The 72,089-nt window shown below is 38.6% G+C and overlaps 2 protein-coding genes across 5 annotated transcripts; one reads left to right on the top strand and one right to left on the bottom strand.

Annotated features, from left to right (window-relative positions):
- Positions 1-12,929: 12,929 nt before the first annotated feature.
- On the bottom strand, positions 12,930-60,236 carry LOC115213290 (membrane-associated tyrosine- and threonine-specific cdc2-inhibitory kinase). 4 transcript variants are annotated; one of them, XM_029782222.2, is made up of 17 exons: positions 60,216-60,236; positions 55,040-55,150; positions 46,037-46,166; positions 44,460-44,557; positions 41,788-41,870; positions 40,162-40,287; positions 38,000-38,075; positions 34,977-35,099; positions 34,665-34,759; positions 32,357-32,463; positions 30,502-30,605; positions 27,824-27,865; positions 24,527-24,701; positions 21,602-21,740; positions 18,392-18,505; positions 16,973-17,096; positions 12,930-13,217 (listed from the first exon to the last, which is right to left on the bottom strand). In XM_029782222.2, the coding sequence occupies exons 2-17, from the start codon at positions 55,106-55,108 to the stop codon at positions 13,185-13,187; spliced, it is 1,638 nt and encodes a 545-aa protein (XP_029638082.1). In that variant the 5' UTR covers positions 55,109-55,150; positions 60,216-60,236; the 3' UTR covers positions 12,930-13,184. The 4 variants fall into 4 exon arrangements, with proteins under 4 accessions (XP_029638082.1, XP_036360161.1, XP_036360162.1 ...); XM_036504268.1 differs by lacking the exon at positions 60,216-60,236 and adding an exon at positions 56,212-56,230 and having other exon boundaries at positions 55,040-55,116; XM_036504269.1 differs by lacking the exon at positions 60,216-60,236 and having other exon boundaries at positions 12,930-13,136; positions 13,170-13,217; positions 55,040-55,524.
- LOC115213144 (2-oxoglutarate and iron-dependent oxygenase domain-containing protein 2-like) lies at positions 57,092-58,258 on the top strand. Its single transcript, XM_029782078.2, has one exon. It carries the CDS (start codon positions 57,212-57,214, stop codon positions 58,244-58,246), a length of 1,035 nt encoding a protein of 344 aa, XP_029637938.1. The 5' UTR covers positions 57,092-57,211; the 3' UTR covers positions 58,247-58,258.
- Positions 60,237-72,089: the final 11,853 nt, after the last annotated feature.

The following is a 72,089-nucleotide window of genomic DNA, read 5'->3' as shown; positions in this document are numbered from 1 at the left end:
TTCTTTGGGGGTTTGAATAATTCATCCTCTGGAAACATGGGTGTTTCGTTCAGCATCCTTAAACAACCCTTATTCAGGGACCTTTTGAGCGGGATCGGCTACTCGACCTGAAGAAAATTCTAACTCGGTCCCCACCCGCTAGGTCATGCGCTGTTTATCTTGATATGAGATCACCATGTCGCGAACATATGGTTGTGAGACGAGTAGTCATGATGGGTATACTGGTCTTAGTATATTTTACCCCAGTGTCACTTTGATGGCATGCACTGCTCTCTCACTCAATAATAATAATTATTATTACAGTAATAATAACTATTATGTGGAGGCGCAATGGCCCAGTGGTTAGGGCAGCGGACTCGCGGTCATAGGATCGCAGTTTCGATTCCCAGACCGGGCGTTGTGAGTGTTTATTGAGCGAAAACACCTAAAAGCTCCACGAGGCTCCGGCAGGGTATGGTGGTGATCCCTGCTGTACTCTTTCACCACAACTTTCTCTCACTCTTACTTCCTGTTTCTGTTGTACCTGTATTTCAAGGGGCCGGCCTTGTCACTCTCTGTGTCACGCTGAATATCCCCGAGAACTACGTTAAGGGTACACGTGTCTGTGGAGTGCTCAGCCACTTACACGTTAATTTCACGAGCTGGCTGTTCCGTTGATTCGGATCAACCGGAACCCTCGTCGTCGTAACCGACGGAGTGCTTCCACAATAATAACTATTAAAATATCAATAATAATAATAATCAACTTTGTTGGTCATTCTTCCATTTCATAGTTGGCCTCGACAGATTTCAGCCAGACCCCTGCCGTATTCTTGGGATATTCTTTTGTTTGTAAAGTTACGTTTCATCTGATGATTACGGTTTTTTGTTTGTAATGGAGTAATGTTCTCATTCTTCGATTAAAATGATGCGCAAGAAACAGCAGTTGGCATCCTTTTTGTCTCGGGAGACAACGGAGTTGCGCATAAAATAGTCCAGTCCGGCTTTTACATTTCATGTCCTGATACATTTCCTGCTGTGGCTGTGTAGTCCTATCCTGGACAAACACTCACTCTGGCAGGTACCGCAAATGTAGCGAAGACTGTTCCTGGCTGGTTGTAATGCCATGGTTTCTTGTTGACGTCTTTTCTTGTCTTTCCATTTCTCCTCTCTCTCTCTCTCTCTCTGTCACTCCTTTGTATTCCCTCTTTTACGGTACGTCGCCAATCTCCATGGTTGCCGGCAACTGCCTCCCAACCGCTAATAAGAAACAGCAGTAATGAGCAGACACTTATTCATTGTTTGATTATAATACAAGAGGATTTACGACTCGTCGCACACCCTAGAGTATACCAACAACATACCAACTAATTAATGCTGGTTTGGACCAGCCCTTAGGTGCTAAATACAAATAGGGTTGGTTTTCTCTGTGTACATACCTGGTATATCCTATTTGATATTTACCAACCGTAGGCTGGAACCACAGGTTTATCCAACCCTCCGTGGTGCATATCTTTTCAAATACCTATCTGAATCCTTATTTTACTATGTGTGTGTGCGTGTGTAGTGCATTTGTATACATATATATGTGCGTGTGTATACTTGTATACACACACACACATATATATATATATTCTTTATTCTTTTACTTGTTTCAGTCATTGGACTGCGGCCATGCTGGAGCACCGCCTTTAATCGAGCAGCTCGACCCCGGAAATTATTCTTTTGTAAGCCCAGTACTTATTCTATCGGTCTTTTTTGCCGAACCGCTAGTAACGGAGACATAACCAACAGCATCGGTTGTCAAGCAATGCTAGGGGGACAAACACAGACACACAAACACACACACGCATATATATATATATATATATATATATATATATATATAAACGACGGGCTTCTTTCAGTTTCCGTCTACCAAATCCACTCACAAGGCTTTGGTTGGCCCGCGGCATAGTAGGAGACACTTGCCCAAGGTGCCATGCAGTGGGACTGAACCCGGAACCATGTGGTTGGTAAACAAGCTACTTACCACACAGCCTATATATATATATATATATATATATATATATATAATCAGCCAGCTGTCTATAAGTAAAGAGGTTATGTGCAACCTATATTGCCTAGTGCAACAGTCGAAATGAGACCAATAACTTTCTGACCGACCACAACAAAAATTATACTACTCAACTCTGTGTGCGTGTGTGTGTGTGTGTGTGTGTGTGTGTGTGTTGTGTGTGTGTGTGTGGTGTGTGTATGGTGTGTGTGTGTGTGTGTGTGTGTGTGCGCGCGCGCAGTTACTGCCAAGAAATATTAACCGAAATGATACTGATTATATGAGTGTGATCACAAACCAATTTCAGGGCCGACTTCATAATCATCTACAATATTCTGAAAAACAATGGACACAAAACATGTCATTGTAAATAATAATATAAGTTTTGTTATTAAGTGATAAATCAAATGTTTTAGTAATCTTTGCACTGTGGAAAGGCTATTGATCTTGAAAATTTATTAAATTGTCACACAAAATCAATTTCTTTCTACCTTCACAGGCGAAGGTACTTACAAGAATGCACACGAAATATCAATATTGCACACACACACACACACATATATATATATGTATATATATATACATAAGTGTATGTAGGTCTCTATAGTGTACGTGGGAACAAGCGACAAGTTCAAAACAGTCCTCAATGCCACAGGCCGACAGTTATTAATGGTTATTGCATCCGGTACCTCAAATTAAGTCATTCGAATTTCACGTTCTCGATCACATATTCTTCCTTTTCATCTTATAACCCATTTTTACATTTATTTAAATTCGGTTTTATTTTCATTTACTATATTCTATTTTCCTTTGAAGATGCTAGCCGGATATGTTTCAATTTATATTATTTCTATAGGATTGATTCCGAGTTCAGTCCCACTGCGTGTGACCTTGGGCAACTGTATTCTACTATAGCCTCGGGCCGTCCAAAGCCTTGTGGGTGAATTTGGTAGACGGAAATTGAAAGCCTGTCATGTGTGTTGTGTGTGTAATAATATATATATATATATATATATATATATATATATATTTATGTGTGTGTGTATGTGTGTGTGTGTGTGTGTGTGTGTGTCTACCACCGATTAACAACCGGTGTTGGTGTGTTTATGTCACTGTAAGATAGCAGTTCGACAAAAGAACTGATAGAATATTAAGCTTTAAAAAAGAAGTCTTAGGGTCGATTTATTCGATTAAAAACCCATCAAGTCGGTACTCCAGCGTGGCCGCAGCCAAATGACTAGAACAAGTAAAATGTAAAAGGAACAATGATTACGCTTCCAGACCAGAAGAGACTTCCTTATCGTAAACCTATTTCTTTACTACCCACAAGGGGCTAAACACAGAGGGGACAAACAAGGACAGACAAACGGATTAAGTCGATTATATCGACCCCAGTGCGTAACTGGTACTTAATTTATCGACCCCGAAAGGATGAAAGGCAAAGTCGACCTCGGCGGAATTTGAACTCAGAACGTACGCATTTCGCCCGGCGTGCTAACGTTTCTGCCAGCTCGCCGCCTTATCGTAAACCACCAAACTAAGTCCTTTCTCTCAAGGACATGCCCCTCGCCACCCCTGGAATGTTCGCCCAGCTCTATCTTTCCTGCAGATGTCGACTTGTTGCAATTTAAACGCAGCATTAACGGCATCGATCTGATTGCAATCGGATCGCCATCAAAGACCCAACCCTTTTCCTCCGAATCCAGCAAGCAAAATAAATTATACATTGGAATTAGGAGGACATTACACTCTTTTACTTGTTTCAGTCATTTGACTGCGGCCATGCTAGAGCACCGCCTTTAATCGAGCAACTCGACCCCGAGACTTATTCTTTTGTAAGCCCAGTACTTATTCTATCAGTCTCTTTTGCCGAACCGCTAAGTAACGGGGACATAAACACACCAGCATCGGTTGTCAAGCAATGCTAGGGGGACAAACACAGACACACAAACACGCATATATATATACATATATACGACGGGCTTCTTTCAGTTTCCGTCTACCAAATCCACCCACAAGGCTTTGGTCGGCCCAAGGCTATAGTAGAAGACACTTGCCCAAGATGCCACGCAGTGGAACTGAACCCGGAACCATGCGGTTGGTAAATAAGCTACTTACCACACAGCCAATCCTGCGCCTATTCATAAATTGTTGTGTACATACAGGGAAACAACGTAGATATAAAAAAGGACACGTAAAAATTGCTCGTGAATATAAAATTTATTTTTCTACATTAGCTTTCACGTGTAATTTCTGCTTCTGTTGAATATTCCCACCTATATTTATTGTCTCAGGAGGAAAAAAATACTTAATCAACTTAGAGTGACGTCCCTTCGTTTATAAATATATTATTCAACAAATGAAAGTTAGTCGCTTTAGTTGACATAATTAAATATATACACGTAATCATACCAATAGCAATTAAGCGATATATTTATACAGGTGTGTATACATAGGCGCAGGAGTGGCTGTGTGGTAAGTAGCTTATTTACCAACCACATGGTTCCGGGTTCAGTCCCACTGCGTGACATCTTGGGCAAGTGTCTTCTGCTACAGCCCCGGGCCGACCAAAGCCGTGTGAGTGGATTTGGTAGACGGAAACTGAAAGAAGCCCGTCGCATATATGTATATATATATATATATATATATATGCGTGTGTGTGTTTGTGTTTGTCCCCCTAGCATTGCTTGACAACTGATGCTGGTGTGTTTATGTCTCCGTTACTTAGCGGTTCGGCAAAAGAGACCGATAGAATAAATACTGGGCTTACAAAAGAATAAGACCCGGGGTCGAGTTGCTTGATTAAAGGCGGTGCTCCAGCATGGCCGCAGTCAAATGACTGAAACAAGTAAAAGAGTATACGTACATACATGCAATTAATGCTAGTTTCTTTTCCCCTCTTTTTTTTCTTCACTCATATTTGTGCTTCTTGCTTCGGTTTTGTTTTATACGTATCATATACATACGTGTTATAAATGTAATTATTAAATCATCGAAATTTTCAATAAATCATTAGATTTAAACATTTCAAACGAAAACACACTAACACATAAATGTTTGACTACATAAACGTAGAAGAATTTAAAAAAAACAAAAAACTATAATATAAAAACTGACAGGAACACTTGAATCATAATTCAAACAGAATAACAGCAAGATTTATAACCATTCCGATTTAACAATCAAACAAAAAAGATGGATTGAAAGACATATGGCAAGCCATCAAAGAATGAAATTCTTTTTGTAGAAGTAAAAAAAAAAAAAAAAAATATTGAAGCTCTTAACTGAAGTATTATGACGTCTACATCCTTGCATTTTTACGTTGGCTTATTTTTACTTATATTTTAAGGAGATTATACATATATATATATATATATATATATAGCGAATATAGCGCCGATGACGGAATTCAAACTGATTTCTACGTTTGCGATCCAGAAACATATGTTCGCTATTAACGGTAAGTGACTGAATTCGTATATTTGCCACTCCGTTTGTTTATGTGAGCCGTAAGGGCCTTCGTTTTTGGATTCTCCACTTATAGAAATTGGAAAAACGGTCTTTGACTGCCATTTCTAATTCCTTCGGTATGAGGTGAAACAGCCTGCTGTTAACCTTCTTATTTTTTCTTTTCTTTACTATATATATATATATATAGATATATATTATATATATATATATATTTTTTTTTTTTTTTTTTTTTTCATTCACATGAAAAGGCGGCGAGCTGGCAGAAACGTTAGCACGCCGGGCGAAATGCATAACCGTATTTCGTCTGCCGCTACGTTCTGAGTTCAAATTCTGCCGAGGTCGACTTTGCCTTTCATCCTTTCGGGGTCGATAAATTAAGTACCAGTTGCGCACTGGGGTCGATGTAATCGACTTAATCCGTCTGTCCCCTCTGTGTGTAGCCCCTTGTGGGTAATAAAGAAACATATATATTCATTCACATCTATATATGCGTGCGTATATGTATGCAAGCGTGTGCTATGGAAGGTTTTTAGAAAATTAAGTGCCTCACGATTAATAGTAATTTCATCGCAAGCTAGAATTTTCAAACATTACATACACACACATTTCCCCCTTCAGTTATACAAATGTTTACTTTTCCTGCTTGTAAGAGCATTCATGGCCTAAATAAATGAAAAAAAAAAAAAAATCTTTCAATAATCTTTTGAATCGACCCCAGGTACTTGACTAGGATATTGTTTGATATTTTTCCCCACACACACCCATGAATCTGGGAGCGTGTAAAGCAAAATTGGCCTTGGTGGAAATTGAACTCAGAATGTAGCTAAAGACTGCAAAAGATTTTGTTCACTGGTCGACTGTTTCTACCGATCTATTAACCCTTTCGTTACTGTATTTATTTTGAGATGCTCTGTGTTTCTATCAATTACTTTAAATATAACAAAGGATTTAGTAAAATAATTTAGTTATCATTAAGTTAGTGTTAGGAACATAAATTGTGACTAAGGCTTGGTGGAAGATTTTAATTCAAAACTTATGAAAACAAGACACTTGTACTCAGAGCCAGAGCCACGAACTGAAACCGGGATTGAAATGATAACCCCTTTTGAAGAGCTTACCTGTTCTACGGTGTTCATCATTTTTGTAAATTATTTATTAGTAAAAACTTGCATCTATTCAATTTCATCTCAAGAGACTGATGAAAACCACTACACTGCATTGTAAGGAGCCACCATTTTACTTACATTCATAGAATAACACAAGACATTTTTTTCTTTTCATTTTTTTTTTTTTTTTGGTAGTTTATTTCCAACTCACGAGGAAACAATGTACAAAATTTGATATCAACAGAAATGGGAAGGTTTTAATTATTTATACATATATATTCATTCACATGAAAAGGCGGCGAGCTGGCAGAAACGTTAGCACGCTGGGCGAAATGCCGCTACGTTCCGGAGCAAGCATAGGTATGAGTGAAGAAAAAAAGAGGGGAAAAGAAACTAGCATTGATTGCATGTATGTACGTGCAGGAGTGGCTGTGTGGTAAGTAACTTGCTAACCAACCACCTGGTTCCGGGTTCAGTTTTACTTATATTTTAATGAGATTATACATATATATTCATTCACATGAAAAGTTAATTATATTACAGAATCAATATTTAAGTAGACTTTAGGCAATAGAGGTCAAGGCAGCATAGACACTGGTGAGTTGTGATAACCACATATTTCCCAATGAGATAAATATTTACAGATTAAAATTTCTTGACAAGACACACAGTCCAATGTTTTATAACCAACGGAACATTTGCAATACCAATTCGTAGCATTGAATTAGCTCTGTGGTCGAGCGAACTGCCAAAAATTCGCAGCCAAATCTTGTTCAATCCTTACCAAATTGTCCTAAAATAGCTCTGGATACACTTCCTACTGCTGGGGGAGATGTAGATAGTTACATCTGACTTGCCTTCATCATTGGACTCAGATCTCACCTGGGGATCTCATAATAGATGAAATATAAACTCAACCGCATTTGGGACAGTGGCACAAAATAATTATACACTCCGAGTCGGTCAATATTAACAATGACAGCCTAAGATACTCCTTCTCTTAACAAAGCAAGCAAAATGAAAAAACTTCCAGTGAGGAAATGACAAGAATTTCTCTTTTGCCATTTGGAATGCACCATTTAGTATATGAAATATCAAATTCTATCCGATTATTCAAACCACCTTGAATTATATAGCAACAGAGATAAAGATATTACCTTGTATAGATTATAAAAGGGGACTGTAGTGGTGATGTCTTCACCTGAACATTAGCATAGTTTGGAAAGGAAATTACTTTCAACCAGATTGAAATTGGATAGGATTAGCCGTTTTGGTTTGCCAAAAGCTTACCTCTCTTCAACTTTGATGCATGCCGTGCACAATACTCTTTTACTTGTTTCAGTCATTTGACTGCGGCCATGCTGGAGCACCGCCTTTAGTCGAGCAACTCGACCCCCGGGACTTATTCTTTGTAAGCCCAGTACTTATTCTATCGATCTCTTTTGCCGAACCGCTAGGTGACGGGGACGTAAACACACCAGCATCGGTTGTCAAGCAATGCTAGGGGGACAAACACACACACACATATATATATATACGACAGGCTTCTGTCAGTTTCCGTCTACCAAATCCACTCACAAGGCATTGGTCGGCCCGAAGCTATAGCAGAAGACACTTGCCCAAGGTGCCACGCAGTGGGACTGAACCTGGAACCATGTGGTTGGTAAACAAGCTACTTACCACACAGCCACTCCTGCGCCTACACTGGAGTGAGCAAAATGTCAAAATACAAGCACAGAAGTTAGGGTAACAAGTGTCATAAAGCAATTATGCCTTCCATTATTTACCATGTAATGTCATTATCATATCTTAACATTTATTGGGGTTTGTCTCAATCCCCAAAATATTGAGAGGTTTAGTGTTGTCTTTCCATAATCAGATTGTCAAAGGTTTACAGTCAGTTGTCTTTTACAGCTTAATTATGAACTAAAACCCCTACATATGATCATAGAGCTAGACTGAGCTGGACTGCTGAGAGTTAAATGCTCTTAAAACCAACACAAAATATTTATGAAGGGATATGAACTCTTATTCCTTAAGATGACATTATCAACTAAGCAGATTATACAACACACCATATACACTTTTATTTTAATCCAGCAGATGCTAACTATGAATATTTATGGATATGCCATTGGATGGAAGCACTCCGTCGGTTACGACGACGAGGGTTCCGGTTGATCCGATCAACAGAACAGCCTGCTCGTGAAATTAACGTGTAAGTGGCTGAGCACTCCACAGACACATGCACCCTTAACGTAGTACACGGGGATATTCAGCGTGACACAGAGAGTGACAAGGCAGCCCTTTGAAATACAGGTACAACAGAAACAGGAAGTAAGAGTGAGAGAAAGTTGTGGTGAAAGAGTACAGCAGGGATCACCACCATCCCCTGCCGGAGCCTCGTGGAGTTATTAGGCGTTTTCGCTCAATAAACACTCACAACGCCCGGTCTGGGAATAGAAACTGCGATCCTATGACCGCGAGTCTGCTGCCCTAACCACTGGGCCATTGCACCCCCACATATGCCATTGAAATCATCGATCAGTGTGTATACGAATACGAGAAGGATAGAGAAGAAAGTGATATAGATATTGCAAAGCGTAAAGCAGGCGCGGGTATGGCTGTGTGGTTAGGGAGCTTGCTTTCTAGCTACATGGTTTCGGGTTCAGTCCCACTGCGTGGCACTTTGGGTAGGTGTCTTCCACTATAGCCCCGAGCCGACCGGAGCGTTGTGATTGAATTCGGTAGGTGGAAGTTACTGCCGTGTGTGTATGTGTGCGTGTAGGTGCTCAGTGCCTCTCCGAAAGAGAGGGAAAGAGTTGTGAGATTAAAAGGCCCTTGATTCAGTTCTAGATTTATCCCACATTTCTAATTGTATTTAGATATAACACTAACCCGAACCTAATGAATCACTTTATGAAATTGTCAAAGCTATGTGGAATTTGAGAGAACCTGTTACTGCTCAACTCTAGATCAGTCTTGATCAAAAAAAAGTGCCAGTTGTGATCATTGTAAATCTAGGAACATGCTAGTAGTGTGTAGTAGTGGCGCACGCACACACATTATTAGCCATTTGAAAAGACCACGGAATTTACAATTAACTGCACCAGGGTTCCTCTTCCCCAGGGAACCAGACCTAATGGTATACCTGCGGATGTAGATCCAGCCCCTGCTTTGCTGGGTCCTGTCTCTGATCACGTTGCACCTCCAAGGGCATCCATTGACGGTGATGCCCTCAATCTTAACAGACGGGTATCACCTGATGGAGAAGAGTCAGCTCCCAACCAAACAACACCAAACAAACACCCACTCTCCTACCCTGATGTAATCTCCAGGGATACAGGCATCCAGCAACAGGACCTCCGTAATGCCATGATGGACCGTGAAGTCTGGCGTAGCATGGTAAATTCCATTGTCTCAACCACGGTCGAACAATAATAATAACAATTAGGAACATGCTACCCAAATATGTTCTTTCTGTGGTTTGAGATTTGGTTGCTATTTCTAGCAGATGAAATTCTCAGATCTCGTAACTATGCATTTCTGGCAACTGGGTGAAGTGAGTTACATAATACAGGAAAGACATTTGATAATGTCATCCTAGACATACTAATTCTGAAAGTGGAAAAAGATACGGATGGTAACAGGAGATTTCGGATCATAGATCTACTCACCCACACCAATGAGAGGATACTAGAAGACAGCAAGTAAGTTTAAAAGGGAAAAAATGAATACACTAGTTGTCAAGGGAGGATTCGTTTTTCTTTTCCATTTACAGAATTAAGGTCAGTGTACAAAAAAAAAAAAAAAAAAACTAAACAAGAAAATCAGACCCCGTTTTTTTTTTTTTAACTTGTTTCAGTCATTTGACTGCGGCCATGCTGGAGCACCGCCTTTAATCGAGCAACTCGACCCCGGGACTTATTCTATCGGTCTCTTTTGCCAAACCGCTAAGTGACGGGGACATAAACACACCAGCATCAGTTGTCAAGCAATGCTAGAGGGACAAACACAGACATACAAACACATACACATACATATACATATATATATACATATATACGACGGGCTTCTTTCAGTTTCCGTCTACCAAATCCACTCACAAGGCTTTGGTCGGCCCAATGCTATAGTAGAAGACACTTGCCCAAGGTGCCACGCAGTGGGACTGAACCTGGAACCATGTGGTTGGTAAACAAGCTACTTACCACACAGCCACTCCTGCACCTATATTATATACAAAAAAAAATTAGTTTATAAGATAGTTTATTTACAATATGGTTTTAAAAGTATTATTTCTAGCAGTGCAGCATGCGAAAAATAGGGAAATATCTTACAAGTACACACATTTCATATACGTTATATATCTCATACGAATATCATGATACACAAACATGTATGTATATACATTATTTGGTATACATGATACATTGCAAGATATCTCACTGATTACTAAAAAAATGACTGCTTAATATTAAGTTCTGTTTAAGTGCATACATTTCAAACAAGATGAATGAACACCAGTATATTACTGGTGGTTTTCATGACACTACAGAATTAAATGGTCAGATAGCTCCAGCAGGATTTGAACTTAAAATGTGGAGGGATTAAATATAAAACTGTCAAATATGTCACAATCATTTCTTTTTGCAACCAGTAAATATTTTAATATTAACTGTTATGAAGATGGTGAAACAATATGCTGTATGGAATTTGGGTTTAGTCTATCTGCAGTTAAAGAGGTCTAAGATCAATTGGATCTTAATGGGTGTCAATAAAATAAGAAACAAATTGGACCTCAAAGAGATGAGTGTTCTTCCCTTGAACAATTAGATTTTCGACTCAAGAACCCAATGTAAGTGCAATGATTTTGCACTCCTCCAGTGAACTGAGATCAAATTAGATAGCAGTTTATTACATCACTAAATTTCCAAAGGTCTTCGAAAACAATGCACCTTACTTCATGATGCTGGTGAAACGAAAGCTTTAGCTCAGTTAGTCACAATGTGAATGACTGAACAAAATCCTTATTTCTACAAAGAATTTTCTTTTAAATGAATAATCCAAGTTGTGAAGCTACAATGTGGTTCTTAAAGTAAAACTGTTAGCTACAAATTTTTTTTTCTTTTTTATAAAAAACAACAAAGATTCTTTCATAAATTCACACGTGTGAAATATTTCTACAAAATCTCAGCAAGCACAACAAGAACCAGAACAAGAAAAATAAATATACAAATACGAAAACAATTTATCTCAGTGAATTAAAAAGATTCCTGGTGGAAAATGTAGACAGTTAGGGGGAGTAACTACCTAGTCAGTAAGCTGCAATTACTTCCCTTTACAAGGTTTCGATTACATCATAAACTTCTATTTGATGCGAAAACAGTGAAGTTATTGTGTTAATACCCAGGGGTTAGCGTCTCTAGGAAATAAGATTGGGAGTGAAATGGCTACAGCTGGGAATCAGAACTTCTGCAGCCTCAATTGCTCAACAGCTTAGCTCCACTCCAAAGGGCTTACTAGTACTTCAAACGAATATAAATCGAGCTTGTGACCAGCAAATCTGACAGTTTTAATTTGCTAGTTGATGGCTTTAGCAATTCCTTTCTTGCTTCTTGCTTTCACTGTAGTCACACAAATAGAAGACAACACAGAGCAACGTAAACTAAAGACTGGTGAGTCATTAAGATGTCTGATTAGTATGAGTCATAGAGAACCAGTGTGGTCTGCTTTGCTTCTAACCATTCTTCACCAGTTTCCAAAGTCACACTAAAGCCAAAAGATGTTACAAACCTAACCATTAACAGCAACCTATTTTACCTCTGTGTGTGTGTGTACGTGTAAATGCAGATATTAAATTTATATGAGGAAGCAGAAAGCCTTCATAATAATAAGCACAAAGTTCATAATTTAAAAATTTACAAATGCTGAACAGTAAAACATACACATACTAAAGACATGGCCCAGTTACAAATTATGAAGATGAACTATAACCTTCATCCTATGCCTTTTAGTAAGACATTATGAAGAAGTGGGAGCAGATTGTATCAACAAAAACCTACAAGAAATGGAATGATATTGTAGAAAAAGTCAACATGGAAGGAACTGACAGAATATCACAGATTTTTTTTTTTGTAGATTTTAAACATTGATGCTACAAATAACTTTTCTGTACGGAAGCAAAACAGAAAAACCATTGAAAAAAAAAAAAGGTTAACACGAAAGAGCTTGAATGACAGAAACGTTAGAAGGTACAGAAAAAAAAAATATTTAATGTGTGCATGCGGAAATATAAGTGCATGTGTATCAGAAGTATGAAAATATAACCTTTTTTTTCTTATCTCTTGCTTTATTTACACAGATTTGTAAGTTGGTAGATTATTGTACAGTAGGAGGGATGAGAGAAATCTGAAAAGGTGATTTGATATATATGGAAGACTCGAGAGAAATAATGATGAAGAGTGGCAGATTGAGATGGAATAAAGTCTTTCATGAGGAAAAAAAATGTGTGAGTTTGAGTGTGTGTACATTTGTGTGTGTGTGTATTGTGTGTATATGTATATATATATATATTAGAGTTCTTCTTCACAGGCAGCATCAAACATCTGGAAAATATGAAAATCAAAAATATTGTTAAATACATATTGTTATATTTTGGAATGGTCATTTTGCCAGTTTACCCAATAAAAACACACGCACTATATATTTGGTGTTATTTTGCTTCAGTGTTATTTATTTTTTACATTAATCTTAATCTTATTTCGGCCAGAGTTCTTTCATCACACTCCTGTGACCGCATCAATGGTCCTTTGTTTTCTTCTTTCTTATTTGTCTCTCCTTACTAACCGTCACCCATAAGAAAGAAGAAAACAAAGGACCACTGATGCAGTCACAGGAGTGTGACGAAAGAACTCTGGCCGAAATAAGATTAAGATTAATGTAAAAAAATAAATAACACTGAAGCAAAATAACACCAAATATATAGAGCGTGTGTTTTTATTGGCTAAACTGGCAATATGACCATTCCGAAATATAACAATATTTGTTTCAACACACGACTTCACATAAAAAATCTTGCACAACAAATATTTAAACGTACATTGTTAAATACAGATTTTAACAAACAAGCAAGAATAACTCACTAAGTTATACGTTAAATAAATATTGTAGCAATTGGTTATTACCAGAATAAAGATGGATGACCAGGAAGATAGCATTCAGACATCCATCACAGAACTTGTAAGCAATCTGCTTTATGTTTATAACGAAAACAACTAAATGTGAAGTAGCTCAGTTAAGTTACATGACAATAAATACTATAGACTTAGTGTTGTAAGAAGCAGCTGAATGCTTAGCTAATTTACACTACTTAACTCTCTTCCTTTTGTGTATTAAAAGATTTAGAAGGCAATGGAGAAAGACAAACCACTTAAGAACTTTGCCTTAGAAAAGAATTACCCAACTAGAAAAGCACAGACCCCCCGCCAAGCAGCTCATTTCCACCCATATACATGCATGCTGAAAGTCGCCCAATTTCCCAAACCAACGCCGGCAAAGACATCACCCCCCTTAGCAGGGGGTAAAAAAAAAATAACAGTCAATAGGCGCAGGAGTGGCTATGTGGTAAGTAGCTTGCTAACCAACCACATGGTTCCAGGTTCAGTCCCAATGCGTGGCATCTTGGGCAAGTGTCTTCTGCTATAGCCTCGAGCCGACCAAAGCCTTGTGAGTGGATTTGGTAGACGGAAACTGAAAGAAGCCTGTCGTATATATGTATATATGTGTATGTGTGTGTGTGTTTGTCCCCCTAGCATTGCTTGACAACCGATGCTGGTGTGTTTACGTCCCCGTCACTTAGCGGTTTGGCAAAAGAGACTGATAGAATAAGTGCTGGGCTTACAAAGAATAAGTCCCGGGGTCGATTTGTTCGACTAAAGGCGGTGCTCCAGCATGGCCGCAGTCAAATGACTGAAACAAGTAAAAGAGTAAAGAGAGTCACTTTCACAACCACAACTAGTATAACCACTACAATACCACTATTAACACCATCACACATCACACAGCTCCTGTCGCCATTATAACCACCGATACTAATTTATCCTCCTCCCATACTTATCTTGACCATCATCATCATCATCACTGTCTCTGCTTTCACCACAATCACCGTCAAAACTACGATCACCACAATCAGTTTCTTTACACAGTTGAAAATCCATTATCCGATACTCATGGGACCCAGATTGTTGCAGATTTTGTATTTTTCTAATTTCGGAGTTCTTTATATAAAAAAAAAATTGTATTTACAAAACGGAACAGTCTGAGGATAGAAACCAGATCTAAACACAATAGCTTATAGACATACTCTGAATGTAGTTCTATATAAATCTTTAATAATTTTTTTTATACTTAAGACCATCAGAAATGTTAAGGTATCAGCCTCTACCAAACGTCATGCTTTGATTAATAGGTTACAGCACAGATTAGATTAATTAGATAAGTTTCAATCAAAGTTGACTCAGGCCATGTCTAATTTAATAGCAGCACCTGGAAGAGATACACAGTCAGCTCTGGGGAACCATAGCCCATTCAAGCAGAGGATTATTGTTTTCAGAGACATATCTGAGTATGGGTGGTTTATCTGGTATTTGTTGTGGGTAATCATCTAGGGATCGTTTGAATGCCGTGAAGTCACTTTCCTCCTTTATGTGTGTCTGGCATGATGTTGGAGAGAGCAGGGCCAATTGAGGTGAAATAGTTGTCATAGTGATGCGATATGACACAAACATTTCTGTAGTGGACGGATGGCACAGGTGCCAAGCTTAGGACGAGTTTTAAAGTGGTGGAGGGAGCAAAGCCTGAGTTTTTTGAGTTGATCCCAATAGTCAAGGCTTGTCATGTCATCCTCTGCAGTTCATTTTAAGATAGATACACAAGTAAAATTACTAATAGAGAAACAAAAATAAACTTTGGAATCGGCAATGCTACCATAGGTTATGTGGAAACGATGAACGTGTTTTCAAGGGAGATAATCAAAGAACATAATGCAATACTTCATGTAAAGTAGATATAACAAATGAAAAATCCTTCAAGAATCCATAAAAATTCCCGGATCACTACCAAAATTTCATCATCTATTCTTTGTGTCATTACCAACTTTTACTGCAAGTTTCATCAAATACTGTTCATAACTTTTTGAATTATTTTGCACACAGACAAACAGACGGACAAACCAACGCCGATGAAAACATAACCTCTTCCTTGGCGAAGATAATAAATGTCACTTTTGACAGAATAATCTGAATGCTAAAGAGTTACTCCTGTACCAAAGATATCTGTAAATGTTACTAAATCCTGAAACACATGAAATTAGACACTCTTCTGTGCAAGAAAGAGAAGTTTAGCATCATCATCATCATTTAGCGTCCGCTTTCCATGCTAGCATGGGTTGGACGGTTCAACTGGGGTCTGTGAAGCCAGAAGGCTGCATCAGGCCCAGCCTGATCTGGCAGTGTTTCTACAGCTGGATACCCTTCCTAACGCCAACCACTCCGTGAGTGTAGTGGGTGCTTTTTACGTACCACCCGCACAGGTGCTAGACGGAGCTGGCAAACGGCCACGAACGGACGGTGCTTTTATGTGCCACCGGCACGGGGGCCAGGCGAGGCTGGCAACGGACACGAATGGACGGTGCTTTTACGTGCCACCGGCATGGGGGCCAGGCGAGGCTGGCAACGGACACGAACGGACGGTGCTTTTACGTGCCACCAGCACGGGGGCCAGGTGAGGCTGGCAACGGACAAATTTCTAGGCAAAAACTTTCTGTTTGCCACATGTGTGCTTATTTTTTTGTTTTATGAAGTAAATTTCTCCAGACTTTTTCACTTCATTTCAAAGCTGAATGGAGTTAGAATTTGGTTGACTTCAGAGACAAGCAACAGGGGACATAAATCTAGCAATGTAGAGTATAGGATTTATCAAAGTGGAGTGTCATTAATGATTTGTTTATTAGTTTTCTATTTACTTAAGTAGGAAATTGGCACCCAGAAATCGATATCTTGTAAATATATGTGAAAACTTGATAGCTTTTATGGCTATTAGGAAGGATCAGATTCACAAGAGTGATCACCTGATGCCTTCTTCGAGTAGGTATTTAGCTTAAGGAACTGAGACATGTCACATTCTAGCTATGGTTAATCAAGCATGGCTGGTGAAATTCTATCACCGGCAACCTGTAATCTGCCAAATAGCACTAGTCTAAAACTATATATTTCCTTATACCAGCAACAATACAAACCAAATCACTTAACTGGTCAATAACCAAAGCTATCAATATTATCAAATGGTATGATAAGACACTTGCCCCCAGTAAGTTTCTTGGCTCAATTGGCCGTACTTCATCAAGCAGCAGAACTGGTATGGCTGGTCGGTTTTCCTTGCCGTCACCCTCCATTACAGTATTAACAGGTTTTGGTGAAGAGGAAGACCTAAAAATAGGAATGAGAAAAAAAATTAAAATCACAAAAGCAGGATACAAACTGTCAGGCATTCAGGCATTCAACCATGACTCGGGCATCACTTCCTTTTAAAACTTTTAAATTCAGATTTTAATTCTATCATAGGTTTAAACAAGCCTGAAAAATATACAAATAATCTATGTGAAAGTCAACCAGACTCCTTTTCACAAAGGTAACCAACTACCAGTAAAGAGCATCTTTCTTATTTAGCAGCTCATTTAGATTGAACTAAGAAAACTTTTGTCGGAAGACTACAGCACAATGGAGGAGGCGCAATGGCCCAGTGGTTAGGGCAGCGGACTTGCGGTCGTAGGATCGCGGTTTTGATTCCCAGACCGGGCGTTGTGAGTGTTTATTGAGCGAAAACACCTAAAGCACCACGAGGCTCCGGCAGGGGATGGTGGTGATCCCTGTTGTACTCTTTCACCACAACTTTCTCTCACTCTTACTTCCTGCTTCTGTTGTACCTGTATTTCAAAGGGCCGGCCTTGTCACTCTCTGTGTCACGCTGAATATCCCCGAGAACTACGTTAAGGGTACACGTGTCTGTGGAGTGCTCAGCCACTTACACGTTAATTTCACAACCAGGCTGTTCGGTTGATTGGATCAACCGGAACCCTCATCGTCGTAACCGACGGAGTGCTTCCAGCATAATGGTACAGTTTTGAATTAACCCTTTAGCATTCAAACCGGCCATAATATTTAACCTGTTTTATATTGAAACTGACCGGAGCTCGCCTCTCACCTCAGCCCTACCATGTCATTCTAAAACTAAAAAAATCACATCATTGAAATCTGTAAACTACAAGATAATGCATGATTAATTCAAAGCAATATAAATATTTAAAATATCACATTTGACAGAATAATCTGAACACTAAAGGGTTAAATAATATTTAGGTCAGAAATATAACTTTAATAACCCATTTCACCCCACTCCCTGTCAACCATGACTTAAAAGATCCATCTTCGAAGTCTGGTATAAACACACTTCTCTCATTCACTATGTTTGGCTCTGAAAAACAACTCAGATCTAAAGACCTCAGCTACGTCTCTCTGGGCAAAGGAAAGGAATTGTCATTATTCAAGAAACTTATAACCACTTTGCATTCAAACACCTCAATAACAATAATCTTTATATGAGCATCATATTACTGTAATAGGTATACATATGCTCGAGTATCAAGCTATAACACCAAAGATATCTTTTCCATTCAGCAAATGCAACATTGTTATTGACAAAAATATGTAGGAATTAGACTCACACAAGATCCAACTTCCGTGGGAAACCTGGAGATGCTGACTTTGAGGAATTGTGAAACAACATCCTCTTTCGGTGAAGTATTGGAGTTGTGTATGCTTTTTGCTTATGGTTCCGCCTGGAAAAGTAAGAAACCAAATAAGAGATCAAAACACTTGGATTAGCTATATGAAATGGAGATTAACAAAGCAAAATGCAGGAGTGGCTGTGTGGTAAGTAGCTTGCTTCCCAACCACATGGTTCCGGGTTCAGTCCCACTGCGTGGCACTTTGGGCAAGTGTCTTCTACGATAGCCTCGGGCCGACCAATGCCTTGTGAGTGGATTTGGTAGACGGAAACTGAAAGAAGCCTGTCGTATATATGTATATATACATATAAGTGTGTGTGTCCCGCTAGCATTGCTTGACAGCCGATGCTGGTGTGTTTACATCCCCGTCGCTTAGCGGTTCGGTAAAAGAGACCGATAGAATAAGTACTGGGCTTACAAAAGAATAAGTTCTGGGGTCGATTTGCTCGACTAAAGGTGGTGCTCCAGCATGGCCGCAGTCAAATGACTGAAACAAGTAAAAGAGTAAAAGAGAAAAGAGAGAGTCTGAAATATCGCACACAAGAAATAACAAATGTAAAACATAGACGTTAGCAAGGAATAGAAACATCGATTTCAGAGACAAGCATCAGGGAACACAGATCCAGCAATAGTAGAGTATAGGATTTATCAAAGTGGAGTGTGGGAAATAGCAATATAAAACATGAAATAGGAATTAACAGCACATAGCATAAAACAAGAGTTTAAATACACAAAACACAAAACATGAAATACAAAGATTAACATTGAAACAAGAGCAACATGAATCATGAAACAAAAACGTAATTAGCAACATAAAAATACATTGTAATACACTTACAGCTGATAGCCAATGTGAACTAAGTACAGTATAGTTAAAGATACTTGTGGATATCTATAGAGCAAAGTATATGAAGATATCAACAGCTCAACCTGATAGCTATGTCTTATAAGTATCAGATAATGATATCACTATAAGACACTTGATTCTACATATATGAGAGGTCACACACTTCTCTGTACCTGTAAAATCCAATGTGGTAAAATACATTTGAATCAACTGCAACTCTATCGTAAGGTACTAGCAGTATCGCCCGGCGTTGCTCGGGTTTGTAAGGGAAATAACTATATAAGCATTTTTAGAGAGTTATAGCAAAAAAATAGCAAAAAAATGCATTAAAAATGGAAAAAAAATTATGGTAAATTTTTTTTAAATCGTTGACTCATTGTAGACATTTTTAGAGAGTTACGTCCCTTATATAATAGCGAAAAAATGCATTAAAATGGAAAAAAATGATGGTAAATTTTTTTTTTAAATCGTAGACTCATCGTAGACGCGCGCTAATACCCAGAAGGGCTTGATATGAATCACGACTATAAGATACCCGGTTTTGGTTAAACTGCACCGCAAAATGTGGGAGTAGTTAGGAATCTAAATCGTAGGAGACAGACAGCACACAACCTCTCTTTTATATATAAAGATAACACTGCAACTGTAGATTTGATATGACACTGTAAAATTTCAACTGTATAATTAGGTATAGCACCACAACTATATAGTTAGGTATAATACTACAATTACAAACTATAACACAGCAACTAAATAGGTGAAATACAATAACTAACATTAGGTATAACACTGTTACATACAACACTCAGTGCATGGCTACTGCTAGCCATTGATTCACTTGTCTGTTGAATTTAATGCAATAAGTTCTTCTGTCAAGGTCGTGTCATTAAGTTTACTCACATGGTTCAGATGGATTTCGTTGAGGCAAATTTTCTACGCCCAGATGCCCTTCTGGCTACCAACCCTCACCTGTTTCCAGGTAAAGAAATATTTTCCCACAGGTTTTTCATGGAAGACTGGAAACAAATAACATTGCTTCTATGATGGTGATGCTCATTTACAATCATTATACGAGGTAAAGACAAGGGTACTCTCAAACACACCAGACACACACACACACACATTCTTTTATTCTTTAGTTTCAATCATCTGACTGCGGTCATGCTGGAGCACCACCTTGAAGGGGCTTGAATCACACAACTCGACCCCATTATTCTGTTTCTTTTCCCAAACTGCTAAGTTACGGGGATGTAAACACACCAACACCAGCTGACAGTGATGGGGGAGGGGGCAAACAGACACACAAATACCAAATATACAAATATATATATATATATATATATATATATAAACGGATTTCTTTCAGTTTCCGTCTACTCAATCCACCCACAAGGCTTTGGTTGGCCCAAAGCTATAGTAGAAGACACTTGCCTAAGGTGCCATGCAGTGGGACTAAACCTGGGATTATGTGAGTGGGAAGCAAGCTTCTTACTACACAGCCATGCCTGCACATGTGTATATTATATACATATATATAATATACATATATATATATATATATATATATATATATATATGTGTATATATATATATATATATATACATACTGCATCAGATATAGATACACATACACATGACAGACTTCTTTCACGTTTTGTCTACAAAATCCACAAGGCTTTGATCAGCCAATGCTGAAGTGGAAGACACTCGCCCAAAATGCTGCTTGCAGTGAGACCAAAACCAAAATCACATGGTTAGGAAGCAAGCTTCTTCACAATACAGCCATCCTGTGATTCATATTTATTATACAAAGCTGTTTGATAACAACAGCAAGCCAACCCAACAAGGGGGTCTTTATATATATACTTCTTTATTGCCCACAAGGGGCTAAACATAGAGAGGACAAACAAGGACAGACAGAAGGAGTAAGTCGATTACATCGATCCCAGTGCGTAACTGGTACTTAATTTATCGACCCTGAAAGGATGAAAGGCAAAGTTGACCTCGGGGATTTGAACTCAGAACGTGAGAGCAGACGAAATACCGCTAAGCATTTCGCCTGGCGCACAAACGTGTCTGCCAGTTCGCCACCTATGGCGGTCTTTATATAGTCACTAAAAACAGCAGCTAGATCTCACTCAGATTGCAACTTATATTCCTAGAAGTGATGGGACGTATTGGATAATGAAGTATCACTACCTGGAAAAAAGAAATTAGATGCAGATGGCTTTTGATATACTTTTGACCTACGATTAAGCAGTGTCAACATAAATTCAATGCAGATAAGGTTTGAAAATTACCCAAAACACCGGTTGTCGACGGGTTCATCAAAAGCACCACAACCACTAGTATCACCTTCAAAACAGCTTTCTGCAGAATTAGAGTTATCCAGTGGGACTCCATAAGAATCACTTGAAACATCAACATCAAAGGTTTCATCTAAAATTATAAACATACCACAGGTAATGAATACCAAAGAATAATTAATAATAATAATCTTACAGTTCTATATTTGAGAGATGAGGAATTATGTACATTATTTACGTTTGACAGATATTTGTCCTCATCTTGTTTGTTAACATTTCGGCTGAAACTCTCCAGCCTTCATCAGGTGTCTTGTGGAAATTTCAAACCTGGGTTCTCATTCCTAAGGTGCCAGATCAGACTGGGCCTGATGCAGCCTTCTGGCTTCACAGACCCCAGTTGAACCGTCCAACCCATGCTAGCATGGAAAGCGGACGCTAAATGATGATGTCACTGCCTGGAATTGAACTTGGAATCTTGGGGTTAGTAGCCTGCGCTCTTAACCACTACACCACGGGCATTTGGTGTAGTGGTTAACAGTGCAGGCTACTAATTCCAAGTTCAATTCCAGGCATTGACCTGAATATTAATAATAATAATATTCGAGAAATACCTTAGGAATGAGAACCCAGGTTTGAAATTTCCCCCAGGGCACCAGATGACGGCTGGAAAGTATATCAACTGAAACGTTGTGTTAACAACAAACAAGATGAGACAAATATCCATCAAACGTAAATCATTATTTTTTTTTTGCTACAAGAGACACTGATAAAATAACGGGAAAAATACAGAGGGTTTGTACATGTACAACAAAAACAATGAGGAAACAAGATTATTTTAACAATAAATAATTCTCCAAGGAGGGGAAACTTCCGAGGTGTGTTCATGGAAACCCCACAAAACCATGGTCACTCTAACCATTAAAGTAAGTGCCCTCTCCCCATTCTTTTCTCTCGATCTAAATGTGCATGCTCAGAGTAAGTCAGTTCACTTGTACTACCTTGCCACTCTCACTCACCTTTCAACAAATTTTTACTGGAATGCAGCACTTCTTTCTTTAGCCTCATTTTCTTTATGTGAAACTTGAAAAAGATGATGAGGGCCGGACCAAAGAGAAAGGTGTTTAATATCAACCCTTACAATCTTATCTGCTTCACAACCCATTTCACTAAGACCACCAGACAGATAAACAATACTTGTCCTGTCCAGTCAAAGGCAAACGGTAAGCTGATTTTTACAACAGATTCTACATCATCATCATCATCATCATCGTTTAACGTCCGTTTTCCGCGCTAGCACGGGTTGGACGGTTCGACCGGGGTCTGGGAAGCCAGGGTCTGCACCAGGCTCCAGTCTGATCTGGCAGAGTTTCTACAGCTGGATGCCCTTCCTAATGTCAACCACTCTGCGAGTGTAGTGGGTGCTTTTTACGTGCCACCTGCACAGGTGCCAGGGGGGATCCGGCATCGGTCACAATTGGTTGGCACGGAAGCCAGCCAAGGCGGCGCTGGCAATGGCCACCTTCGGATAGTGCTTTTCATGTGCCACCGGCACAGGAGCCAGTCGGGGCGGCACTGGCTTCTAATAATTGTGGTCATAAGCCAAAATTAGAATTCTTTACTAAGTAATACTCAGAATACTCAAATATTGGGGACAATTTTTCCCCGATACTAATGATTCCACCCAGCTACTAGGTGACAGTAATAGTTTGGAAATAATGTACAATCAGAGACAATTACACAATTAGGCCATCACATTAATAAGTGTTGTAATGTGCCGGTGGCACATAAAAAGCACCATCCGAACGTGGCAGGCTTCCGTGCCGGTGGCACGTTAAAAGCACTAACCGATCATGGCCGATGCCAGACCCCCCACTACACTCGCGGAGTGGTTGGTGTTAGGAAGGGCATCCAGCTGTAGAAACACTGCCAGATCAGACTGGAGCCTGGTGCAGACCCCGGTCGAACCGTCCAACCCGTGCTAGTGCGGAAAACAGACGTTAAACGATGATGATGATGATGATGTATCATCCAGAAAAGAACATAATACTCTGAATCAGTCTGCCTGGCTGACAAATTTAATCTACTTTCACTCCATTTGTCCAACTACAAAGCACCAGCAATATATCCACAAAAGAATAAATCATCCCCTACGTTAACCACAGATAAAAGGGGAATATTAACATGGTAAACAAAGATGTTGTTTAATCCCAGTTTGTTCCTGGTTGAGCAGACCCATGATCAACTCATCTTTTTGTATATCAGTCTCAGATATAGAAAAAGGGGAGAGGATGGTCACAGCTGCAGCAGCGCTTCTGATTACAAGATGAATCACTGTCTTGAACAAGGATTAGGAATTTCTTAGAGTGATCTAGATTTGATATATCTTTATTTACATTTGTCACTGTCATACAAGTAAATTATATCAAATCTTACATATAAAAATATCCCCACCACCATTTACATCACAGACAATGCTTCATCATCATCATCATCATCATCATTTAGCACCCACTTTCCATGCTAGCATGGGTTGGACGGTTCAACCATTTCATCATCATCATCCTCATTTAGCATCCGCTTTCCATGCTAGCATGGGTTGGACGGTTCAACTGGGGTCTGTGAAGCCGGAAGGCCGCATCAGGCCCAGTCTGATCTGGCAGTGTTTCTACGGCTGGATGCCCTTCCTAACGCCAACCACTCCGTGAGTGTAGTGGGTGCTTTTTACGTGCCACCCGCACATTTATGCCCAGTATTTTCTTTCCAGAATACTAGCCTCTTGGAATTCCCCTTCCTGGTTGTGTTTTACTTGCAGTTGTTAACTAGCAACTATTCAAGAGAAAACTTATAAATCACAAACCAACGAAAGAAAATGGACATTGTTGCATAATTATAAAATAATGAAATCAGCAATAAACTTACCATCTGACACAGTATAGTCTACAAGGTTGAGTTCTGGGTTAGTGGCATTCATAGGTGATGTCACTGGGCAAGCCACCTTGTAAAGCAGTTTTGAGAATGGATAAGTAAATATTAAGGTGAGCAACATGAAGAGAAAAGCCATAACGGAATTCATTATATGTACAGCATTGGATACCTACAGGTGAGAAAATGAAAAACTTGTAGAGAATGGAATATTATTTATCACCTCTCTATACACAGCCCACTTGTACAGGCCCAGACAAGAATGGAGTCAAAGGGGTTTTAACCAAGAATAAAATTCAAGGAATAAGAAATTAACAGGTAAATGAAGAACAATAAAAGTGAGAATTAAAAACACTGTAAACCCTAGAATGGTGTAGTGATGTTGCTGTGTAAGGTTCAGCGGGCATGCGCAGAATGGGATTACTTCCGGTTGGCCACCGGAAGTATTCCCCCATGCGCATGTGCGGGAAACTGACCCCTAAGCACGGTTCACTCACTCACTCTCTTTGGCCTCGGCAGCCCTCATGAACGGACGCGTACAAGTAGTCTCTGACGACTACACACCAACTTAACAGCGGACCACATCGAATCACTTCGACCAACCAACAAAATTCAATGCAACAGATTCGGCTGTAGGTTCCCCTCAGAAATACGTACACCAGATCTACATCATCATGAGTAATAAACAACATTTGCTGTCTTTCCCACATAATCTGACTTCGTCTGTTATATTATATTAAATTGAATGTGACGGGATCAGATCGGACACCCCTCCAGTGATACCGACTCCTGATCCTGTTATAATGGTAAATGCTTAGGCCTGGTTGAACCCTTTCATTATATCTCTAATGGAAAGTATTTCCTATGTGTGCCTATTAAATTTGAAAACAAAAAAATATGGACAGATTTAATAACTTTTTCTCATTATAAAGCTGTAACATAATGACAGGTTATTAGGGTTAGGATAAAAAGATTTAAATGAAACACAATCATTTTAAATGAACTAAGTTTTGTTTGACAGAATCAGAGGTAGATTGGTATCAAAAAAAGCTTAGTAACCTTAAGCTAATGAAATGATTGCTTCTTCATAGTAAAATATGTATTATTGAAGTGAGCTAAGGTGTGCTGAATTAAGAAGTCTTCAACATCATCAGATACCTCCAGCAAATTCAAACACTCTCAATATGGTTGGTAGTTCAATACCTGATTGAGGTGAAAATAGCTATCAACTGACAATGTTTTCATGCCATGACTTAGCCCTAAAGCAGAGAGAAAGAGCAACACCCATGGCATTTCCAAAGCCTCCACAAGTGAAAGAAACAAGCCTATTGAATGTCATAGTAGGAAGTAGTACATGAAAATATCAAGCTACCTAAAGATTAGAAAGCTGATCCAAGTTCAGGGGTGATGTTAATTTGAGATACAAATTAGTCCAATCACTAAAGAACATGTAGTCTGTCAAATTTTTACAGGGTTTCTGCCTACACAATATCACATGGGAATTGGATCAACTAGAGGCCTTGATAAAAGACATTTGCTTAAGGTCCCATGCAAATGGGATCAAATTCAGAATCATATCACCAAGCAAATCATCCGTTCTCTCTCTCTCCTTCACAAACAAGATGAATAAGAAAAAATAGCTTAAAAGATACTATAATAGACACTGCAATCATCAGAGCTTTATTTACAATCTTTCCAATCCTAAACTAAAAATAGACAATTAGACAGGCGCAGGAGTGGCTGTGTGGTAAGTAGCTTGCTAACCAACCACATGGCTCCGGGTTCAGTCCCACTGCGTGGCATCTTGGGCAAGTGTCTTCTACTATAGCCCCAGGCCGACCAATGCCTTGTGAGTGGATTTGGTAGATGGAAACTGAAAGAAGCCTGTCGTATATATGTATATATATATATATATATATATAAGTGTGTGTGTATATGTTTGTGTGTCTGTGTTTGTCCCCCTAGCATTGCTTGACAACTGATGCTGGTGTGTTTATGTCCCCGTTACTTAGCGGTTCGGCAAAAGAGACCGATAGAATAAGTACTGGGCTTACAAAGAATAAGTCCCAGGGTCGAGTTGCTCGACTAAAGGTGGTGCTCCAGCATGGCTGCAGTCAAATGACTGAAACAAGTAAAAGAGTAAAGAGTAATGAGTACAGGTACAGTTGTGTATTTAAGTTTTCTTTGCAACCACTTGGATCAGGTTTAGTTCCCATTGTCCACCCTTAAGGATAACCTTAGGTTAGTCTATTGTGAGCAAAATTTGGAAGATGGAAACTATGCAGAAGACCATAGAATGTGCATATATGTATTGACGAAAAATATATACATCAGTGATAAACTGTGAAATCAATGCACTGGGCAAAAAAAAAAGAACCCTGTGTTATTCATTCAATCCAAGCTGCAGAGACATTCTCATATTGAAAATGCAGTAAACCAGTGATTGGAAGCCTGTAGCCAAATCACACTATTGTTTACAGAAAACAAGATATGTTTCTATAATTTGATGTAAGATAAAATTACACTATAGCATATCTAATTTGTGACACAGAACTTAGTAACCTTAAGCTAATGAAATGATTGCTTCTTCATAGTAAAATATGTATTATTGAAGTGAGCTAAGGTGTGCAGAATTAACAAGTCTTCAACATCATCAGATACCTCCAGCAAATTCAAACACTCTCAATATGGTTGGTAGTTCAATACCTGATTGAGGTGAAAATAGCTATCAACTGACAATGTTTTCATGCCATGACTTCGCCCTAAAGCAGAGAGAAAGAGCAACACCCATGGCATTTCCAAAGCCTCCACAAGTGAAAGAAACAAGCCTATTGAATGTCATAGTAGGAAGTAGTACATGAAAATATCAAGCTACCTAAAGATTAGAAAGCTGATCCAAGTTCCTTGGACAGATCCATCTAACTCATACCAAAAATAAACAAGATGATGATGATGGTGGTGGTAAAATGTTAGGTTTCCAAATAACAGACTTGAAGGCTCAAGAGGTAAAAATCAAAGATTCTACATTTCTGTAACCATGTTGTATTCTAGATTAAGGATTTAATAAAAGTTAACAGGAGCAAACTAAACAACATCTAGAATAATTTAAGGTTTCAATTTGATCAGTTATTTATAAAATAGTGCACATAAGTAATTAGGAGGTAAACTACAATACTTTTATGAAACATTATATTACAATCTGAACAAAAAAGAAATTAATTCCAAATAATTTAATTCTTGACAAGAAATGATTTTAGTCATTAGGGAAATGAAAAAATAAACAATTATACTTACAATATTACTTATCATATATTCTCTGATCCGTTTCTTGTAAACCTAAAAGTAAGATCAGAAATTATTAAATTTCTAAATATCTCATAGAGATATGTACGGTGGTGGGGTGATAGAATGGTTGTATATTGTCAATCTAACGTGAACGTGACAGTAGGGGGTTACACCACCGCTGTTAGCCCTAAGCCAGCAGAAAGCGTCGATGCTTCCTAGGGCTAAATAGCGGTGGTGTAACCCCCTACTGTCACGTTCACGTTAGATTGACAGTATACAACCATTCTAAAAGTAAGAATATATACAGAATTCAGTGCTGAGCTTTAGAAGGTCAAGTAAGCTCTTGCTACTTTGAGATACAATTGCATTTCCATTCTAGGCTGAGAAACTTCACTTGACAACATTCCCCAAATACCAAGGAGAAAAGCAATAATAGAAAGCAGAATGCACAGAGACCTTTTACCTTTGTTGGCAACCAAAGGTTTCTCTCTCTCTCTCTCCAAATGAAACGAAGATTATATGATGCATGTGTACAAAGAGCTGTGTTGAGGAAGACTAGAGAGAAACAAATCTGATATGCTCTGCTGGATGTGCAATGTCAGTGTATATGTGACAGACTGCTACTGTACTGAGAGAGAAATTAGGCTTAAGAGGAATTAGATGCAGTGTGCAAGAGTAGATTGTGCTGAGAGTTGCTGAAGCGTGGAACAAACTGCCGGCATCAGTTGTTAGTTGTCGGAGCACTGCATCCTTCAAAACTTCCATGCTTCCTGAGATTCGCCAACACTACACTTGATTTTCTCCCCTCCTTACACACACAGGCATGTATCTGACTCATGCAATTGTTCGCTTTCCAAACATTTTTACATTACTGCATGTACTTTATATGCACTTTCTGAAAAGTTGTGGTGCACCTAAGCATTGTATACAATAATTTCATTATTATTATTATTATGTGATGCATATAAATATGTACAGTTGTATAAAGTGCCAATCACTCGGATGGTTGGCGTTAGGAAGGGTATCCAGCTGTAGAAACAGCCAGATCAGATTGGAGCCTGGTGCAGCCATCTGGTTTGCCAGTCCTCAGTCAAATCGTCCAACCCATGCTAACATGGAAAGCGGATGTTAAACAATGATGATGATGACATACATATATTTATACGTACACACGCACAGACACAAACACACGTATATATATATATATGCATATATATACATATATACACATAGATATATACATACATATATATATATATATATATATATAAATACATACAAATACATATATACACGCGCATACATATATACATATACATATGTCTTTCTAATAGGTGTAGGAGTGGCTGTGTGGTAAGTAGCTTGTTTACCAACTGCATGGTTCCGGGTTTAGTCCCACTGCATGACACCTTGGGCAAGTAACTTCTACTATAGCCTCAGGTCGACCAAAGCCTTGTGAGTGGATTTGGTAGACGGAAACTGAAAGAAGCCCGTCGTATATATGCTTATATATAAATATATATATATATATATATATATATATATATACACATATGTGTGTGTGTATGCTTATGTGTGTGTTTGTTCCCCAACATCACTTGACAACCGATGCTGGTGTTTACGACACCGTAACTTAGTAGTTCAGCAAAAGAGACCAATAGAATAAATACTAAGCTTACAAAGAATAAGTCCTGGGGGTCGATTCGCTTGACTAAAGGCAGTGCTCCAGCATGGCCACAGTCAAATGACTGAAACAAGTAAATGAGTATATATACACATACATATACACATATATAAACATATACTCATATGTATATATACACACACACAATCATATATACATATCTATGCTTGATGATGATGATGATGATGATGTACATACATAAATTCTCACTATGTATATATGTATGTATATATATGCAAGTATGCATATGTATGCTTATATACATGTATATATATATGCATACATATATATGTATACATATATATGTACATATGTATGTTTATATGTGTATAAATACGTGTGTATATACATATGTATATACATGTGTATAATGTGTGTGTATATATATATACATACACACATGCATATATATACTCATATACACATATATACACATATACACACACATGCACATATATATACACACGTATGCACACATATAGATATGCACAAATATATACACACATACACTCATGCATACATACGCACACAAAGATACACACATACACCTACATATATACATATACACAAATAAATATATATATATATACACACACACACACATTCACATAAATACATATCTATGCATACACACACATACATACATACGTACATATACATATATACATATGCATATATATAAACATATATACATACACTTAGAAGGCTATGGTTGACCGCTGATCAAAGTAGAAGACACTTGTCCAAATATGTGTGTGAGTGTGTGTCAATGTCTGTTCCCCCTCACCACTTGACAACCGATGTTGGTGTGTTTATGTCCTTGTAACTTAGCAGTTCGGCCAAAGTGTCCAATAGAATAAGTACAGGTCAATCTCTTTGACCTGCCAAGCCTTTTTTAAATACCAGTAAGAAAATAAACTCTGGTGAAATCAACTGACAATATCTTTCCCACACAAATATTTAACTATCAACAAATCAAATGCAAACATACTGCAATACATACTTTTCTGACACAAGGGAAAGCTAAAAGTTGTTCAACTATTGGTCGACTGGTTGGGTCAGGATCCAGCATTTGTCGAATCACATACTTCAGATCAAATGACCGACCTACAAGGTAAAACAAACAAAAATGGAAGCATCAAAAATATTTTTAAAATTACAGAGTAATATGTAATATGAGCATTATTAAATCTCAGAATGAGATGTAAACAGTAATCGCTCGATAATGTAAAGTATAGAAGCCATCTTAATATGGCTAACCATATAGGGGAGGGGGTGTTACTGTAGCTCTATAGCCCCAGGGGATCGTCGTCTCCAGCTGGCTTTAGACACCATTTCAGTGCCCTTGAAGTATTTGCAAAGGGAGGCCATCCCTTTCTCGCAAGCCTGAGTGATACGCACGGACTAGTTTCAGGATTTTTGTCCCTTATCAACGGGTGGTAACCACCAGGTCGCGATGAAAGACAAGGCTGCTTTGCAAATATATAAGAGTTTTTCTAATGACGTCTGCCACTGATTTCGAAAAACTGACTGTAAGCATTATTAAATCTCAGAATGAGATGTAAACAGTAATCGCTCGATAGGGCACTGAAATGGTGTCTAAAGCCAGCTGGAGACGACGATCTCCTGGGGCTATAGAGCTACAGTAACACCCCCTCCCCTATGTGGTTAGCCATATTAAGATGGCTTCTATACTTTACATAGAGTAATATGATTCTTCTAGGAAGTGTCAAGGAATCATTTTCATGGTGCTAAGTATAATAATATTTTCTTAGATAGGCACAAGGCAGGAAGCAGTCAAGTACTGACTAGAGTACTGCTATTTTATTAACCCTAAAATAATAATCCTATTATAGGCACAAGGCCTGAAATTTTGGGGAAAGTGACAGAATACATCGATCCCAGTGCACAACTTGTACTCATTTCATCAACTCCAAAAGGATGAAAGGCTAAGTCAACCTCAGCAGAATTTGAACTCAGAATGTAAAGACACATAAAATGCTGCTAAGCACTCTGTCAAGTGCAGCAATGATTCTGCTAGCTCACTATCTTCAACTTTACAATTTCATTTACCAATAAGGTAACAGTGGAGGGGACATTACAAAAAAAAATATAAAGAGTTTACAAAGAAATTAGATAAGACTAAAAATATTTACAACATACAAATATGAGATACTAGCAGCATAGCCCGGCATTGCCTGGGTATGTAAGAGCCCCTGGAGCAGACATGATGCTCGCTGTGAATTTTAAAATAATTCCTGCCAATTTGAGAAAGATATTGTCGAAAATATGTCATCTTGAATTTGAACGCGATTCCCAAAATGGCATGATTTTATCGATTTTTTTCTGATGGTAAGGTATTGCATGGAAAACTAACATCAGAATTAAGTTTCTTAGGGTAATATTAAGCTTCACCATGAGTTTGGTGAAAATCGATTGCAAGTTGCGAAAACTACAACAGAAAATGTGTTGCAAATAAAAAGCTTAGATTCTTGACCCCATGTCGAATTTATCGATTTTTTTAAGAACTGGGGGAACTTTTCAAAATTTTCGCTGCATTAGTTTTGAATTATGACATTGGGCTATGTGTATGTCAAGTTTCATCAGAATCGGTTGAAAGCCGTGGTCAGGGTGAGGGTACAACCTGACAGACACACAAACTGCCGTTTATATAGAGAGAGATAATCCTCAGAGAGGATGAATTCCCACAGATCCAAGAACACCTCCAGCTACCAAGGATAAATACCATTTTTATGGTAGTGCCCCTACCTTTTAAGGAATTTAATGAAGGAGAGCACTTTCCAACCTAATATACAATACTTTCCTCCATATACAATATCAGTACACACAGAGCTTACCTTGAAGAAATTCTTCAGGAATTTGACCATGTCTCAGCATGTGCCAACCCTCACCACCTCTGGGTAGATCTAGATCACTAGATAGTTCTAGAATGGTCATGCCAAGACTTTGAAAAAATAAAACAAGTAAACATAAACATCTTCAAACAGCAAAGTACAAACTGGGTTGGTTTTTTTTTGTTTTTAATTAAACTGAGAACAGTTTGATTAAATTCAATATATTACTCTTATATATTTCAGTGATACCTACAACATTAGAACTAAAAACAAGAAGGTACCAAACATAATGCAATAAAATATCCACATCAGTAGCTATATAAGAGCCTTGGTGGGTGCCTGACTTCCTAGAAATAGTAGTGAAATCTTCATAATACATGGCACTCTTTTTAAAAAAAGATGTAGTGAGCAAGATTACATTAGTTAATAATGTAACCTCACATGCACAGTTTACTCTTTTACTTGTTTCAGTCAGTTGACTGCGGCCATGCTGGAGCACCTCCTTTAGTCGAGCAACTCGACCCCGGGACTTATTCTTTGTAAGCCCAGTACTTATTCTATCGGTCTCTTTTGCCGAACCGCTAAGTAACGGGTACATAAACACACCAGCATCGATTGTCAAACAATGTTGGGGGGACAAACACACACACATACATATATATATATATATATATATATATACACACATACATATATACGACGGGCTTCTTTCAGTTTCCGTCTACCAAATCCACTCACAAGGCTTTGGTCGGCCCGAGGCTATAGTAGAAGACACTTGCCCAAGGTGCCACGCAGTGGGACTGAACCCGGAACCATGTGGTTGGTAAGCAAGCTACTTACCACACAGCCACTCCTGCGCCTATGTTTGCTGACAAAAAAAAAAGAAAAAGAAATATTCAACCATGGCTAAACAACAACAATCTATTTATCTCTACCATCTTACATATCTTAGCTCTGAAAGAGATAGCTTGCTTCAGACTGAAGAAGAAAAGCTTCTGTAACAGTTATGCAATTTCTAAAGATCATTAACCTAAGAGACAGTTAAAAAGACATTCAGTCAGCTGTAGTGCTTGCACATAGTTTGGTAGAATCTGGATTCCTTACATGTGTAGAGGAAAGAGGATTGTGTGATATTCAAGACCTGACCAAAGGTATTGGCAATGTAAAGAGACTGTTTCAATGGGAGAATAAGCCATTATGTGGCTCCCTTAACAGGACCTTTAGAGTAAATCTTATGCAATAATGTTTCTTTCAAATGAACAAGACCCTAGTGTCTCCTTCAAGGAAAGGGAATTGAGAAGCTGTGACAACAATGCCTTTCCTTTGAATATTAGTGACATGTGTATTTGACTAACATCCATGGTAAATGCCAGTATGGGTTGGACAGATTGAGAGGAGCTGGCCAGGCAGGAGCCTACACCAGACTTCTGTCTGTTTTGGCAGGGTTTTTACAGCAGGATGCCGTTCCTAACATCAAGCACCCTGTAGAGTGAACTGAGTGCCTTTTAGGCAGCAGTATAAGCACAGGCAAGGTCAGTTTTGGCATGGCTTTTAAAGCTGGATGCCCTTCCAAATGCCAACCACTTTACAGTGTGGACAGGATGCTTTTTACGTGGCACCAACACTGACAGGGTCACCAAGTAACTTGCAAGACAAAGAATCTTTGGGAGAGCCATTGGTGGAGGTCATCTTGTGTTGGATAATGAAAGGTTATAGTGAGACAGAGACAGAAACAGGTATCTTGCTGTAGGAGAGGTACATGGTTACCCAGAGAGAGAGAGAGAAAAATGAGGACAGAAACAGGTATGTTGCTGTAAAGGAAATACATGGTTACCAAGTCATAAATGATTTAGTCAGCCTTATAATCAATGGCATCATAGCCATAACCACACTGTTTGGGGGGGGGGGCTTTTTCTTTAACATCTAGGAATATATTATCTAATGTGCCCATTCCTTTTTAGGAGAGCAGGCTGTGACCTAAGAGTTATTTGGCAACTACTTCTAGCAAATTCATGCTGCATCAACATAAGATTTACATAAAGTTACAATGGTTCACAGCTAAAATATGCAGCAGTAATACAAAATTTATGATTATTTCATTAGCTAGGAAAACAAAGTGAAGAGTCCCATGGACTTGAGCCATTCCAGAGTAGAAGAAAATTAAATCACAAGACCATTTTTATTCTCACAAAAATTCTCTTTACATTCTTCAAAGTTCTCCCTTTCCAATCACAGACTCAAAGTCACACACAGAATAATATCAACGGAAATACAAACAAAAAAGAAAAATAAGATACTAAAAAATATTCACCTAAATATATCTGCAGGCTTACCAAACTTTCCTTCAAGCAACTCAGGTGCTAAATATTGAGGGTCACCTTCTTGAGCATCAGATATGTCATAACCCTGTTCAAATAGAACACAACATGGGATTATCATCATCATACCTTTCCCCCTCTTCTGATGTCCCCCAGCCACCTATTCTACCTTCTAGTGATACCAGAAAAAGTGAGACTGAGAATGAAAAGAAGGTGAGCATCAATTATGTCAAACAAGTAAATTTAAATCATCACTGAAGGAAGAGAGGTAATAAAAATGTTTACTAAGTAAAGAGACAACATACCTTGCTAACATCTAGGACAAGACCAAAATCACCAAGTTTACAGATGTCATCAAACGATAGGAAAATGTTCTCTGATTTTATATCCATGTGGACCAAGTTATGAACATGAAGATGCTTCAAAGCCTAAATAAACAGAAAGGTTCAACGGATAATGGAAGGTTTTGGCATGTAAAAATCGAAGTATGTGTTCTATTTACATATATATATATATAGGTGGTAAATCATTTTACCTTTGCCCATATAATACAGTAAATGAATTGATTGCATCGCAATCCTGAACAATTATGTATTAACTTTGTTGGGTACTTCACTAGCAGTATATTGGATATATGTTATCCCATGGAGGATTACATTTACAACCCCTATCTCAATTTGTATATATATATATAAATATATATATATATATTTATAAGTAAGGATAATATCGATATTTAAACATCGATATCAAGTGGCCAGCATGGGAAAAATACTATACAAAGGTAATAATTTCTTTACAACTAAAAATAAGGGTGTCTGAGAGACACCACCATGCTGAAATAGCAGTCAAAACCCTGACTCTAAGAACCACGTTAAATGTTCATATCGCACCATGAGATAAGACAGAGGGACAAAATAGACTAGCAAAAAATATTACTGAATAATTCAAGATCCTGGATTTCTAGCCATGAGTCAGGGTTTTGACTGCTATTTCGGCATGGTGGTGTCTCTCAGACACCCTTATTTTTAGTTATATATCATCATCATCATCATTTAACGTCCGCTTTCCATGCTAGCATGGGTTGGACGGTTCAACTGGGGTCTGGGAAGCCAGAAGGCTGCACCAGGCCAGTCAGATCTGGCAGTGTTTCTACAGCTGGATGCCCTTCCTAACGCCAACCACTCCGAGAGTGTAGTAAAATATATATATATATATGTAGTAAAATATATATATATATATATATATGTAGTAAAATATATATATATATATATGTAGTAAAATATATATATATATATTTATATATATATATATATATATATACATATACACACACACAGACTAGCATAGGTACTCAGCATTGCCCGTGTTACATCCAATTGAAGAATTAGACTTTTCTATTATATTTTCTGTAATGAACTGGAATACCTGATTCGAATTTCATCAAAGTTGCAGATGAGAGTTATTTCCCTTTTTACACACCCTAAAAAATTCTAATCATGATACATGTATCCCATGCTACTGATCTTTATGTGCAGATTCCAAAATTCCAGTCTTATGGAACCTGTTAAAAGGATTTTGCTCCTGAAAAATGGAGGTCATGGAGCTCTAAAATGTGGAAGTTAAAGCCCCTATTAGGGATGGATGTCTTAATATCAACCAGAGAAGTTGAATTGTTGAGAATCTTTAAAGCATACCAATCAGCTTGATTCCTTCCATATGAGATGTCTGTGTTCTATTTGCAATGTTAAATGGTAAGATCGTGTTCGAAATAGTGAGTTACTGGAGAGGTGTGAGATCACTGGTATTGAAACATTTTTGATTCAGATACAAATGCGGTGGTTTGGTTATCTCGTAAGAATGGATGACTCAAGAGTTCTAAAGCAGCTTTTTCATGGGCAATTGACAAATTCTTCCAGTCCAACAGGGCGTCTGCTTCTTCGTTACAAGGACAAACTAAAAGACAATCTGAAGCGTTGTGACGTTGCTCTGAGCTCCTGGGAGAGTGCAGCAGGGGATCGCAGCAAATGGAGGAAAATGTGTTTTCTAAAGACTAGAGAATTTGAAAGTAACCGTCTTCGTCACAGGGACGCCCTTTGTGCAAATTTGAAAGCAATACATCAGCAAAACCCACCAAACAATGATCGTGTGTTTCACTGTGGGTTCCAAGCACGAAGCAAAGCTGGGTTCGCTGTCCACTCGAGAAGACATTTTGAACCAACGAATACATGCAGGTGATACCATTTGCGAGAAAGTGAGCAAGACATCTGCTGGATTGAAGGTACACATGCGATGTCACAAGGCTTAGGAATTGTTGAAGGTTATTTACTGAACCCTCATTCATCGTCATCGATGAGAGAATCCACCATATATCATCATCATCATCATATATATATATATATATATATATATATATATATATAATATATATATATATATATATATTATATATATATATATATATGTCTGTATATATGTGAGATAATAGTTTCACTTTATACTGAAACTATTAAAGTGAAAATATCTGACATTACAATAGAGAGATGTTATTGTTTCACTTTTGACACATAATACTGAAATAGTGGAGAAGATGATATTGCTCTGGGCTTGCACTAGGCAAGAAGTTAAAAAATTTGGGGCCTATGACACTCCATGGACCCTAAGTAAGGCATGTGTAAAATTTGAATGAAATTGGTTGAGTAGTTCTCAAGTCTTAGGGATTCACACAGACAGGCAGACACACATTCTCATCTTTATAATATACACACACACATATATATATATATATACACACATCATCGTTTAACAGCCATCTTCGAAGCATGCATGGATAGGACAGGTGACAAGAAGTGAGCAAGTAAAAAAAACTACCCTAGGCTACTGTGTCTGTTTTGGCAGGGTGTTTATGGCTGGATACTCTAACACCAACCACTCTGCAGAGTGGACTCTGGGCTTTTTATATGGCACTAGCACAGGCGAAGTTAATTTTGACATGATTTTTACAGATTTATACCCTTCCAAATGCCAACCACTTTACAGTGTGAAGCGGATGCTTTTTACATGGCTCCAGCACAGGCAGGACCACCTAGTAACTCACAAGACATGGAATTATGAGACGGGTAGGGGTCATTTGAGGAGGGGAACTTGTGTGAGAGAATGAAAGGCTAGAGTGTGACAAAGAGACAGGGAGACAGAAACAGGTGTCTTGTTATGATGGAGGGGACATTAGAGGATGTGATCCAGTATCAGATGATGAAAAGTTAGTGAGATAGAGATAGATAGAGAGGATTTAAAATCAAAAGCAGTTAAAAAGCAACTTGTCTCTTACCATTAATAAATCTACAAGGAATTTCCATATCAATGTTTCAGAAATATTGTGATTTTTCTCAGCAAAATCATAGAGGCTACAAAGAAATAATAAGTTATTACAACCAACAACTTTAATTTCACATAAATTTAAGCAACATTTTACAAGCTCTGGATTCCAAGTTCAAATCTTGACATGGTCAATTTTGTGTTTTATCACTGAGACAGTTGATACTGTTCAACCCCAGGTTGGGCCCAAACAAGCAGACTTATAATTAAAGGTGCTCCAGATGTGTCAATCCTGCCTATTTTCTAAACAACCATATCAAACATACTCTTTCTCAGGAATCTGATTTGAGAGATATGTGGCTGTTATTCCTAGTAGGTTGAGTCACCACTAGTCATCTCCACTGATTCATTTTAGAGTCGATAAGTACCAGTGATGTATTGGGATTAGATCAGTTGACTGATTTACCCTTACAAGTTTATGGCTTTGTGCCCTCTGTATACACGAAGAATTATCAGAAATAACAAATAGGCGCGGGAGTGGCTGTGTGGTAAGTAGCTTGCTAACCAACCACATGGTTCCAGGTTCAATCCCACTGCGTGGCATCTTGGGCAAGTGTCATCTACTATAGCCCCGGGCCGACCAATGCCTTGTGAGTGGATTTGGTAGACGGAAACTGAAAGAAGCCTGTCGTATATATGTATATATATGTATGTATATGTTTGTGTTTGTCTCCCTAGCATTGCTTGACAACCGATGCTGGTGTGTTTATGTCCCCGTCACTTAGCGGTTCGGCAAAAAGAGACCGATAGAATAAGTACCGGGCTTACAAAGAATAAGTCCCGGGGTCGATTTGCTCGACTAAAGGCGGTGCTCCAGCATGGCCGCAGTCAAATGACTGAAACAAGTAAAAGAAGTTCCACAATGAACAATAAAACCCAATTAATGTTATTTTATATCTACTTTTCTACGTTAATATGTATTTTAAAGCATATTAAATTTGATTGTTTATCATAGTAACACTAGTAACTACTAGTTGCTCTTCATTCATAGTATGGAGGTAAATAACCAAGTACTTAAGCACAACACATAAATCCAGTTACTCCACCTAATCATCATCATGGTTTAACGTCCGTTTTCCGCACTAGCACAGGTTGGACGGTTCAACCGGGGTCTGGGAAGCCAGGGGCTGCACCAGGCTCCAGTCTGATCTGGCAGAGTTTCTACAGCTGGATGCCCTTCCTAACGCCAACCATTCCACGAGTGTAGTGGGTGCTTTTTACGTGCCACCTGCACAGGTGCCGGGGGGGTCCGGCATCGGCCACGATCGGTTGGTGCTTTTAACGTGCCACCGGCACGGAAACGGGAGACAATTAACATGCTGAAATTAGTAGTCAAATTCACCTCAAATCACACCCTACTGTCTTAAATAAGATACACTAGACGTTGTAAACAAAGAGGATGGTTGTGGTTGGAATGCCTTTGACTATCAAAAATACTTGATCAGAACTGGAATTACTTGCAGGTAAACAACAACACTTCCCGAGATAACATACAGCAGACACTATTTAGTACTGTTTGGTACCTCATCTGGCATCTGTATCGGTGGCACATAAAAAACACCATCCGAGCGTGGCCGTTCGCCAGCCTCGTCTGGCACCTGTGTCGGTGGCACATAAAAAGCACCCACTACACTCACGGAGTGGTTGGCGTTAGGAAGGGCATCCAGCTGTAGAAACACTGCCAGATCTGACTGGCCTGGTGCAGCCTTCGGGCTTCCCAGACCCCAGTTGAACCGTCCAACCCATGCTAGCATGGAAAGCAGACACTAAATGATGATGATGATTCCCAAAACACCTAAACATGCATATAGTATGACTGATGGTCACAGCTGAATCCAATCACAGCCAGACACAAACTTACAAGATACTGACTATGTAACCTGATACAGCTTTCTAACTCTAGGATTAATTTTATTGACATGCTGCTTCCTTCCTGATTAAGTACAAAGGCTTTATATTTTTTGGAAAAGAATCAACTAGAATGTGGTGGTTTTCATGCCTTTTCCAGGAGTTTAAGCAGCCATAGGTTGTTACTCACTTGTTCTACAACATTTATTAGAACTCTTTCAATATAGAATAGCAGAATTAGAAAACAGAAATATGATGCAAGCTTACCTTGTTTTGCATAGTTCAATCTGCATGTACAGCCTGCCCATTTCTTCCCAGGCTTGACAAAACTTCACACAGTTTGGATGGTGGCGTAACTTCTCATGTTTGGCCACTTCTTCAAGTTTTCTTTTCCTGATGAGAGGGAACATGGAAAACTTTTAAAAAAAAACATTCTTGAACTGAAATTTAGATATATACATTGTGAGGCGAGACAAATATCACCAGCTGACCGGTGTCCGCTAGTCTAGGCCGACGAAGGACAATCATCCTGAAACACATGTCCCTAGATGCAGCCCAGGCAGCCGGGAGTGTCTATCTCCCCTTTGTAAATGTATATAAGGACACAGGAAAAATGTGTCAAAGCCATCAGGAGGCGTCGATGCTTCCTAGGGCTATACAGCGGTGGTGTACCCCGCTACTGTCACGTTCGTGTTAGATTGACAGTAGACAACCATTCTATCGCCCCACCACCATACATGTCTCTACGAGAGATTTAGAAATTTAGTATTTCTGATTCTTGAACTATATTATGGTTAAGATTAATCAAAAGATTTGGATAAACCAGTCTGTAATATAAATTAAGATAATTAAAGATAGAGAGATAATATCAAACAATAACATTAACCAAGCAGAAACTGTTAGGGCCAAAACATTTAGAAAGTAAGCATTAAGCATTATTCATGTATGATTAATGTTTTGGACATGTGACCATGTCCAAATTTTACTACTTCCACGAGAATGTGATCCTGGGTCACATATGCTCGAATTGTCGGATTGAACAATAACTAGTTCTACATCATATTAAATTAGTTGACATCTAGGCACAGGTTCCGGGTTCAGTCCCACTGTGTGGCACCTTGGGCAAGTGTCTTCTGTTATAGCCCCGGGCCGACCAATGCCTTGTGAGTGGATTTGGTAGACGGAAACTGAAAGAAGCCTGTCGTATATATGTATATATATATATATATGCATGTGTGTGTGTTTGTGTGTCTGTGTTTGTCCCCCTAGCATTGCTTGACAACCGATGCTGGTGTGTTTACGTCCCCGTCACTTAGCGGTTCGGCAAAAGAGACCGATAGAATAAGTACTGGGCTTACAAAGAATAAGTCCCGGGGTCGATTTGATCGACTAAAGGCAGTGCTCCAGCATGGCCGCAGTCAAATGACTGAAACAAGTAAAAGAGAGTAAAGAGTATCTAGAAGCACAACAAAGAAATTTATTATCCTAACAATACATAGGCTAATAAAATCTACTGCTAGGTTTTAATCTCCAAGCCTCAAGATTTAAGTTACCCCTCAGTTTCAGGACATTGGGGGTAATAACCATAACTTATTTGCAGGGTGAAAGATAAAAATAAGCTGAATGGGGTGGAGAATATGAACCAAAAGCAGTTCCAGATGAAGGGGTCTGGGATAAAAAAAAAGACTGGAATATTCATTTACTATAGGGATCTAAGCAGTGAGACGATGTAATGGCAAGGAAATGAAGATTCATCAAATATGATTAGTCACGTGTGCTTTTTTTACAAGAAGCAAGTTCAGAAAAACAGAGACTGTTGTTAGTAGCAACCGAGAGAGATGGAGAGAAGAAACAAGGGTGAGTAAGTTCTTCCAGTCATGAAGAGTCACTTACCGATCTGATTCTCCACGAAATGCTTCTCTAGACTTTTTAACAGCATAGTATTGACCATCTGCTTTGCTCCGAACTTTGTACACCTGAGAAGTAAAGCAGTAAGAGAATTTCATCATCATCATCATTTACACTAGCTGGACCCGTGAAAAATTCACGGAAAACATAAAAAATTGTAGGCATCTGTAAACAGTGTACTGGTGCCATGAGGAATGTTTGTATATTATGACCGTCTGTCTTTACGTTCTAAGTTCAAATTCTGCCGAGGTCAACTTTGGGCCAGGGTGCAAGCTTTATGTAATAATAGGACGGAGCAAATGAAAGCCAGGTATAACAAAATGAAGAATCGTGCAAAGAGGGTGGTTGTGAGATCTATGAGGAAGGAAGCTGAGGAGAGGTTGAGCGGGCTGGATGAGAACCCAGATAGTGTTTAGGTTTATTAAATCAATGAAAAATGATGGAAGAGATGTTGAGGGAGGAAGATGCAAGAGGGGGAGTGATGGAAGGTTCAATTTTAGTGAGAAGAAGGAGAGGGGAAGAGTTTGGAAGGAGCATATGGAGGGAATTATGAATGAGGAGAATGAACGGGATCAGAGGGTGGAAGTTGCTGTGATGAAGGGCCCAGTAGAGCAGGTTAGTTGGGAAGAAGTAGAGGAGGCAATGAAGGAAATGAAAGGAACAGGAAAGGCAGCTGGTCCATCGGAAGTAAGTGTGGAAATGATAACTGATAGGGATTATTGTGATGACGGAGCTCTGCCAGGGGATGCTGGATGGGAGGAGAATGCCAGATTATAAGGCACTAAGGGGAAGGGGGATGCGATGAGTTATGGGGTGTATAGAGGACTGAAGCTATTGGAGCATGCAATGAAGATAGTGTTGGAGAGGAGAATTCAGAAAGGGATGGATGTGGATGAGATGCGATTTGGTTTTATGCCAGGAAGGGGGACAATAGATGCAGTGTTCATTGTAAGGAGATTGCAGGAGGAATACTGAGATACGGGGAAGGATAGGGTTCCAAGGAAGGCGACTGAGTGGGTACTGAGGAAGAGAGGTGTACTAGAGGTAACAGTGGGAGCAGTTTGTATGAGGAGGTAAAGACAAGATTGAGAATTGGATCAGAGTTGTGGGAGGAGCTTGTGGTGAAAGTTGGTGTGCATCAGGGATCTGTGTTGTCACCATTGTTATTTGCAATAGTGGTCAGGGGGAGAGGTAGACCCAGGAAGACATGGGATGAGGTAGTCAAGCATGACCTCAGAGCGTTGGGCCTCACTGAGGCAATGGCGAAGACCCAGGCTGCTTCCTGCACCAGCGCCACCTTCGCTGGCTTCTGTGCCGGTGGCACATTAAAAGCTCCAACCGATCGTGGCCGATGCCGGACCCCCTGGCAGCTGTGCAGGTGGCACATAAAAAGCACCCACTACACTCGCGGAGTGGTTGGCGTTAAGAAGGGCATCCAGCTGTAGAAACTCTGCCAGATCAGACTGGAGCCTGGTGCAGACCCTGGCTTCCCAGACCTCGGTCGAACCGTCCAACCCATGCTAGCGTGGAAAACGGACATTAAACGATGATGATGATGATGTTGATGTGGTGACAGAGAGTGCAAGGAGGGATTGCTAATGGAGATACCGTACGCAGATGACCTTGTTTTGATGAGTGAGACGATGGAGGGATTGAGGGAGAAGTTTTGGAAATGAAAGGAGGCATTTGAAGGTAAACCTCGGGAAGACAAAGGTGATGGTGAGTGGGGTGGAAGGAGAAGTGTAAGGTGGATCCATGTGGTGTATGTGGAAGGAGGGTAATGGCAAATGTGTTGTGTACGAGATGTGAGAAACGGATTCAGGGTAGATGTACGAAAATGAAGAAGGTGACCCCTTGTGGAAGATTTGAGAAAGAAGCTGGAGGGATGGCAGTCAGTGGAAACACTAGCCGACAAGGTGGAGATGGTGAGAGGGTTTTGTTATTTGGGGAATAGGGGGGATGTAAAGCAGCTGTGACAGCAAGAGCAAGACTTGGCTGGGTGAAGTTCAGGGAATATGGAACATTGTCATATGGGAAAAGGTTCTCATTAAAGGTGAAAGGAAGGGTCTATAAGAGTTGTGTGAGAGCTGCAATACTGTATGGGAGTGAGACATGGTGTTTGAGGGAGAGAGAGAGATGGCAATTTTGAGAAGGACTGACAGGGAAATGGTGAGTTGATAAGAGGAGGACTGAGGACTTGATGGGGATGCTGGGGTTGGAGGAATCAGTGGAACGGCTGGCAAGGGCGAATGGAGTGCAGTGGTATGGGCATGTGCTGAGGAGAGATGAGGAGCATGTTCTGAAGAGGGTACTAGAGTTTGAGGTAAATGGACAGCAAAAGCAAGGTAGACCAAGGAAAATGTGGAGGGAACAGGTGGAGGAGGAAATTTGGAGGATTGGCTTGAGAAGGGAGGACACCCAAAACCGGGCAAGAGGGTGTAAGGGCAGTTGCTATGGCATTGAGGTAGATCCAGCCACCCCCCATTAACAGGGACAAAACCCAGATTCAAAATGATGGATGATGATGGTGATGATGATATGCACCTGTTTTCATCTACACACATGACCATACCAGGGCAGGCTTCTCTTGAGCACACTACATCTGATGCCTCTTATGCCCATATTTTCTTGCTTTATTATAAAGTAAAAATACAAACCTCTCCAAATGAACCAGCTCCAATCTTTGAGACCACCTCAAAGCACTGATTGAAGTAAGGTTCCTTGTTATGTTCATCATAGTTTGGATTCAGTAAAGATAGACAAGATAAGGAATCAATTCTGGAAACATCATGGGAAAGATACAGACAGACATATGTAGTAAGAGTTGCATTTTTCTCAACAAACTTGTAAATTGGCAAAAATTAAGCGAAAATGAATTGGTATATTTTCAGGGACTGCTTCAGTGCCTGTAAGTACCAAAAAAAAAAAAAAAGTGGAGAAAGGAATAAAAATGATGCTGCTGTATCCCAGGAATCCTGATTGTCTGAGTTGTATTATCAATGCTTCACATCAGTTTTTCTGTGTGTACATGGCTCTTCTCCAACACAGCATACCCCTACTTGCTGCATTGACCTCCTCAGATCCCTTTTCACTACTACTCCCTATTTTTTTTGCAGGTTTCTTCTACTTGGATCGTGTGCATCAGCTCAGTCTTTTACAATTGCACTGCTCTCCTAAAACAAAAATATCTCCAGAGAGACCAAAGGGGTTTTTATGGATCAAGTGCTTAACTCCAATTTCACAGCATGAAGCAGATGAAAAACACACTTCTCCCCAGAAAGTGTATAAATCTATTGTTTACAAGTAAAACTGCCACATGATCCAGTCCCTATGGCTGAGAATTGGAACAAGCTGTTCTATCCATAGATACAAACAGATTCAAACTCATGACCTATTAGTATATAGTCTTAATATCCACTGATGAATTTCACATTTACGCTACTAATAGAACTGGTCACTGTTTCTTTGTGTGGAGGCGCAATGGCCCAGTGGTTAGGGCAGCGGACTCGCGGTCGTAGGATCGCAGTTTCGATTCCCAGACCGGGCGTTTTGAGTGTTTATTGAGTGAAAACACCTAAAGATCCACGAGGCTCCGGCAGGGGATGGTGGTGATCCCTGCTGTACTCTTTCACCACAACTTTCTCTCACTCTTACTTCCTGTTTCTGTTGTACCTGTATTTCAAAGGGTTGGCCTTGTCACTCTCTGTGTCACGCTGAATATCCCCGAGAACTACGTTAAGGGTACACGTGTGTCTGTGGAGTGCTCAGCCACTTACACGTTAATTTCACGAGCAGGCTGTTCCGTTGATTCGGATCAACCGGAACCCTCATCGTCGTAACCGACGGAGTGCTTCCAAAAAATGTTTATTTGTAGACACAGACTACTTCTTCATGCAAGGATTAATTTGACATTTGAAGTTAGAATTGTAGGTATTCAATTTAAAGGATAAAGTTTATTTGTAAAAAAGGGGGGCAGAACATATGAAATAAATATTATATTCATAAAACTAAAATATATATTAACAGTATTATAGCTACTAAACAGTTAACATGAGTACAACTAGCCACAGTATACATATCTGGATAATAGATGCTAAACAGTTTTGTACAACTAAGCATTGTATGTAATATTATTACATTAGTATTACAGATGTTGAAAAGTGACTTTTGAAAGAAAATTATTTACACATTTTCACATACAAAACTACAATTTCTGCAAACATTAAAAGGATATTGTTGTTTGTTTTATGGAATGATACAGGTAATGCTTTCTGTTGCAAACGAAGGGCAAATATTCGGCTGAATGGAGGTGCACTCTTCACAGGAGGTTTTGGTGGCAATGAATCACGAGGTGTGCCCCTAGCCTGCAACAAGCAATGCAATAAATGGTTACACAGAAATACTAACAGCAGAAGCATGACTTAACGAGTAGGTTTACTTAAATGATAATTCGGACACAAAAGACAATTCATAAAGATTGTTGTTGCTTAGTCTTATCATCTTTAAACTCATGTTAAAAAGAATTTTAGCTGCAACCAGCCAATCGTTTTGCATAAGGGAAAGAGTGATTTGAAGAAGTGGTTTTTATTTCTAGCCAGGCAAACAACTGCACAGAGGTTCCTCTATTGGCTCGATTTCTATAATCCCTTAATCGATTATCCCGAATTTACTCGTGCATCGCAAATGTATCTTTTTAGAACCAGACGAGTATCATCATTTAGCGTCCGCTTTCCATGCTAGCATGGGTTGGATGGTTCAACTGGGGTCTGTGAAGCCAGAAGGCTGCATCAGGCCCAGTCTGATCTGGCAGTGTTTCTACGGCTGGATGCTCTTCCTAACACCAACCACTCCTGAGTGTAGTGGGTGCTTTTTACGTGCCACCCGCACAGGTGCCAGACGGAGCTGGCAAACGGCCACGAACGGATGGTGCTTTTTATGTGCCACCGGCACGGGGGCCAGGCGAGGCTGGCAACGGTCACGAACGGATGGTGCTTTTTACGTGCCACTGGCACAGGTGCCAGACGGAGCTGGCAACCGGCCACGGACGGATGGTGGTTTTTACATGCCAGCACTCAAACGAGTTTATTTGTTTTGTGTCGTTTCATTTTTGAGCAATCACGAATTTACTCGCCTTGTCGTACACCTGGCAACACATATTCTGGCGCCATTTCAAAGAATTTCTGCTTCTGAGTTTTGAACCATTACTTCGGTGCATTCTCAGATTCAGGAGGAGGTTGATGTCATTTTAGAACCGTCTCGTTTTGATTCTCTATTATTTATACAAATAAGAGAATTATTTACGCATTTTTTTCTTCTCAAAACGGATGAAGATTTAGTTATATTCAGCGATCATGAAAGCGATTTTTCCTTTCATAATCTGGGAAGCTCTGGGGATGAATTAGACACATGGAGTTCAGACTCTGACAATGTTTCAGAAGATAATCAGATAGATGCACGTGCATGGCACGAAATCAATTGCTTGTCTGATTCGAAGAGAAAGCAAGTAGCTTGCTAACCAACCACATGGTTCTGGGTTCAGTCCCACTGCGTGGCATCTTGGGCAAGTGTCTTCTACTATAGCCTCGGGCCGACCAATGCCTTGTGAGTGGATTTGGTAGACGGAAACTGAAAGAAGCCTGTCGTATATATGTATATATATATATATATATATATATATATATGTATGTGTGTTTGTGTTTGTCCCCCTAGCATTGCTTCACAACTGATGCTGGTGCGTTTACGTCCCCGTCACTTAGCGGTTCAGCAAAAGAGATCGATAGAATAAGTCCCGGGGTCGATTTGCTCGACTAAAGGCGGTGCTCCAGCATGGCTGCAGTCAAATGACTAAAAGAACAAAAGAACTTGTGTGATGTCTGCAAGATAACTTCTTGTTTTAAAAATTATCATTTTAAATAAACTGTCAATCTCATTTTTAAAAATATTTTTGATTTAAAAGCAATACATATAAAAAAATCGAAGATAGTTAAGTTATGTGTATTTTTTCAATGTCTGAGTTAACTCGTTTAAATCCAAATGAGTAAAAGTACATTTTAATTTCTATAATAAAAAATAAAGGAAACAAGATAAAAAAAAACAACTTTTTTTTGTAATTAACAGTGTATAAAATAAAAAAAGAAATAAAAAAAATATGTTCTGAAATGAAATGCCATGTCAAAATAATTGATCCATTAACCCTTTTGTTACCAACCCATCTGAAACCGGTTCTGGCTCTGTTGTACAATTGTCTTGTTTTCTTAAGGTTTCAATTAAAATCTTCCACCAAATCTTAGTCAAAATCTATGTTCCTAATACTAGCTTAATGATTACTAAGTTATTTTACTAAATTCTTTGTTATATTTAAAGTAATTGAAAGAAACACAGAGCATCTCAAAATAAATACAGTAACGAAAGGGTTAAGGGGTTAAAGGAAGTTAAACAGAAATTGATATGGACTTCTTTGGATAAGGTAATTTAAATGGTAAACAATTAGTGTCCGCACTGCTAACACAAGTGATTGAGCTTTTGAGAGTTGTTTTCTGCTAACAGGTTAACCAAAACATCTAACTAGCTCATGAATTTTCTCAGTATCCCATAAGAATTAACTTTCCATTTAACCCCACCAAAGTTAGTAAAATAATTACACATAAATAATTGTGAAAAAAATTCGTATTTATAATTAATGACAATGAATTCTAAAAGATTTTGAATCAACTGTCCTAAAAAAAAAAAAAAAAATTACATTTATAGAAAATTAATTCAAAATATCCTCTAGACCAGTGCTTCTCAAACTATCTGATGGGGCATACCAGCAATTTTTTTTTTCCAATGTGCCAGAGACTGCTAATATTTCTTAGTAATATTAATTTATACTGGAAACAATATATATAATCTTTATATATAAAAGAGAGGTTGTGTGCTTTCTCCTACGATTTAGATTCCTAACTACTCCCACATTTTGCGGTGCAGTTTAACCAAAACCAGGTATCTTATAGTCGTGATTCATATCGAGCCCTTCTGGGTATTAGCGCGTGTCTACGATGAGTCTACAATTTTAAAAAAAATTTACCATCAATTTTTCACATTTTTAATGCATTTTTGGCATATATAAGGGAAGTAACTCTCTAAAAAAATTTATTATTAAATCTCAGAACGTAAAAAGCTACAGTAACACCCCCCCTTTGTGGTTAACCATATTGAGATGGCTTTTATACTTTACATCTCTAAAAATGCTTATATAGTTATTTCCCTTACAAACCCGAGCAACGCCGGGCGATACTGCTAGTAATGAATATAATAAAAGTTGACAATTTTTTTTTATCTCATATTTATTTTGTAAACAAATAATACAATATTACATAAACATTTTATAAGGTCCCTGTCTTTACTGGAAATCTGCCACATACCAGCAGCTGATGGCTCAAGGACTGGCACCTGTCCACAGACCACCACTTTGAGTAGCACTACTCACAATACATAGAGAGGGGAAGAAAAGAGTATCCAAAGAGTTTTCAACAATACCATTTTCAGATTTATGCCATCATAATAAGTTCAATATCCACTTTTCCATGCTTGCATTGGTTGGACGGAATTTATAGTGGAAGATTTTCTACAGTCAGATGGCCTCATTGCCAACCCTCACATCTGCTCCTGACCAGACATGCTTTCACAGAAGATTGGAAACAAAGGACACCAGTTGCTTGATGGTGACACTTGTTTACAGTTACCACTTGAAGTCAAGGCAAGGAGACATGAACACACACACACCAGGCTTCTTTCAGTTTCTATCAACTAAATTCACTCACAAGATTTTGGTCGGCTCCGCCCCATAGTCTTAATATCCACTTAAGTCTTAATATCCACTGACGAATTTCACATTTACGCTACTAATAAAACTGGTCACTGTTTATTTGTGTGGAGGCACAATGGCCCAGTGGTTAGGGCAGCGGACTCACGGTTTCGATTCCCAGACCGGGCGTTTTGAGTGTTTATTGAGCGAAAACACCTAAAGCTCCACGAGGCTCTGGCAGGGGATGGTGGTGATCCCTGCTGTACTCTTTCACCACAACTTTCTCTCACTCTTACTTCCTGTTTCTGTTGTACCTGTATTTCAAAGGGCCGGCCTTGTCACTCTCTGCGTCACGCTGAATATCCCCGAGAACTACGTTAAGGGTACAAGAAGACACTCGCCAAAGCGCCAAGCAGTGAGACAGAACCTTGAACAAAGTGGTTGGGATGCAAACTTCTTACCATATAGCCACACCCGTCAAACTACGAGAAATAATTATTTTGATCTTTACGCAGGTAAATAGGTAAATATCACGGTCAGGATTTCATGCTTAGTTTCGTTTTAGATTTTTATCCAAAATATGAGTAAAAAATATTTTCATCAATAAATTTGGATCTTAACCAAAATGAAAATCTAAAAACAGCAATCTGTGACACGGAGAGATTTAGCCATTGTTTCAAGCAAATCAAGGATGTCCCTTGATTTGCTTCAAACAAAATGATAGGTGCAGGAGTGGCTGTGTGGTAAGTAGCTTGCTAACCAACCACATGGTTCCGGGTTCAGTCCCACTGCGTGGCATCTTGGGCAAGTGTCTTCTACTATAGCCCCGGGCCGACCAATGCCTTGCGAGTGGATTTGGTAGATGGAAACTGAAAGAAGCCTGTCGTATATATGTGTATATATATATATATATATATGTGTGTGTGTGTGTTTGTCCCCCTAGCATTGCTTGACAACCGATGCTGTTGTGTTTACGTCCCCGTCACTTAGCGGTTCGGCAAAAGAGACCGATAGAATAAGTACTGGGCTTACAAAGAATAAGTCCCGGGGTCGATCTGGTCGACTAAAGGCGGTTCTCCAGCATGACCACAGTTAAATGACTGAAACAAGTAAAAGAGTAAAAGAGTAAAAGAGTAAAAGAGTAAAAGAGTAAAAGAGTAAAAGAGTAAAAGAGTAAAAGAGTAAAAGAGTAAAAGAGTAAAAGAGTAAAAGAGTAAAAGAGTAAAAGAGTAAAAGAGTAAAAGAGTATGACGATGATGATATGCACCTGTTTTCATCCATACACATGACCATACCAGGGCAGGCTTCTCTTGTGCACACTACATCTGATGCCCCTTATGCCCAAATTTTCTTGCTTAACTTCCTCGCTGACAGCCTTCACACAGCAATTTTACTACCGGCCAGCCGGGTTTCTTTCAAATCACATCTTACCATCTTAGATAAGTGGAACACTATGAAAAATGTGGTATGAGTGTAAACTGTAGTTGGAGTGAAACAAAATATAAAAAAGAATAGGTCCACTCGGCCAGAGCTCGTTTGAAGTAGAGTAAATGAATTTAGTTGTGGTGCACCTGAGCACTCTCCTTTACTTGTTTCAGTCATTTGACTGCAGCCATGCTGGAGCACCGCCGTTAATCGAGCAACTCGACCCCGGGACTTATTCTTTTGTAAGCCCAGTACTTATTCTATCGGTCTCTTTTGCCGAACCGCTAAATGACGGGGACATAAACACACCAGCATCGGTTGTCAAGCAATGCTAGGGGGACGAACACAGACACACACACGCATATATATATATATATATGTGTGTGTGTGTGTTTGTCCCCCTAGCATTGCTTGACAACCGATGCTGTTGTGTTTACGTCCCCGTCACTTAGCGGTTCGGCAAAAGAGACCGATAGAATAAGTACTGGGCTTACAAAGAATAAGTCCCGGGGTCGATCTGGTCGACTAAAAAAAGGCGGTCCTCCAGCATGGCCGCAGTTAAATGACTGAAACAAGTAAAAGAGTAAAAGAGTATGACGATGATGATATGCACCTGTTTTCATCCATACACATGACCATACCAGGGCAGGCTTCTCTTGTGCACACTACATCTGATGCCCCTTATGCCCAAATTTTCTTGCTTAACTTCCTCGCTGACAGCCTTCACACAGCAATTTTACTACCGGCCAGCCGGGTTTCTTTCAAATCACATCTTACCATCTTAGATAAGTGGAACACTATGAAAAATGTGGTATGAGTGTAAACTGTAGTTGGAGTGAAACAAAATATAAAAAAGAATAGGTCCACTCGGCCAGAGCTCGTTTGAAGTAGAGTAAATGAATTTAGTTGTGGTGCACCTCAGCACTCTCCTTTACTTGTTTCAGTCATTTGACTGCAGCCATGCTGGAGCACCGCCGTTAATCGAGCAACTCGACCCTGGGACTTATTCTTTTGTAAGCCCAGTACTTATTCTATCGGTCTCTTTTGCCGAACCGCTAAATGACGGGGACATAAACACACCAGCATCGGTTGTCAAGCAATGCTAGGGGGACGAACACAGACACACACACGCATATATATATATATATACACATATATACGACGGGCTTAAGAAAACAGCTGGCATTGAATTGGCAAACGTTTGTCATGATGACATCTCTTGAATATTTTTTTATCACAAGCACCATCCGAACGTGACCGATGTCAGCACCGCCTTGACTGGCTTCTGTGCCGGTAGCACAAAAAAAAAAAAAAAAAAAAAGCACCGACTGATCGTGGCCGATGCCAGACCCCCCTGGCACCTGTGCAGGTGGCACGTAAAAAGCACCCACTACACTCGCGGAGTGGTTGGCGTTAGGAAGGGCATCCAGCCGTAGAAACACTGCCAGATCAGACTGGAGCCTGGGGCAGCCCTTGGCTCCCCAGACCCTGGTCGAACCGTCCAACCCATGGAAGGCGGACGCTAAATGATGATGATGATGATGAAACAAAACCAAAACATATGTTCCAACGAACCCCACACAACAAAACATTAGGAAATTTGGGACAGAAATAAGAGCTTCGGCCCAGAAACCTCAAATACCTTCCAAGTTCAAACTCCGAATTTGTCTTTTCCTTTGTGGACGATAAAGACAGGCTGGATCGACTTCACTCTTCCTTACAAATTTTGTTTTATGCCATTGTAAAAATCAATATTTGTATTGTAGAAACCACGATTATGATGTACTTGGGTAAACAAATCATGTCATTAATCAGTAATCAAGAGTCGGGGATTTTGTTTTTCTTGTAGGAATTAAGAAAAATGGAACTCAAATGTTTCAACTAGTTATCAATATAGGCAATCGGAAGGGAATTCAGCATCCTAAGGGAGAGGGTTAAACGCTGTTGCGCCGTATTCACAACGAAATTAGCATCGTTGTGGACGCTAAAGAAAATTTCCACCTCACAACTGAGGTAAATGGAAAAAAGATACACAACTTAATGTTTATAGTTTACAGAAATATTTCTTTTGATCCTCTTTGACTGTAATGCAATGACTAGTAATTCGCATCTTCCAAATGTCGTCCGCAGAGTAAACTTATGAGGCATTCCAACCACGACTGTCCCATCTTTTTCATACGCACTATTCACACATTTTTACAATCTACACTTTCATTTTTTTAACGTGATTCAAAGCAGATTTGGTTGCTATTTCTAGCAGGTCAAGTGACCGCCTAGACGTTCCCTCGTTGGTTACAGGCAGTTAATATAATAAACCCATCGGTGTCATGAAACAAGGGGTAACTGGTAGCAACAAGAGTTGTGGGTGTGTCACAAATTAAGGTTTAGCAAAGCTAAAAAAACAAAATGTTACTCCGCCAACAGTACAACTCTATAAAGGCGGGAACCACTCTTACTTTGAAGTGTCAAAAAGTTTCTCTACACTTTTCAACAATCCAAGATTATTTCTCAAATGCAGTTTTTTTTCCCTTCTTTCCCATTAATAGGATTTAGTCAATAATCTTCCAGAAATTGAAATTAATATCTGAGCAAGGCCAAGGTCAATATTGGATAGATTTTGGAGAAATAAGCTCTTTTAAAAGTTTGTTTATATATAACTTTTCAGAACTTTTTTACAAAATTCAAAACATTTAAATCGTAAACTTGTAGAGACTAATTAAGCGTTAGCAGACACTACTTTCCAAGAGCCTGGGTTTGGAGAATGACAGAATATGTAGGAACCTAACATCATAACATTTATTCTAAAGGTAAAAAGATAGAAAGAAAGAAAAAAAGAAAAGGTGGAAACATTCCTTTACAATTAATTACTGACATGAAATTTCTTTAATCAAAACGCTTTTTCTCTGTAGTAAATAGTAAGAGTTTCTTAAGCATTTAATCAATCTCTTTTCTTTTCTACAAATATATTATGACCAGCCTAATAGGCGCAGGAGTGGCTGTGTGGTAAGTAGCTTGCTAACCAACCACATGGTTCTGGGTTCAGTCCCACTGCGTGGCATCTTGGGCAAGTGTCTTCTGCTATAGCCCCGGGCCGACCAATGCCTTGTGAGTGGATTTGGTAGACGGAAACTGAAAGAAGCCTGTCGTATATATGTATATATATGTGTGTGTGTGTTTGTTCCCCTAGCATTGCTTGACAACCGATACTGGTGTGTTTACGTCCTCGTCACTTAGCGGTTCGGCAAAAAGAGACCGATAGAATAAGTACTGGGCTTACAAAATGAATAAGTCCCGGGGTCGATTTGCTCGACTAAATGCGGTGCTCCAGCATGGCCGCAGTCAAATGACTGAAACGAGTAAAAGAGTGAAAAGAGCCTCCTCAAAACTGGATTTGTCAACTTAACATTATTCTGAAGAAATAAATATAAGCTGAGGTGGATAAGACAAAGCAACAGTTGGGAGATGAACATTACTGGAAGGCGAACAAGCCAAAACATACACGATGGAGGAAGGTTAATTGGAGGTAGGTTAATTGTGTAGACTCTTGTCTTCATCCAAACAAGTTTTGTTTCATAGAATTTGAAAATGTTCATTTCTTTGTAAGACAGGATGAGAATGAAGGGAAGAGAATTAAAGTAGAATAAACATTTTTGTGGGTGGATGTTCTTAGCAAACGTTAACATCAAAAGAATTAAAGAAAAGCAATTAATATAAACTGACAGCGTTGAGTAGAAATAAACAAAAATGATAAATAAATAAGGTGGGTCTGACAGGTTTCGGCTGAAGAAAAAAAGGCGGAGTTTGTTTAGGGAGTTTGAAAGGGGCGAAAACAATTAACACGTTTAATTAAAATATTGACAATGAATTTAGATAATGAAAGAGAAATATGTTATCTCACTCCGAGCCGCATCATGTGGAAATAAAATACAAGTATGAATGAACAAGAAACGAATCTTAAAGGCAAAAACCGAATGAAAGGAGCCAACTTGGAAGACACATGGCAACTGTTAGGAATCATTGACTTACTTTCTTTGTACTAAATGTTGCAGTTTCTGTGAAAAACTTCGGTGTCGGTCTGGGACTTGAAAATGCCATTTAAGTAACAGTAGTTAATCAAAATAAATGAAGAGGAAGATAGATATTTCTATGCGTTTTTTTGGCAACTTGTTGGTGAAGATCTTTCCACAACAAGTTCTCACGACTTCTTCGAATTCGCGCTAATTTTTGTTTTCAGGAAGCAGCGCGCTGATTGGTCAATAATTCTTATGGCTGTTGCTGACGGATTTGTCAAATTTTTAAGAATTTATACTTAAATTGAATAAATCGTAGCTCTCACACTCTAAACAATTTATTCTTCTAACAATATTACAACGCACGAATGCATAATTTCTATCATCGTAATAGTTTTAATTGCCTCCGACAGTAATTACGAAGAGATATTTTCAATCTAGCTTCGCATTCAAATTGACAAATGAAAACACGCGTTAGAAACGACGGTTGGTCCATTAATACTCGGGGCATTTAATTCGTTTAAATGGATTGACGGCGTTTGTTTGTTTATTTCCTAGTTTTTAAACAAAGGTACTTTTGGTTTTTTTTTAGTCAACCGATTTTTGTTCGGTATAAGTACACACGTGACTTTGTTTACATTTCTGAAGATAACAGAAGCCCTTTTCTATCCTAAACATAACCCTAACCCCCCATATATATATATAAAAAAAAACCCCACTTTTTTAAAATATATCCAGTACTTCTAACACAAACCCTAATCCCATTCCTAACACCCTATATATAAAAAAAACCCACTTTTTTTTAATATATCCAGTACTTCTAACACAAACCCTAATCCTAATCCTAATCCTAATCCCCCATATATAAAAAAAAAACCACTTTTTTGAAATGTATCCAGTTCTTCCGGAAGTACACCGGTACCTGTACCGTAACATCGCCTAAATGGGTTATTCATGTGTTTTAAGGTATACACAATAGTTAAATTATATTTTTCAAGTTTAATCAATATTTGTTTTTTTTTTATTTTATTTTGTTCCATTTGAAATAGTGACACAAGTTGACCTTGTCGGGTGGGGATGGAATAAAAGCGACAGGTTTTTCCCTCTGCAAACCTATACTTTTACTGTCGCTCTAAAATAGTTATTTGGTACTGTTGACAAAGTTGAAAGATTACCAAAATACCAATAATTTTCCAGTCTCATTCAACACGTTGTATGTTATGGGGAGATCAGTCACCTTTAATTTAATTTCTACCTTAACTTCTTCCGCTTCTATTTTATTCCCAGAACTTTAATAATTATTATGAAGAATTTATTGTATACAGTGCTCCGGTGTACTACAACTCATCAGAAAAGGTAGCCGAAAGTGCATGTACAGTACATAGGATGCACAAAAAGTGAACAATGAATACGTCCTTAAAAAAATGAGGGAGGAACACCAGGTATATTCAACATAAAATTAGTGACTGTAATTAACTAAAACTCGTTCGAGTATAAAAATTTTATATATACTTAGAATATATATACATAGTGGGGGTTGTTTCAATGGAAGAGACGATTTTCTTCCAATAATAATATTAATAAAGATAGATAAATACATCTTTAAAATCAAGCTTTTATAGTCTTTTTTTATATATATGTATTTATCTTTTTTTTATATATATGTATTTATCAGGTGGTGCTATTAAGTTAGACATGGCCTGGACCAATCTTTGGTCGAAACATATCTAAGTTTATCTAAGTTTTATCAAATTTTGAACGAACATTTTAGGAAATAAGATTGAAAAGTTAACAACTAGCAACAAGATGCACAGCCTAATTTATCACCACCACTAATTACTCTTTCGTTTTTGTGTGTGAATAAATAAATATATTGGCTTTGGAAACGTGACAGTCTGCTTGCATTACCAACAAAGAAAAACAGTCACTGTTTGTAAATACTTTCTCATACTCTTTTAAGTTAACCTTTTTTTTTTCTTTTACTTCCTAACTTTTTTCCACGCAACTTTTATTGTCCTACGTCATAATTAGACTTATAGTGACGTCACTGATCACTTATCAGTTATTTATTTATTATTCCTGCAAACTTGGCGCTTTATAGGCGTGTATAATTTTTTTCTTTAATCAGTTATTATTTTTCATGATGTTTTCCAAACAAAACTATTAATCAGTTATTTCGAATTTAATTATGTTTTACAATTGTGCATGCTTCTACAGCCGTAACATATTTCTAAGAAAATATGGGTTGCACATTACTTACAAAGATGAATGTTCATTTAAAACCCTTTACGGCGAAACTCTGCGACAAAAGGGTTGCAAGTCTAATGAACAATTTGAAGCAATATTTAAAGAGATAAAAGATGAAATACAGAGAAGGCGTGATATATGTAAAAGTGCTTTACATCGACGTGAACTGATCGCATCCAGGTACAGACCATTGCATCCAAGTATTTATTTGCTGAAAGAATCATTTTTGGATCCTAAATTCTTGCATTTGGTTTACTTATGCAAGAACGCAGGAATGAATGAGGATGTTAAAAAATCTATCACTGTACATAAATCGTTTCGTCTCTATGCATTTCCTATTTTTACGCAAGAGTTTTGCGACATGCTCATCGAAGAACTGGAATATTTTGAAAGAAGTGATTTACCCAAAGGCCGACCAAATACAATGAGCAATAACGGTTGCCTGCTCGAAGAATTAGGTTTTGATAAGGAGTTCCTAGAGCCTCTAAGAATGAATTATATATCATGGATTACACGATTCTTGTTTCCCGATTTCGGAGGTGGTAGCCTTGATTCTCATAGAGTTTTTACTGTGAAGTATTCAATGGGGCAAGATAGAAACCTTGGTGCTCATTATGACAATGCTGAAATAACACTGAATGTCTGCCTTGGTAAAGATTTTAGTGCGGGTGGCTTGAACTTCCGCGGACTTAACACAGAAATGTATGAAACGTCAACTTATCATTATCCTAACTCGCCGAGATACGGAATCCTTCATCGAGGTCGCCAGATGCACGAAGCACTTCCTATTGAATCTGGAACCCGACATAATATGGTTATGTGGATGAGATCGTCATCAGTGAGGAATCACCTGTGCCCGATGTGTCTTAGTGTCCCCCAGTTGGAAAAAGATACGACTGGAGGCTACGGTCAAGGCTTCACGATGCGTGAGGAAAGACAGGACAATCCACGTTTTGTTGATGTTTGCGTTGTATAAACCTTAACCTGTTGGGTATTATCAGTTTTATTTTTCATTATTGCATTCAAATTTAAATCTAATAAAATATGAAAATTTTATTTCAAGTAAACAAAATGAGCTGTTTTCACTTTTTCCCTACTTTTCTACTCAATTTCAATTCCTGTTTTAACTTATTTTGATCTCAAATGTTGTTTTTCTGTTAATTTGAAATTTCTCCAAGAAATTATTGCGATATTTCCACAAACTTTATATTGAAGATTTTAATTTTGTGTGATTTTAATTTTTTTCTTTATATAAAAGTTAATATCTCTTTGTTTTTCTGAATCTCCCTCTGAAAATAAAAAAGTTTTATCGTTTTCCATTTTACAGAATATTCTTAATGTTTCCTTTATAGTAGTCACTAGCAACAGAATTCAGCAGCGATAGTGTTTATGTTGTGGTCTTGAGATGTGCTAGAAATAACAGCTAAATCGCCCTTAAATTACACGATTTTTTTTTTGTATATTTATATGAATTCCCGTGAGTAGAAAACAATTTCGCTAATATTCTTCCGAAAATTCCAAAAAATAAAAAAGTTATGAGTGGTTATTTGAGGTGCTTACACCAAAATTCTACCGTTTTTTTATTTTTATAGCGTTGGATATGTTTGGCTATATATCCACTTCAGTGGATTCTTCACATTACCTCAAATGTGGGTGAAGGTATAGTTGGCTATTTCAGTCCAATGTATGACTGATGTTTTATTTTATCAACCTTGGAAATAAAGCTGAATTTGGCAAACCTTACACTACTTCCTTCCTTCAGGAATTCTCTATATGTGCATTATTTATATATATATATATATATATATATATATATATATATATATATGTATGTATATATATGTATGTATATATATATGTATGTATATATATATATATTATATATATATATGTATGTATATATATGTATGTATGTATATATATATGTATGTATGTATAAATATATATATATATGTATAAATATATATTTATATATATATATGTATAAATATATATTTATATATATATATGTATAAATATATATTTATATGTATAAATATATATTTATTATATATATATGTATAAATATATATTTATATATATATATATATAATATATATATGTATATATATATGTATAAATATATATTATATATATATATATGTATAAATATATATTTATTATATATATGTATAATATATATTTATATATATATATAATATGTATAAATATATATATTTATATATATATATAATGTATAAATATATATATATATATATATATATATGTATGTATAAATATATATTTATATATGTATGTATAAATATATATTTATATATATATGTATAAATATATATTTATATATATATATATATGTATAATATATATTTATATATAATATATATATGTATAAATATATATTATATATATATATATATATGTATAAATATAATATTTATATATATATTATATATGTATAAATATATATTATATATTATATATTTATATATATATGTATAAATATAATATTATATATATTATATATTTATATATATATGTATAAATATATATTTATATATATATATATATATATATATATATATGTGTATAAATATATATATATATATGTATATAATATATATATATGTATATAAATATATATATATGTATAAATATATATATATATTTATATATATATATTTATATATATATAAATATTTATATTTAGATATATATAAATATTTATATTTAGATATATATAAATATATATATATTTATATATAATAATAAATATTAGGTAATAATTTGACACTGAATTATTGGAAGTCCACCTGAAGATTGTCGATCAAGACAAGAAACGATTGTAGTGGCGGTTTTTTTGACTATTTATTAAAATTTTATGTATTGATTAAGTCTTTCCTTGTTTGTTTTGCAAAATAGTGGTTTTGTCTCGAATAATATTTTATTATATTTATATATATATATTTATATATATATAAATATATATATTTATATATATATATATATTTTATATATATATATAGTACAGTAGACAGCCGTTAGGGCAAAGAAACAGGCCTGGAGGGATGGGGGTAGCAGGGAACTGTACCAGGTAGCCAAAAGGGAGGCCGGGCGGCAGGTATACATAGCCAAAGGGGAAGCAGAAAAGAAGAAATTTGCCAATGTCCAGCGATGTGAGGAGCGAAGAACTGAGGTATTTCGGATTGCAAGACAGTGTGTGAGAGAAAATGGTGATGTCACAGGAGAGAAATGCATCTGCATGGATGATGGTGCCCTTGCTTTCAATGTTTCTGAAAAGAAAGAGGCTTGGAGAAGCCATTATGAGAGACTGCTGAATGAATGGGAGGAGGAGAGCCTGCCAAATGTTGACCCGGTAGAGGGACCAGCTATCCCAATACACAGCTCCCTAGTAGTTAAAGCAATTAAGGGTACGGCCCATCAGGAATCACTGCTGAGATGTTTAAAACATCTGGTGGTGTGGGCTATGGCCTAGTCACCTGCAGGTAGTTCATAATGGAGTCATACCCAATGACTGGTGTAGCAGCACCATAGTCAACTGCTACAAGGGTAAAGGTCATGCTCTAGATAGAAATAACTACAGGGGTATTAAACTGTTGGATCAGGTGATGGTCACAGAGAGGGTCATAATCCATCTCATTCGGGAGAGAGTTTGCTTAGATGAGATGCAGTTCGGTTTTGTGCCGGGTAGAAGCACCACTGATGCCATATTTCTGGTTCAACAACTGCAGGAGAAATACCTAGCTAAAGATAAACTCCTCTACATAGCTTTCATGGACTTGGAGAAAGCCTTTGACAGGGTCCCCCGATCCCTTATCTGGTGGGTGATGCGGAAACTGGAGATTGATGGATGGTTAATTAGGGCTGTACAGGCCCTATACAGAGAGGCTGTCAGCAAGGTTAGGATTGGCAATGAGTATAGTGAAGAATTCCGGGTAGAAGTAGGGGTCCATCAAGGTTCAGCCCTCAATCCCCTTTTATTCATCATAGTCCTCCAGACAATAACAGAGGAATTCAAAACGGGTTGCCCCTTGGAGCTCCTCTATGCTGATGACCTGGCCCTCATAGCAGAATCACGGAAAGAAATTTCGTGTGTGGGAGCTAGGTTTAGAATCAAAAGGCCTTAGAATCAATGTAGCAAAGACCAAAGTCCTAGTAAGTAGGAAGGCAAATACACCACACACCCCTTCAGGTAAGTGGCCCTGCTCGATCTGTAGAAAAGGTGTAGGTAGAAACTCCATAAGATGTACCCAGTGTAAGCTATGGACGCATAAGAGGTGCAGCACCATCAAAGGAAAATTAACCGAGAGGATAGCTTTCGTGTGCGGCAGATGCATAGGGGCAATAGACACCATTGATACTCAGAAAACAGATTCCATTACACTCCTGGGGGAAAAACTAGAAGTAGTTGATAGTTTCCGCTACCTAGGTGACCAAGTTAGTAGTGGGGATGGATACTCAAAGAGTGTTACTACTAGAATAAGAATAGCCTGGGCAAAGTTCAGAAAGCTCCTACCCCTACTGGTGACAAAGGGTCTCTCACTCAGATGAAAGGTAGATTGTATGATGCATGTGTGCGAACTGCTATGCTTCATGGTAGTGAAACATGGGCTGTGACTGCAGAGGATATGCGTAGGCTTGAAAGAAATGAAGCTAGCATGATCCACTAGATGTGTAATGTCAGTGTGCACACGACAGAGTGTAAGCGCCCTGAGAGAAATGTTGGACATAAGAAGCATCGGATGTGGCGTACAAGAGAGATGCCTGCCCTGGTGTGGTCATGTACTATGGATGGATGAGGAGAGATGTGTGAAGAAGTGCCACTTCTAAACAGTTGAAGGAACCCAGAGTAGAGGTAGACCCAGAAAGATATGGGATGAGGTGGTAAAGCATGACCTTCGAACGCTGGGTGTCACAGAGGCAATGACGGAAGACCGAGCCCTCTGGAGATATGCTGTGACTGCGAAGACCCGACAAATAATGTGAGTTCATGGCTGTTTCCTGCACCAGCTTCACATAGAAGCCCCAGCCCATCCAAATTGCCTTAGATCACAGGATGGCCTGCTGTACTTATCTTCGATCGTAAGGTGACCTGCTGTGCTTGAGGAGACCTACTGAGTCAAGTACATCAGCATAAAAAATCAAATGGAAATTGTAGTTGCGGGACCTGTGCCGATGGCATGTAAAATGCACCATCCATACGTGGCCGATGGGTTAGACGGTTTGACTGGAACTAGTAAGCCAGAGAGCTGCACCAGGTTCCATTCTGATTTGGCATGGCTTCTACAGCTGGATGCCCTTCCTAAAGCCAACCACCCCAAGAGTGTCATGGGTGGATTTTACATGCCACTGGCACAGGTGTCATTTACATGACACCAGCTGTGGCCATAACTACAATTTCATGGGTGTCATTCACATGACACTGGTAACGGTCATGACTATGATTTCTCGAGTCAAGCCCAGCATATCGCCAAAGATCTGAATCCCTTGTTGTCACCCCCATGAGGCCCAACATTTGAAGGTCATGCTTCACCACCTCATCCCTCACCTCTGTATGGCCCAACATTCAAAGATTATGCTACTGACAATGTCTACCTCTTCTACAGGTTCCATCCGCAGTTAGGGATCAGCACTTCTTTACACAACTGTCCTCATCCATATACATCCCATGACCACACCAACACATTAATCTCTTCATCTCACTTGCACACCACATTTTGATGCCTCTTATGTCCAGTTTTTCTCGCAAAACACTTACACTCTGTCATGCATGCACACTGACATTGCACATCCAGTGAAGCATACTGGCCTCATTTCTTTCAAGCCTACGCATGTCCCTGGCTGTCACAGCCCATGTTTTACTGCTATAGAGCATGGCTGTTCACACACAGGCATCATACAGTCTGTCTTTCATTCTAAGAGAGAGGCCATTTGTTACCAACAGAAGTAGAAGCTCTCTGAACTTTGCCCTGCCTATTCTTATTCTTGCGGCTACACTCTCAGAGTATCCACCTCCACTGCTGACTTGGTCACCTAAATAACGGAAACTATCACCTACTTCTAGATGTCCCTGCGGCATTTGACAAAATCTATTTTATGTACATTTCTAGTGTTTATTGTATCTCTGTACATATGTCACACACAAAGACTATTTTCCCTGTTAACGTTCCTTTGATATTGCTGTACCTCTTATGTGCCATTGGGTTGCAGCAGGAACATCTTATGGAGTTTCTTCCTATGCCTTTCCTACATATTGAGCATGGCCATCTACATCAGAGGATCTGCTCGCTAGGAAACATGTAGCCTGAATTTCACCTACTACACTCCCTTATTTTGGATTTTTATTTGCATTCATAGTAACTCAAGTTGCTATCCATGAGTTATAAAAAAGTATTTTTCAGTTTATCAAGCCTCAATATCAGAAAAGCCTACAACCTTCTATGTCAATAAATTATAATTGTTCCTGAATGCTGGTTTTTGTACCTACCACGGACTACTCAAAGCTTACAAACTTCCTACACTTACATCCTTGGATCTTATAATTACATATCAATATACAGGTGTGTGTGTGTATTTGTCCCACATTACCCCTTGACAACCAGTGTTGGTATGTTTATGTCCCCATAACTTAGCAGCTCAACAGAAGAGAATAAATACCAGCCTTAACAAAAAATAAGTACTGGAGTTGATTTATTCAACTAAAAATGTTTCAAGGTGATGCTCCTGCATGGCCACAGTGTAATGACTGAAACAAGTAAAAAATAAAAGAAGCTATAATGTCTATCATAAGTAATGGTATTAATCATTTGATAAACTAAGATTGAAGTCTACATACTCTTTACTCTTTTACTCTCTTTTACTTGTTTCAGTCATTTGACTGCGGCCATGCTGGAGCACCCCGGGACTTATTCTTTGTAAGCCCAGTACTTATTCTATCGGTCTCTTTTGCCGAACCGCTAAGTGATGGGGACATAAACACACCAGCATCGGTTGTCAAGCAATGCTAGGGGGACAAACACAAACATACACGCATACATATATATACATATATACGACGGGCTTCTTTCAGTTTCCGTCTACCAAATCCACTCACAAGGCTTTGGTCGGCCCGAGGCTATTAGTAGAAGACACTTGCCCAAGGTGCCACGCAGTGGGACCGAACCCGGAACCATGTGGTTGGTAAACAAGCTACTTACCACACAGCCACTCCTGCGCCTACATGTTCTATTCTCCCCACATTTTTAGTTTTGCTTTTATCTGTGGAAATATAAATTTTGGTCATTGACAGAGTTTGTATCTTGGATTTATTTAAATTTCAACTCAGTTATCTGATTCTTCATTCTGATTTATTTCTTTGCTAGAATGGCTCCAGCATCTTCAATTTTTTTTTTTTTTTTTTACAATGAGGGGAAATTCCTTTTGGATCAAAGAAGGGGCTTCTACATGGTCACTCAATCAGCTGGAAATAACACCTACATTTCCTTCAAGTGATATCTTTATATATAAAAGTAAGGTTGTGTGCTGTCTGTCTCCTACGATTTAGATTCCTAACTACTCCCACATTTTGCGGTGCAGTTTAACCAAAACCGGGTATCTTATAGTCGTGATTCATATCGAGCCCTTCTGGGTATTAGCGCGCATCTACGATGAGTCAACGATTTAAAAAAAATTTACCATCACTTTTTTTCCATTTTTAATGCATTTTTTGCTATTTTTTGGCTATAACTCTCTAAAAATGCTTATATAGTTATTTCCCTTACAAACCTGAGCAACGCCGGGCGATACTGCTAGTATTTGATATTGTAGTTCATGATACAGCCACATGTGTGGCTGAACAATAACCACAAAGGATCTTATAAATAAATTCCTCCTACTACTTAATTGTAAACTGAAACGATGTTGATCTCTACCCTCTTCATAGTCACACCTTGTATCAACTCTTCCTCCTCCTCCTCCTTCTATATAACTTATTTGGGGATTCCTCTCTCATTTGTTCTCCTTCTCATATAATTGGAGTTTGAAATTGTTCCAAATTAACAGTTGATTAGAACTTGAATCTATATCAATTCAAATTAGGCACCAGCTCTTTTAATCCCACACATAGGCGCAGGAGTGGCTGTGTGGTAAGTAGCTTGCTAACCAACCACATGGTTCTGGGTTCAGTCCCACTGCGTGGCATCTTGGGCAAGTGTCTTCTGCTATAGCCCCGGGCCGACCTATGCCTTGTGAGTGGATTTGGTAGACGGAAACTGAAAGAAGCCTGTCGTATATATGTATATATATATATATGTGTGTGTGTGTGTCTGTGTTTGTCCCCCTCGCATTGCTTGACAACCGATGCTGGTGTGTGTTTACGTCCCCGTCACTTAGCGGTTCGGCAAAAGAGACCGATAGAATAAGTACTGGGCTTACACAGAAAGTGCATATAAAGTACATGCAGTAATGTAAAAATGTCTGGAAAGCGAACAATGTATGAGTCAGATACATGCCTGTGTGTGTATGGAGGGGAGAAAATCAGGTGTAGTGTTGGCGAATCTCAGAAAGCATGGAAGTTTTGAAGGATGCAGTGCTCCGACAACTAACAACTGATGCTGGCAGTTTGTTCCATGCTTCAGCAACTCTCAGCGTGAAAAAATGTTTTCTGAAGTCATGGGAGCTGTGCTGTTTTCTTACTTTGTAAATATGTCCACGGGTGTTAGATGGGTGGAGTTTGAAAAGGTGCTCAGAGTTATTGTTTGTACGATGGTTGATAATTTTATGGGTGTCTGCCATCTGAAGAAGGGCAGGGTTAATGTCTAATAACACTTTAACCCCCACCCCCAGGGGATAATTAAATGAATTAAATTTAGCTTATGTACTGTTTAAACTCCCAACCAAGTTAACATTGGCAAGAAAACAGATCAGAAGAGCTCTTATTATTATTATTATTATTTTCATAAGCTGCATAACTGAAAGGCATAAACAATGTAAGTGTGGATATACTGTCTCCTCATCATTTAAGGGTGGATATACTGTCTCCTCATCATTTAAGGGTGGATATACTGTCTCCTCATCATTTAAGGGTGGATATACTGTCTCCTCATCATTTTCATGACCACCATTAATACAATACTTTTTCTTAAATTTTGTGATGACTTTCTAAAAAGAACCATAAAATACTTCAAGGTGTGAACAACCTTCTTGCTGTGTAGGCCTCTGGTCAGCTCTGATCAAGTAGAGCTATGACCAAAAACACTCCAGATATAACTTGCTTATTTCTCTGTACATCTAAAACTACACGAACACTTGTGTCCAGTTTTTAAGACTGTAGGTGGCGTTTGAACTGCTCTGACAGATCAAAATACCTTCATTGGACTACAGCAGTGATTCTCAACTGGGGTCCACATAAGATTTTTGGAAATCCAAGCAATCAAAATGGTAAATTGAGGATCCACAGTAGCATTTTAAGGATCCATGAAAAAAAAAAGTTTGCTTTAGATGTACTTATTGTTAGAAACAACAAGGTCTTTTCCTCTAATACTTTTCCTCTAATTCCACTGAAACATGTTCTCTCGAAGAGTTGCAAACCAGCACAAGTGTATGGGTGAAAAACAAAACCGGAATTTTGCAAGATGTATCTATGAAACTAGTTTCTAAACATTGAATGGCTAGTAGGGGACACCAGAATAAAACAGTAATCAAAGGGCTCCATAGAAGTCTATATGGGATATTTTCATTCAAAAGCTATTAGTGTGGTTCACCCCAAAACTGAAGAATCTGAAATAAAAAAGAAAGGATGTTACACAAAATAATGTAAACATAACAATGGTGTTGACATAGTGTGCAAACCAGCTGGGAAAAGTTTTATCAAAACCACTGGACTACTGGAACAAGACATATTCTAACAATGGTACCATTTTAGCTTTTTTTTTTTTAGTATTGAAAAGACTAAAAATATGCAGAAGAGAATCATTATTAAAGTCAGTAGTGGTTGTAATGATATAGCTTTGCAGTAGTGTCTTTATTGCTAAATATATATGTGGTTGGTGCACAGGAATATTTTTTTTTATTAGAGTACATCCAACAAATAAGCTACGAAGATAAGAGGATGTTTGTATTTTCAAGATTTCAAACTAACAAATGTGAGTTGTATATTTCTTTGCTGCCCACAAGGGGCTAAACACAGAGAGGACAAACAAGGACAGACATAGGTATTAAGTCGATTACATCGACCCCAGTGCGAAACTGGTACTTTTTATATCGACCCCGAAAGGATAAAAGACAAAGTCAACCTCGGCGGAATTTGAACTCAGGACGTAACGGCAGACGAAATACGGCTACGCATTTCGCCCAGCGTGCTAACGGTTCTGCCAGCTCGCCCATGTGAGTTGTAAGCGTTTATCTAGTAGAGATCTTGCGCAAGTTTCTATTTTCAGTTAATTTAGAAAATTATTGTTCTTAGAAACGCCATGTACGTCACATCATACAATTCCTCTATTACTCCTAAAAACAGAAGAAAGGAAAGGAAATATATATTTGTTGAAACGAAAATTTATTTGGCTCAAAAAATATATTTCGGGCTTACAAGGAATATTTAAACGGTTGAAGGGAAATAACTCTTATCCAGAGTTATTGCCCCTAAGTTGTCAAATCTCGCTGGATGTTCAATTTTATCGCTGAGATTGGTTAATTTAATTTAGTCACTCTAGGATGTAGATATGTAGTTTTCAATCCTGAAATCGAATTATCTGAAGAAATGGAAACTCCAAATTAGTCTGGAATGCTGATAGACAGTCATTTTACCTCGGCCTGAGCAAAACAGTTTTTTCTTCAGGTACATATACTCTTTTACTTGTTTCAGTCATTTGACTGCGGCCATGCTGGAGCACCGCCTTTTTTAGTCGAGCAAATCGACCCCGGGACTTATTCTTTTGTAAGCCCAGTACTTATTCTATCGGTCTCTTTTTGCCGAACCACTAAGTGACGGGGACATAAACACACCAGCATCGATTGTCAAGCAATGCTAGGGGGACAAACACAAACACACACACACATATATACGACGGGATTCTTTCAGTTTCCGTCTACCAAATCCACTCACAAGGCATTGGTCGGCCCGGGGCTATAGCAGAAGACACTTGCCCAAGGTGCCACGCAGTGGGACTGAACCCGGAACCATGTGGTTGGTTAGCAAGCTACTTACCACACAACCACTCCTGCGCCTATGGTAACTGGAGATTTTAATCCATAGCCAGGGTTCATTCAAATACGAACTGAGGGAGCAGCTACGATTCCCCTCACATTACAGCTTAGCGAAATTGTCACAGGTGTAACACCTTTGATTGTAGGTCCAGTCACAGGCGACACAGCCATGAACTGTATCGGTGCAAAACATACACACCCAGATCCACGCTAATAACTTCAATAACTCTGGTATCATTGGGGACAGACTTGTTGACCCAGTCAGGATGCCTGAAGGGGTTAAAGTGACCGCAGCCGCTTACTGCAATCTCCTGAAGAAGGTCTTGAATCCCTAGCTAGATGACATACCACTGTCACTTTTAAAGAATTCATACATGACAACACTCCCTGCCACTCTGCTAGGACCACCCAAACATTACTAGGGTCTTATGACATACAAGATGAAAGGTTGATGGTGTGGCATCACCGGATCTCTATTGAAAATCTTTGGCCCATCATTAAACAAGATTTCTCAGTTTTCTGAGAATCGATTTTGATAAAACTTTTCCCAGCTGGTTTGCACACTATGGCAACACCATTGCTATGTTTACATTATTTTGTGTAACGTCCTTTCTTTTTTATTTCAGATTCTTCAGTTTTGGGGTGAACCCGTCACTTAGCGGTTCGGCAAAAGAGACCGATAAAATAAGTACTGAGCTTACAAAGAATAAGTCCCGGGGTCGATTTGCTCGACTAAAGGCGGTGCTCCAGCATGGCCGCAGTCAAATGACTGAAACAAGTAAAAGAGTATATATACTTCTTTTTTTTCTTAGAAAATGAAGGATAATGATACATATCAAGCATACTTTGAGTTTGTATTTAACAGAAACCCATAATGACATTATAACATTGAATGACATAATGAATTATAATAGCCACTTAAGCAGCATTTCGACAGATAACTTCAAAAACCCTATTAGTCATGTAATCTATCAATTTCTTAATAGTAGCAGATTTGACTGTCTCTGCTGCACCTTTGATGGTCGCCCATAAGACATCTTTCGACGTGAATTGGCGCCCATTGGCATGAACATCTTGTTTAATGATGGACCAAAGATTTTCAAGAGAGATCCGGTGATGCAGGCGGCCACACCATCAACCTTTCATCTTGTATGTCATAAGACCCTAGTAATGTTTGGGTGGTCCTAGCAGAGTAGCAAGGAGTGTTTGTCATGCATGAATACGTGATTCCTTAGAAGTGACAGTGGTATGTCATCTAGCCAGGGATTCAAGACCTTCTTCAGGAGATTGTAGTAAGCGGCTGCGGTCACTTTAACCCCTTCAGGCATCCTGACTGGGCCAACAAGTCTGTCCCCAATGATACCAGCCCACAGCATGACTCTTCCACCCTGTTGTTGACGTCGTAAACGTTGGTGACGCTCATCTCCAAAATAGACCCAACCATTTGCCAAGCCATCAGGTCCGTCAAGAGTCGCCCTGGTTTCGTCAATGATCAGAACACAACCCATGTCTAACGTCATGAAATTTTTGGCCCATTGAAGCCTCAAACTCCTAAAGGAAACAGTTTCAGGGGTTCTCGCACGGAAGCCATGGCCCCGAGAATGTAATTTCTGGTAGTTTTTGGTACATGAGGAAGTCCGGAAGCGTTGAAAATGGTCCTGCTTGTTTGTCCAGGTTTCCCACGAAACTTGCGGTCAATATTCCTTAAGTCACAGTCTTGGAGGTCCCACAAGCGGATCATTTTCCTTGGCGAAGGGTCCTTCAGGAATCGTCTAACCGTGTCCACGTGACGGCTTAACTTCTTTGCAATGACATGAAGAGAGGTGCCTTTAGCACATTCTTTGATTATGACAGACGTTTCTTCATCGTTCAGACCTTTTCCACGTCCCATTGTCCTTAGAGAGAAGAGACACTATTAGCGAGGTTCATACAAAAACTGAAGAATCTGAAATAAAAAATAACAATGAAAACATAACAATGGTGTTGCCATAGAGTGCAAACCAGAAGGGAAACATTTTATCAAATTCGATTCGCAGAAAACCGAGAAATCCTAAATTTCACTCCTAAGTTATTAGCGTGGTTCTGGGTGTATACCACTGAAGGATTTCGTATGTACAGAAATGAAATGCTGGAAACTCAGGTTCTGATTAAAATCTTCGGTCACCATACTTGATAATGTGAAGTGAGGGAGGCGTGTGTGTAATGCACACAGCATGTACAAGAATGATAGAACCAATTGATAGAAACTTAGAATGAGAAATATCCATCAGGGGTTTATTATCATTATTAAGAGATTAGATGAATTGAATTTTGGGCGTTCATACCATCTCTAAAAATATTTGTAAAAGAAGTGATATATCCATAACTCGAAAAGGAACTTTTGTCGCAGACTCCGTTAAAGCTTAGAAGCCATATCATGGTAGTAATTACTTTCAAACGACTGGATAATTGTACTTATCCCACGCGCTGATGTGATATATTAGGTCATCAAGTGATATGGTAAACTTTGACAGCTGCTCATTTTGCGCCATTATTATATTTTGACAATCTTTATTTTTTTTTGTTAGAAAGCTGACACATCTTTTTCTTATTCTAACTCATTTTGAACTTTATACAGTATTTATAAATCATTTTTTGCTATTTTTGTTTAGAGCTGGATAAATCGGAAATTCGTACAGTTTTGAAATACGAGTTCTTTCTTGGAAATACTGCATCACGGACAGCTCGGAATATTAATGGAGTATTTCATTCTAATGTTATTACACAGCAGACAGTATCAAATTGGTTTGCAAAATTTCGTTCTGGTAACCTCACAAATGAGCAACGCGGTTGACCAGAAACAGAGGTGGATAATGACGAAATGAAAGCCACTGCCAAGTCAGACCTGTTTCAAAGTGCCTATGAATTATCGTTGTTGTTTGGTGTTAGCAAGCAAACAATATTGACTCACTTAATTCAAATCGGTAAAGTGAAAAATTTGGATAAGTGGGTTACACATGAACTCAATGAAAATCAGAAACAGCAAAGTTTAGAAGCTCGCATTATGCTACTTTCTCGTCACAAAAATGAGTCATTTTTGAATCGAATTGTAACATGTGATGAGAAATGGATCCAATACAACAACCGTAAACGTTCAGCACAATGGTTGGACAAAGACGAGCCACCAAAACACTGTCCAAAAAGCAAAATTCCTCAACTGAAGCTGATGGTGAGTGTTTGGTGGTCTGGCGCAGGTGTGATCCATTATGATTTCATTAAACCTGGCTCATCAATCACGGCCGAAGTATACTGCAGCCAACTGGACCAAATGATGCAGAAACTTATAAAAAGAGAAAAAAAACAGCCTAGATTAGTCAACAGATCCACACCTATTTTATTGTAAGACAACGCCAGACCACACATCGCAAAAATGACATTGGCAAAACGACATGAGTTGGAGTTGGAAGTTCTCCATCATCCACCATACTCACCTGATCTTGCCTCCACTGACTACCACTTCTTCCAGAATTTGAATAACTTTTTCAGAGGAAAAAATTTAATTCCGACAATGCTGTAAAACAGGCTTTCTAAGATTTTATTGACTCTAGATTGCCAAGCTTTTACAGTTCCGGGCTGGACAA

The sequence above is a fragment of the Octopus sinensis genome, linkage group LG6, assembly GCF_006345805.1.
Source record: "Octopus sinensis linkage group LG6, ASM634580v1, whole genome shotgun sequence".
Taxonomy (NCBI): Eukaryota; Metazoa; Mollusca; class Cephalopoda; order Octopoda; family Octopodidae; genus Octopus; species Octopus sinensis.
This window is presented reverse-complemented; position numbering and strand designations above follow the sequence as displayed.

What these genes read in the sequence shown, in the direction of transcription:
- LOC115213290 (XM_029782222.2), bottom strand. Translation starts at nt 55,108, where the DNA reads ATGGCATTTTCAAGTCCCAGACCGACACCGAAGTTTTTCACAGAAACT. An exon ending in ATTCCATAAAACAAACAACA is followed by an intron (nt 44,558 to 46,036) that starts ATATCCTTTTAA and finishes TATCTTGTCTAT; the next exon opens with CTTTACTGAATCCAAACTAT. An exon ending in AGACTATACTGTGTCAGATG is followed by an intron (nt 21,741 to 24,526) that starts GTAAGTTTATTG and finishes TTATAATTTTAG; the next exon opens with ATGAAACCTTTGATGTTGAT.
- LOC115213144 (XM_029782078.2), top strand. Translation starts at nt 57,212, where the DNA reads ATGTTTTACAATTGTGCATGCTTCTACAGCCGTAACATATTTCTAAGA.